Raw genomic sequence first — 60,948 nt, 5'->3', positions numbered from 1 at the left:
AGGTAAAAGGAAGAGAAAAAAAAATAGGGGAGAAGACGAAATTAAGTTCTACGCTTATCCTTTAGGACGAGAGATTGCATGTCAGGCGGAGGGCAGATTCAGTGAGCCGAGCACCTTGCATGTGATACTTCCTTAGCCATAAAATCTGCACACATGTTATGTTCCCTAAGTACATGCATCAATGTTGTATTTTCATTCCTATGTAAAGCATCTCTAATATGATGAGTGTGAGTCCAAACCAAGATTGAGATAGTAAGAAATGCATAGAAGAATCTAAAATTGTAGGTCTAATTAAAATATTTCAAAATTACGAAGTGTGAAACAACAAAATCAATCGAAATTAGAATCTCAAAATATTGAAGTTCACTATAATCATCATCTACTTCATGATTTGATCCATCTCAACTGTTACGAGTATTATTTTCATACGATACCAATTTTCTGTAAATTTAATTTAGAAATGTGTTGTTTTCAAAAAGATGTGGAGAAAAAAATGTACGCAGCTTTGAAAAACAATCTGGCACAACCACAATAGCCATTTTCACAATACAAGAAAACTAAAAACATTCAAAAAGAATATAGAAGCATGTTTTTATTATTACTTTTGGCATTAACCGTCCGGTTCCTAGGGGAAATTGGGGTCCTGGTGATCTAGAGTTCGGCCATGAGGTAAGGATAGTCTGGCCAAGAATTGTTCTACATAGGAATCGAACTCAGGTTCTCCCAAACGATTCGTCCTCGGTGAAGCTCATTAACCACTTGAACTCAATTGCTTGGTTAAAATAGAAGCAGAGTAAAAGCTAAGACAAATATAAAGAGTTTTACAGGCATACGAAACATAAGAGTTGATGCAGTCATAAATAACTCGAGAAATCCACTCTAGTTTTTGGTCTTGCATTATTTTCTTGTTGTATTGGGTAAGACACATAATGGTGAAAGTGAACTATTGTTCTTTACCCTTCTTGTTTGCCCCATCTTTAAGAAACCGCGAAAACCAATATGCAGAAGACTTTGGGTGCCTGGTGAGTCCATTTTTGTAATCTACATAGACCAATCCGAAACGTTTGGTATAACCTTGAGCCCATTCGAAGTTATCCAGTAATGACCATGCAAAGTGTCCTCTCACATCAGCTCCATCCCTGTGCATTCAAATGATATACAAAACTTTAGGCGTGTTTGATTAAGATTCTTATTTTGTTTCGAAGTTTAAACGATTTTACTAGATCCAATTGTTATGTTATGCTGGTGAAAACTGTATTTGGTAACGATGTGAAAATTTTATATTTCCTGTTCGCTTAATTTTGTTATCCTCTTTTCAAAATTATTATATGATTTTCAATGGACAAAGACCAAGTGCCTGACACTGTTCAAAACTTTCAATGTTTTTAAGAAAATAGGTCAATCATCATTTATTTTAAAGTTTATAACTATTCATCGGGGGAAAACAGTTTCAAGTTCTCAAAGTTGTATTGTTATAAACTTGTTTAGTGACGGACATGTGCAGAATAAGGTTCAAAGAAAACATTAAACCATGCAATAAACAAGGAATGCAGAAAATCAATATTTAGTTAAGTGAGGATTACTTGCGCAGCAAGTAATCATTAGACAGTAAGAAAATTTGTTAGAGAATGATTACTTGTGCAACAAGTAATCATTATATAGTTAAGACTTAGTGATATTGTGTTTGTTACACATGGTAAGCTAACATAGAGACACTCTTGTGTATATATACAACTTGTTCAAGCTTAATTCATTAATGAGAAATCTATTTTTATTCAATTATCTCTATTCATATTACTTGTTAATTTCAAAAATAAATAGGTTTAACTCATAGATGAGGTGTGTGTGTGAGAAGAAATTGAAAATCTTACTTTATAGCCTGCGCAACTGATGCAAGGTATCCCTTATAATAGCGAACTCGCATTTTGTCATCTAGCATCTCATTTAGTGACAAGCTATCATTGTCTTCATCATCCATACCTGTTAAATGGAAAGACAGCCTCAGAAATACGAGAACCATTCTATAAAGTTCTGGTCCAGTCATATCATATATTTATCATCTATTAAATCTGAGCCGCAGATCCTATAGTTGACACATCTTCAACCTTATGACATCTAATCAGGATTATGCCATGCCAATTATATTCCTAGGCGGCCTCTCAAAATACACATTGCATCCACTCTTCTTTGTTCAGCCAGACTTCTAACATAACTCACACTCGACCATTTATACATGTTTCCATTCTTCTTTATAGTTCACGATTATTTCAGACTTAATAACGTAAATACTTTCAATATCCATTCATTTGAGAGACAAGTTAGAAACAATACATGGTGTATATTAATACACAATAGAAGGGGGAAAAAGGTAAGAAAAGTGATACATTTTGGTTCTACATAAATGGATTGGAATCAAAGAGAATAGAACAGAACATGTAGGAAAAAAGTGATACATTTTGGCTTTACATAAAAGACTGGCACCAAAGAGAACAAACATAACAGGCGGTTCTGTTTCATTATACGTACGCGCCAAACACTACAGAAGATTCAACTGAGATATATAGACACACACATGATTTCTCCCTCAATTTTCTATCAAGTGGTTCATTCCCTATTTGTTTTCTTTAAGTAGATAAGAAGGAAAATAAAACTCACGTACCGTTCTCTGTGACATATATTGGAGTAGCATATTTTTGCGATATGTAATTAATAATCTTCCGAAGACCCCAAGGAACAGCATATAGCCACTCTGATGCTGCCTGTGATAGGGACATAGAATATAAACTTGCATGTTTGGTCTTGTATATATATATTACAATACACCGACAGAGACAGATAGACGGTATATACCTTCTCACCAATGAGGTCCCCACCTTCCCACTCAACTGTGAAAAACAGCTCAATCATCAAGGAAGATACATTTTGGATATATAGTTCAGAAAATGTTACGACAATCAAATTGTTTACCAATTCTGTCCAGCTGTTGTGCCTTGTCGTAATGGCATTCTTCGGTGCTTTCTGTCACATGTGAAATTAACCTTGTTGTATAGTGATTTAGACCAATAAAGTCCAAAGAGTTCAAAAGAAATTTTTTATCCTCCTCTGAGAATTTCGGAAGCTGATCTCCAAGTCGTTCACGCATAACTTCAGGATAGTCTCCATAATATAGTGGATGCAAGAACCTGGTTAAGAATATATTCTATCATAAGCATAAATCTTACACCAAGGTTAAATATCTTCAACCTTCAATTTCTAGTGTTCACGAGCATCGACGAAAAACTCAGATCTCTTGCTGTTTTGAGTTTAATATTTAGCGAATAGAAGAAACTAGAAGAGCATTTCCAACGTTAAACGCAAAAATGTATGTATGCCTTTGTAAGTTTGTGTGTCCACACATCTTCATACATTTATATAAAGTGAAAAATCTCTGAAACTCTTACGAAAACTAATAATATAGAACAAATGTATAGGAATCTACCAGCCAAGATGAAAATCTAGATGTCTTGCAGCAGCAGATTTATCTTCAATCTTATCAGAGTTAGGCTCTGCCCATTCACTGTCTACCACCAACCCCACTTGTCCCCCTTGCTTATCCTGGAACATTGAGAAAGCATCTTAAATAGAATTACGTATAACCCTAGAAAATAATCTTAGATTAGAAACTGATTCTAGGAGATAAACAAAGATACTCTAACATTAAATCAAAGTATTCTAAAAAAAGTAACATTTTAGAATTTGCATTTAGTTTGACTGTTTTCTTCTACGTTTTTTTCGAATGATAAAATAGTGCTACAAAGTTATGCTATTAATGAGAGTAGTTGCTATATAGGAGGATTTAAAGCATTTTTTTCGGAGCAGGAGACAAGCATAAAAATATAACAGACGAAACAAAATAAATGTCATCGAGCAAGTAGAAAAAAGTGTAGTCTTTGACCTTGTACTTGCTTCGGTAAATGGAAACAGCTGCTGCATGGGCTAAGATTTGATGATGTGCTGCCAAGTATGGTTCTACTGATCTATTTTCACATCTTCCAGGAGCATTAACTCCAGCATCATACCCACCAACTGCGGTTTGAAGGGGCTCGTTAATAGTAATCCAGTTTTTCACTCTATCGCCAAAACTTGCAAAGCAAGTATCTGCATAGACTGCAAAATATTCTCTGCAACATGCCACAAATAAACATACTTAGTAGAAAATTTCGAGAGTAGATCCAATAACAACTTTAATAGATAGTCAAAATGGTGGGCTCAGGCTGAGAATAATCAAACTTGGTATCGGATACTTCCTAAGGAAGTTGCTAACCATACTCAGTTAGATGACCTACATGATTTTTTTGTTCAACCAACCTCCCATTGACTCTTCAAGATGCAGTGGAAGATCCCAATGGTACAAAGTTACAAAAGGTTGAATACCTGTGGGAAATGAATTAATATATATGGTTGATAGAAGAGACAAAAATATTAAGGCAAAGTAGGTTTTTGTAGACAATACCTTTTTCAAGAAGAGCATTGATAATGTTGTTGTAAAATGTTATCCCTTCATCATTGACATTGGTTCCTAAGCCATCTACACCGATAAACCATTTCAATACAATAAAAGAAAATTAAATCCAAACATTCTCTGATTATCAATAGCACTACAAAACAAAACAAATAAATTAATGTAAGTAAGAACTGTTGTGTTATTAGCCTCAAAACCAAGGCTAAGTAAAAGTGGTATAAATTAACAAGAAATTAAAAAGAAACTATGACATAAACTGGCTAATAATCTCATGGCCATGTTCATAGAGCGTGTGACAGCATGGTTAGTAAATCCCGATTGAAATCCTAAAATCCAGGATTTTGTGATATTATTCACCTTCAACGACTCAAATCCATAGCAGAATCTCAAAATAGGCAAAATCCTAGTAAAATCGCACAAAATCTTAAAATCCATACAAAATCACAAGATTTTAAAAGGTTTTGAAGGATTTTGTCCATTTTTTTTAGTCATTTATGTTTAAGTATTTTGTGGACTTTAAACTATGTCATTTATGACAAAATACAATTTATAACATATACACCCTCCGGTCACTATTATAAGCAAAAATTTATATTTTAGATTCATTCAATTAATGATGTATATGGTCTTTATTATAAATCACATACATCATTTAATGAATGAATTTAAAATATTGATTTTTGCTTATAATAGTGACTGGAGGGTGTATTTAACATTATTTTTGTTTTGGTAAAATCCATCAATTTTTATTCTGATTTTACGATTTCTTATATCGATTCTTCAAAAGTAGTTTAGTAAAATCCTTCAATTTTGATTGCGATTTTATGATTTTTGATTTTTCTCTTCCCTTTTGACCTGAAGTAAAATCCTGATTTTGACAACCTTTTGTGAGAGTCTTGGGTAAAATTCGTAACAAACTAGCCATGTGGCAGGTTAGTTAGGATGGGAATATATGTGAATGATGTATGTAGAGGGAAGGGAGGAAGTTTATTGGGTAAATGTTTTGAGCCATTTGGCTAGGGAGGTTGCAGACTGTTTGAGTTCCTAGGTTCCTCTTCTATATTTTGTTGTAGTTTCTAAGCTTCACTTAATAGTTGAAGGAATTCTATTCCATATTTCTTGTGAAGAGATTATGGTACCTATCACGCGTTCTCAACAATTATAGCACCACCTCCTATATTAGCCAGCAACTTGTTTAAGGAGTTATCATTTCATACCTATAGTCGTGTCACATTCTTTTATCAGATTCAAAATGAAGCACAAAAAATGAGAGTGAAGTATGTGCATTCATTGCTTCTTTTTTATTTTGCTATACATAACGCTTTCTTCTTTGAGAAATCAGCACATTACATAGTCCTCCTGTTTATATCGAAAAATTGCACTCTCCTATCCGGTAAGACGAAAAAATGTTACATTTTAAAATATGAAAGACCTTTTCTTTTTTCTTTAAAGTTTCACCCAAACTCTTCATTTCAACTTCTTAAGTCCTAAATTAGCAGTACGGTTTCATAATTAGTTGCAAGTGATACTAATAGTGGTAGAGACAGAAAAACTATCCCTGGAAAACTCATTCAAAGTAAAATGCACTAAAATGTAAAAGCTTTACACATCAAGTCGTAGATAACAAAAATATAAAACAGCAATTAAAATGTCGGCACTCAGTATCCAAAAATTATCTTTTTCTTATTTTACCATCTTATCTGTCGGGCCAAGGTCATTCCTTCCCAGAAAATACTTGATTTACACCTTTAATCAACTGTTGTAAACATGTCTTTACGAGCCAAAAATATTAACTATTGAGCAAGTATTGATGACGGAGGAGTTGATAAACTTCTAGGCTGAAGGCTCTCATGGACTTGGAAATAATTTAATTAACACTGAACCATATAAAGATATGTATTTAGTATTCATCACTAATAAAACATACCTGGGAAAATACGAGACCAAGAAATTGAAAATCTGTAAGCGCTGAAACCCAACTTGGCTATAAGATCAATATCTTCCTGTTCACATAGTTACATTAAGAAAGTTAAAATCTGAAATTTACGTGCACGACATGATCTTGACAGTTACAGACATAATAGTAAGATTAAAATCTGAAATTTACGTGCACGGCATGATCTTGACAGTTACAGACATAATAGTACGATACAAAAAAGTACTAAAATTGAATATCACTTTCACGCATTTGTGCTCAAAAATAGACTCAATATGGGGACAAAATTAACCAGTCTCCTGTAAAGCAACATTTAAATGCAAGTATTAATTTCTAAACCAAAATCAAATCTCAAAAGACAATATGTACAGCTGCAAAAATCTTTTTTCACTTGGTTGAGTCAGCTAAACATAGATTAAACGACATCATATACAATGATAATATCTAAGCAAAAGACTAATGCTAGACAATTGACATACACAATATTTAGGAAAAAGAAAGATATCACTGACCTTGTAACGATGATAATGATCAACTGCTACATCGCCATTGCTTTTGTCGAGTATTTTTCCTACCAAAACAACACGCAAATAGTAAGTAATGAAGCATCAAGGAGCACAATTTGAGCAAATTGAGGAAATCATTCACATACCTTCAGTATAAGCATAGGCATCCCATATACTAGGACCTCTACCACCCTCCTTGCTAGCACCTTCTATCTAGAAACAAGCAAAAAGTTATAGTTTCAGAAAAAACTAAATTAACTTGGATCTATCTATCCACATACCAATACCATTACTCATTAGACCACCGGTTAAAAACAAAGATTAGTTTTGCCTACAAAAAAGGCCTAGCAGCGCAGCTTGCTGCTCGGTTGCCTTCCACTCATGTGTATTTTTTTTGTATGTAATGATTTATTTCAAAAATGAAGTCATTTATAAGTCTAGAATTTGTAATTAACTTTTACAAAATTATAGGATCAACAACAGAATAATTTAACATAGAAAACCATGGATATGTTAGAATAACATAGAAGTGACCGTCTAAGTCATGTGATATCAATGTATCGTTGATGCAAGTTAAAAACAGACCAAAAACAACTATAACAAAAAGAAAGCAAAAACAATGAAATCAAAGCAAGCTCAAATCTGCATTCTTTTCACAACAAAGCAATAAATAATCAACGGTAAATTTTCAATTTCAAGATCAAGATAAATGATCTCTAGCTTCATGCACTCCAAGCATTAGTGACCAATGCATCAATACCCGACAGTTCAAATTTCAAGCTTGCTGTTTTGGAATTATAGAGGGGTAACCTTGGCGCAACTGGTAAAGTTGTTGTCATGTGACTGAAAGGTCACGGGTTCAAGTCCTGGAAACAGCCTCTTGTGTAAAAACAGGGTAAGGCTGCGTAAAATTGCATAGATATTTTTACTTACTATTTTTTCAATTTATGTCCCATTTTAACGATGGCAAAGATGACTAACTTAATAGATTGTTATTTAGTTTTTATAGTATAGACACCAAATAGCATTTCAAACACCAAATTATTAAAAAGACACTGATAGTTTAGGTACTAAGGAACCTGATAAGCAGAAGTGAAGACTCCGAAGAAGAAGTTAGAGATTAAATCTAAAGTTTAGCTATTAATGAATGTAAGAAAGTTCGCTGCAACAAAGAGAGTAGAAAAACAAGAAGATCGAGACAGTGAATCTGCATTGATGACGTACCTGATAAGCAGAAGTGGCGACTCCGAAGACGAAATCAGAAGGGAAGTCACTGCGTGAGACTTCTTCTAGTCCTTCTTTCTCAAAACCGTTTTCTCTCAGAAATTCTTCTTTCTTTACCATTGTGAAACTCCTTCAATGATCACAGCTACTCTACTTTGCTTCTCTTGTTTGAATATGAATCATCAACACAAATGTGAGAGGATCCATCACGTGTATAATAGTATGGAGAAAATTAATAATTTAAAATTTTTGTTTGACCTTTTTCTCCAATACATTGCTCACACATATTATTATATGATAACATTGTTAAGTGAACTGCCTGCCTTGCACGCAAACAAAGATGGTGAGAGAAGAATATTAAAAAACCAGAAAATGTATTTGGACTGTACTCTCATTTCTCATCCTCCAAAACGTAATTTATTAGATAATAATTATCTTTTCTTTTTTTCATTTTTTCTGTTTCAAAATAAATATTATTTTAATATATGATTGTAACATATGTTTCTATTACATTTCATATTGATAAAAGAATTTTAATAATGGAAACTAATTTTAGTATTTAAATCAATAAAATTAATACTTGTCTTAAGAACCGCGCAAAATTCAAATGTGGCAATTAATTTAAGGCAGAGGGAGTATTCTACTGCAGTTGTGTTAGTTTTTGTGCTTGAAACAAAAACATTCATTGTTATGAAAAATAGAGAGGGGTCTCCGGTAAGGGGATCCTCTGTCCCCTTTTATGTTCCATCTGGCAGCTGAGGGACTGAATATTTTGATGAAAGCAATGGTAGACAATCACTTGTTTACAGGGTATTCGGTTGCGACAGGTAATCCGGTGGAAGTCTCTCATTTACAATATGCTGATGATACTCTGTTGTTAGGTAAGAAAAGCTGGGCAAATGTTCGGGCTCTCCGTGTGACTCTTGTCATTTTTGAGTCCATGTCGGGGTTGAAGGTGAATTTTAATAAAAGCTTGTTGGTGGGTGTTAATATTTCTGAGTCGTGGTTGGCTGAGGCGGCATCAGTGTTAAGTTGTAAAGTGGGCAAGATTCCATTCATGTAACTTGGTTTATCTATAGAGGGTAATCCGCGCCGTCTTTCATTTTGGGACTCTGTTGTGAATAGAATTAAATCTAGAATGTCGGGTTGGAATAGCCGGTTTCTCTCGTTTGGTGGTCGCTTGGTCCTTATGAAAGCAGTTCTGACATCTTTGCCTGTATATGCTCTTTCCTTCTTTAAAGCTCTATCAGGTATAATCTCTTCCATTGAATCCTTGTTGAATTATTTTATTTTATTTTATTTTATTTTATTTATTTATTTTATTTTTTTTGGGGGGGGGGTTGTGAGGACCGTCGGAAAATTACTTGGATAGGTTGGAATACTTGGAGTTCTTCAAAGGAGTCTGGAGGGTTAGGGGTAAGGAGATTGAGGGAGTTTAATTTTGCTTTGTTAGGTAAATGGTGTTGGAGGATGTTGGTAGATAGAGTAGGTTTCTGATATAGTGTTCTAGTCGCTCGTTATGGCAAGGTAGGTGGGTGATGGGACTGATACGTTGTTTTGGTATCACTGGTGGTGTGAAGGGGAGCCCCTTAGAGAGCAGTTTTCGAGGTTGTTTGATTTAGTTGTAAACAAATATATTACTGTGGCTAACATGTTGTCCGTGAGATTGTCGCGGGGTGGGGAGGGGTGGAGTTGGAGGCGGAGGTTGTGGGTGTGGGAGGAGAATGTCTTAGAGGAGTGTAGGGTTTTACTGCTTAATGTTTCTGGCTTTACTGCTTAATGTTTCTCTGTTTCCTAATATTACAGATTCTTGGATTTGGCTTCCTAACCCTATAGGAGGTTACTCAGTTCGAGGTGCTTATGAGATACTAACAGCGACTGTCAACTCCAACTTGGATAGTGCTTTGGATTTGGTTTGGCATCATCAGGTTCCTTTGAAGGTGACGATCTTTGCTTGGCGTCTCATCAGGGATCGGTTACCGACGAGAGCAAATTTGACAGCAAGAGGCATCTTACAGTTAAACAATGCTCTTTGTGTGACAAGGTGTGGTATGATTGAAACAGCAGATCATTTATTTCTTTCATGTCCGTTTTTTGCTATTCTATGGGAGCAAGTGCGGCTCTGGTCAGGTTGTGTGGGGGTCGACTCCAACATTATTTCTAATCACTTTGAGCAGTTCACTTGCATGTCAGGTTTTGGCAAAGCTAGGTGGTCATTTCATCAGTTAATCTGGATTTTGACTTCTTGGGTGGTTTGGAATGAGCGTAACAACCGTTTGCTTAAAAATGTTGTAATTGAGGCTCCTAGATTGCTTGATAAAATTAAGTTGTTATCGTTAGCGTGGCTGAAAGCTAAAAATACCACTTTTGTTTTTGGAACTCAGATGTGGTGGTCAAGTCTCATGGCTTGTCTGGGCATTGGCTAATCACTGGAGGTTTGTTTCCTCTTGACATTGTTACTTTGTATATTGGTAGTAGTCTTTTAGGCACACCTTGTGCTGAGAGATTGCTATTGTTTTGGTAATATAATTTCATTTTGGCTTGTTCAAAAAAAAAAAGTTCACATGACTTCTATAACTTAGGAAATTCTAAGATATGAAATTGTTAAGAATTTTACTAAGTGTTTCTATGCTTTTTAATTTGACAGAGTTCTGGCACAAGTTAAATATATGAAGTCACTCATATCTTCAAAAAACTCAAATCCTTAAATAGGAGAGATTTGAAAGAGTCGTTGATTTGAGAAGCTACTTAGAGCATCTACAATGCTAGAACAATATTTATGTTCTTGAAGCATTTTGGTGGGGTCTAAAGATGTCACATATGTATTAAGAACATTCTTTCATTTTTACTTCAATGCAAAGAACAATATTTGTGTTCTTAACTTACATTATAGGGTCCTACAATTGACCCCACATATTTTTATTTTATTTTGATATTTTTCAAAATGAAATGCTTATTTATATATAATTTTTTTCTAAAAATATCAAATAATGGAAAAATACATATAATTATCTAATTATGCAACAGTAACATTGATTTTTACTCATTTTGACTCATTATTTAGTCAAACAATAGCCCCTATCTACCTTTTCTTTTCTTAACAACTACCATCTCCACGCGAAGTAGAGAAAAGAAAGAAATAATGAGAGCATCTCTGGTTTTTTTTTATATATATAATTCTCTCATATTTTTTCTTTAAACAATTCTCAAATTTGAATAGAGAAAACTCACATAGAAGGTAAAAAAAAGCTCAAAACTCAGATTGAGAGGGGAATCTCAGTTCTCATATTTAAAGGGAAATTGATTTTCTGATTTGAAAATTTGTAATTGATTTTCAGATTTGGAATTTTAAGTGTTTGATTTGGATTCTTAAATTTAGATTTGGAATGATTGTAATTGTGAAAATTACTAGTTGTGTATTTTGGATTTGGAATTTTTGAGTTGTGAAGTTTTTACTGGTTGTGTATTTTCTCTCTCTTTCTCTCCCTTTTTTCATATGCTTTTTCTGACAGTTTTATTGCTGGAACGTGTTCTCCACAGAAAACAGTTCTCCAACCTCGATTCCACATCATCCATCTGCAATGGTAAAGAAAACAAGAATTTGTTTTTGAGTATCAAGAACACTCTCTAGAACTAGCATTGGAGTTGCTCTTAGAATTTGAAAGTTTTGCCTCATTTGGATAATGGTGTTGCATAGTCAAAGAGGAGGCCCTTTGCTTCTTAAGGAATGATATGTTGTTCTCTTTTGTCTTTGAAGTTTTTTTGTTTGATCACAAGAAGACGAATTGTGTTTAGAATTTGATAGTGACAGGTGATCCAAAGAAGACAAAATAAATAGAATCTCTTTAAAGGTTGACTTTAGAACTTGTCATGCGCCTAGGACTGGAAATGAGTCGAGTCGCGTTGAACTCATTTGAGCCCGACTTAATAAAAATTGATTCAACTCGAAACTCAGGTCGAGTTTGACACAAACTCTTTTTTTTTTTTTTCCAGTTCGAGTTCAGCCCGTTTAAAGTTCACGAACATCTCGGTTTGACTTGATATGTTTAGTTCGTTTGTTCAAATGACATAACTCTAGATTATTATCAAACCAAACCGCAATGCGAACATCTCTACCTTAACCAGACCTAAAAGGTTTCTAGCTATCTTCTTCATCTGAGTCGGCTATACGATGACCCAACCTCTCCATAACTAAGATAAAAAGGTAAGGAGAGATTAGATCGTCCTTGTGAAGGCCTCTCGTGGAATGGAAAGATAGGGTATGACTACTGTTCCAATTAGTATATTCAATCAAAGTCATGAAGGAAACATTGTGATTTATAAGATTTGGCTGTGACAGCTACATCAATTCATTCTATTATATAGTGCATGTGTTTGCATGTTGATGGATTAACATAAAAATAAGATCAAGTCTGATAGCATCTCTTCAAAATCGTATTGTTTCCAAAAAGATGTGGATGAAAAAATGTATCCAGCTTTGAAAAAGACAAATTGGCACAACCACAATGGCAATTTTCACAGTACAAGGAAGCTACTACCATTCAAAAAGAAAGATGGAAGCAGATTAGAAGCTAAGACAAATGTAAATAATATAGGTTAAGGCATAAGATTTGATGCAGTGGTAAATAACTCGAGAAGTCCACTATAGTTTTCACAAAACATCCAAACAATGACAGAAGTTCTTGTCCTGGTATTATTTTCTTCCTTGTAAGACACAATGATGAAAGTGAACTACTCTTCTTTACCCTTCTTGTTTGTCCCATCTTTCAGAAACCGTGAAAACCAATATGCAGAAGACTTTGGGTGCCTAGTGAGTCCATTTTTGTAATCTACATAGACCAATCCGAAGCGTTTGGTATAACCTTGAGCCCATTCGAAGTTGTCCAGTAATGACCATGCAAAGTATCCTCTCACATCTGCTCCATCCCTGTGCATTCAAACGATATACAATACTTTAGACATATTTGATTAAGATTCTTATTCTGTTTTCAAGTGCAAATACTTTTAATCCATAGCTGTTGTGGTGAAAACATTATTTGGTAATGATGTTAAATTCGTGTTGTGTCCCTTGATTTTTTTAGTCTCTTTTGAAAATCCTGTATGGAGAAAGACATTGTTATTATTTTTAAAGGTCATCATGTCCAGTTAGTACACAAATACTTGAGGTACCCCATCAAACAAGTTTCTAAACTTTCAATGTCATTTATTTCAGAATTTAATAACTGTTTATCGAAAAATTTGATTCTAAGTTATCAAAGTTATATTTTTATCATGACGGCTTAATTGCACTTTTGGACCCCTATCTTTCCAAAAGTTGCAGTTATGAACCCCTAACTAATTTAAATACAAAACAACCCCCTATGTTTTGATTCTTTGGCAGTTTTGGACCCCAAGGCAAAAAAAAAATTAAAAAAAAAATTGACATGTGGCACCTCACTTAGGGTGCCACGTCAGCGTTGACCGAGTCAACAATGGACTGGGGGTCCAAAACTGCCAAAGAATCAAAACATAGAGGGCTGTTTTGTATTTAAATTAGTTAGGGGTCCATAACCGCAACTTTTGGAAAGATAGGGGTCCAAAAGTGCAATTAAGCCTATCATGACAGACATATACATAACAAACAAGGATCAAAGAAAGCATTTCACCATGCAAGAAAAGAGGCATTCAAAACCCATATTGAATAAAGTGAGATCATTAGGTATAACCATAGTATATTTAAAAAGGAAGGATGCATCTAACTACCAAATTAATCATTAGTTGATGATATAAACATGATTAACTCAGGTGGTTCGTGTGTGAAGAAAGTCAGAGGGGAAATCTTACTTCATAGCCTGCGCAACTGATGATACGTATCCCTTGAAATATTGAACCCTCAGTTTGTCATCTAGCATCTCATGTAATGACAAGCTATCATTTTCTTCATCATCCATACCTGTCAAATGGAAAGACAACCCCAGAGAGATGAGAACAACTTTATAAAGTTTCGGTCCAGTCATTTAAAAGTTATAAATCTTCCTTCATCTACTTAATTATTTATTTGTTTTAGTTAATAAAATTATCCACGCTTCCATCAAATTCTTATAATTCAATATGTATGTGGCATTGTTTCACTCTATCGTTCACTTAGTTGAATTCCTTGCTCGTCCTGAGATTTTTCAGGTTTCTCCGTATTTGAATTCCCTACCCAAGCTTTAAAAGCGCTACTAAGGCCATATCTATAGGCAACATGGGACTATATCCATCCCTCATATGATGGTGTTTGAGCCTGCAATGAAGGTTTTGATATCAATTGGTATTTTAATCTTCCATGATCGGTCAGTACCAATAAAATGGCGAAGATAGCAACACAAACATTGCAGGGTTTCCTTGAGAGTAGTTAAGGGACTAGTTCACAGCCAACCAAACTGGATGCCAAGTATGGAGTCACCTAGACGATGTCTTTCATTGGTATTGCTTGTATACATAGTAAATAATTACATTTAATGAGAACAAATCAATTTATGATTTGTGTCCTTATTTCTAAGAACAAACTAATAAATATAAAAAAGAGAGCAAATCAACTTCTTATTCACAAGGATCCCATTACAATACAAGGCATAACACTTGAGCCCCATGTTAGATGTATAGGATTTTGATGCAGGGCTCAAGATTCGTTACTTTAGTAATCCATAATCTTGATCATATATTCCTCTTGGAGCCACTTTTTTGGTTTGACTAATTATTGACTTGTGTGTCAAACAATTCTTAGGTGCTATTTACACAATCAAAGGTAACATTTGAGAGATATATGAGAACAAGACATATATTGGTTCTTTTCCATGTTTGGAACATATAATACACAATAGAAGGGGTCAACAGGTAAGAAAGGTGATAGATATTGGTTCTACATAAATGGGTGGAACCAAAGAGACTAGAATAGAACAGAATATGTAGGAAAAAAAGTTTTACATTTTGGCTTTACATAAAAGACTGCAACCAAACAGAAAATGCAGTACTGTTCCATTCTATTTGCATGCCACACACTACAGAAGTTTCAATAAAGATATATGCTGGTTCAATTTCTATTTGTTTTCTCTAAGGAAAAGCAAACTCACATACCGTTCTCTGTGACGTAAATAGGGGCAGGATATTTTTGTGATACATAATTAATAACCTTCCGAAGACCCCAAGGAACAACATATAGCCACTCTGATGCTGCCTGTATGCACACGTAACATAAAACTTGCATGTTACGCCTTGTATATATATATCAAGAACACTGGGAGGGGGGTGGGGGGTGGGGTGGGGTATACCTTCTCACCAATGAGCTGACCATCTTCCCATTCAACTGTGGAAAAATAGCTTAATCAACACGGAAAGTTCACTTTGGATATATAGCTTCAAAAATGCTTCAATATTCAAATTTTTACCAATTCTCTCCATCGCCTGTGCGTTGTAGTAATAACTTTCTCCAGATTCTGTCACATGTGAAATTAACCTTGTTGTATAGTGATTTAGACCAATAAAGTCTAAAGAATTCAAAAGAAGTTTTTTATCCTCCTCTGAGAATTTGGGAAGCTGGTCTCCAAGTCGTTCACGCATAGTTTCAGGATACTCTCCATGATACAGTGGATGCAAGAACCTGGGTTAAAAATATATTTTTGCATAAGCATGCATCTTACACCAAGGTTAGATATCACCTCAATCTGTAACTTTCTAGTGTTCATGAGCATTAAAAAAAACTAGTTCAGTTTGTCTGCATTATTTTGTGGCGTTAAATAACAAAAAAAAAAAAGGATAGTATCCAAACCCATATGCATTTTGCTGATTTGAGTGCAATAGTATGACGAAGACATCATACAGATTTCTCATGATGGTGCTCCATCAAAACAAGATTTTCATAAAATGATTGCTATTTACTATTTTGAGAATATATGAGCCAAAGTGGTCTGTATACATTGTAAGTTTGTGTGTCCCCACATGTTGATTCATTTATATAAAGCAAAACATCTATGAAACTAATATCTAAAACAAATGTATAGGAAAGTACCAGCCAATCTGAAAATCTAAGCGTCTAGCAGCAGCGGATTTATCTTCAATCTTATCAGAGTTAGGCTCTGACCATTCACAGTCTACAACCAGCCCCACTTGTCCTCCTTGCTTATCCTGGACAATTGAGACAACATCTTAAAGAGAATAAAATCTTACTTCACGTATTGTGCAGGCCTTATAAGGACCAGGGATGTGGGATAAACACCATTCTCATGCCTAGGATTGAATGTTTCATGCATGGATAAATATGGGTGGCCCAATAACAAATCTATGATAGGTTTTAATAGCGTTGAAGTTATGAGTTTTAGATAAAAAGAAGAATAAAATGAAATATATATACGGTGTAATATGGTAGAATAAACTTGATAGTAAACTGATACTACAGACAAAACACTAACCCCCTATTTATAGGGATACACGTTTTCTAATCCTAAACAAATAGAGAAATCAAGAAACAATTCACAATAATAATCAAGTAACATGAAAACTAACACTAGAAGATAATCTAAACAAAATAAATGTAATCTAACAAGTATAGTGTTTGACCTTGTACTTGCTTCGGTAAATGGAAACAGCTGCTGCATGAGCTAAGATTTGATGATGTGCTGCTAAGTATGGCTCTACTGATCTATTTTCACATCTTCCAGGAGCAAAAATTCCAAGATCATACCCATTAACTGCGGTTTGAAGGGGCTCATTGATAGTAATCCAGTTCTTCACTCTATCACCAAAACTTGCAAAGCAAGTTTCTGAATAGACTGCAAAGTATTCTCTACCACATGCAACAAATGAACACACCACTCAGTAATACAATATTGGAAATCAATTTTCATCATGATTTTAAACATTTTAATCAATTAAAATACTCAGCAAAATATTTAGAAGTGAAGTCTTATAACAAATTAAATAGATAAACAAAATGGTGGGCTTAGTATGAGCATAGTCAACTTGGCATCAGATGCTTCCTAAGGAAGCTCTATGACACTATACTGCAAGGCCATTCGAGTGAGTATACACAACTGTCGGACTTAAAAGAAGCGTATACTTTGGAAACCATCACGACTCATGAAATTTCACTACCTAAGAAATAAAAAGTATGAAGAGTATGCAAGTTTAACTTTTCCATTGGGAGTATAATTTTTTCAATGAAGTACATGGCCACAAATATTTTATAGCTAAGATTAAATTAGAGAGAAATGGAGAGATATAAAAAGAAAAACTGTGCTCTGCAGGTTTTGAATTAGTCCTTTTTCCTAATTCTGAAACAATATTGTTAATAAAGTCAAGTAAGTCCACAATATGAAGTGACAACACATCACAAATACAGAACTAAATGGCAATGAATCTGTTAGGAACAATGTTATTCAAAAATTGGGAAAGTATATAAAGAATCTCTCCTCCAAGGGTTTCCCTTTCTACAACAGAGTCACTACTCTATTCACAAACTTTACAATGTTCAAAAGATGTTCTCTTATTTATATACATACTCTCTATAACAAACTCAACCACTTTCATTTCCCGAACACGTTTTCATACTCATCATACACATCCACTTTCATTTTCATACAACTGAATTAGTAAAAAAAACAGATATGATCACCCATTTTAGCTCAACATAAATAAACCAGTACACCATAACCTTTAATACTTTCAAGCACATCATACAAATCAATTTTTTCATTATCTGGAAAGAAATATATTGTAAAATAAAAAAAATAATAAATAATAGTTAATTAGAAGATACCTACATTATTTTTTTATTCAACCATCCTCCCATTGACTCGTCAAGATGAAGTGGAAGATCCCAATGGTACAAAGTTACATAAGGTTGAATACCTGCTGGAAAGGAGTAACTTAATATATACGGTTGATAGAAGAGATAAAAAATTAAGGTAAAGTAGTTTTATACAGACAATACCTCTTTCTAGAAGAGCATTAATAACGTTGTTGTAAAATGCTATCCCTTCATCATTGACTTTGGTTCCTAAGCCATCTACACCCATAAACCATTACAAAACAAAACATACAAATTACTGTAAGTACAACATCTTCAATTTTAATAATTTCAATAGTAACTATAATGTTTTGGGGACAAGGGAAACTATGTTGCTAGCCTCAACATCATAGCTCAGAAAGGATGGTATGGCATAAAATTGGTAAAAATAACACTAAAAGTAAACTCCGGAACATAAACTGGCTAAAAGTCGTATTGCCATGTTCGCAACAGTTCCAATGCCATCTCCTATACTAGTCAACTGCTTGTTTAAGGTGTCACCATTTCCGTCTGCCAGTGTGTGTCACATTTCTCATTGAATTCCAAATGAAGCACAATAAATGACGGTAAAGTCTGTGAATATGCTGCTCCTTAACTTTGGTATACTGAACACTTTTCTTCTTAACAACACATTTAAGAAGATCTCGACAGCCTATTATCGGTTTAACAGCTTAAGAAGATGAAATAAAATATGAAACACCTTTGTTTTTGGCTTTAAAGTTTCACCCATACCCTTCATTTCATCTTAAGATTAATAGTAGGGGTTCATATCTAATTTGACAATGATACTAATAGTGGTAGAGAAAAAAGAAAACTATTGATTTTTAAAAAACTCAAATGTAGTTTGACAAACAAAAATTAACTTCAGAATTCTTTCTAGAATGCACTTAACTATTGACTAATTTACGAGCCAACAGAGGCAAATATTAACTATTGACCAATTAATGACGAGACAGAAATTGATAAAGCTTCATGATCTCGTGGACACGGAAATAACTAATTAACAATGAACCATATGGAGAGCATATGTATTTAAAATTCACCACTAATAATAACATACCATGGAAAATACGAGACCAAGAAATTGAAAATCTGTAAGCACTAAAACCCAACTTGGCTATAAGATCAATATCTTCCTGTTAACATAGTTACATAAAAAAGTTAAAATATGAAATTTACGTGCTCGGTATGATCTTGACAGTAAACAGAAATAATATAAAACAACAAAATTGACTCAATATGACATTCTCTATGAAGTATTTGGCTTGAAAGAGGGAACTTGAGAAAAGGTATTAAATTGAAGAGAAAAGAAACTCGGACACTTTATAATGAAAGAAAACCAGTCTCTTGAAAAGAATCATTGTGCAATGTATTAATTTCTAACCCAAAATCAATCCAGAAAGACAATATAACTACAAAAATCTTTCCTCACTTGGTAGAATCAGCTACTTAGATTAAACTGAATCATATACGAAGATAATAGTTAAGCAAAAGAAAGATGGACATTAAAAACATTAAAAAAACTGAAAGATATTACTGACCAAATACCGATGATAGTGATCAACTGCTACATCACCATTGCTTTTGTCAAGTATTTTTCCTACAAAAAAAAAAAATAGCACAGTAAGGAACGACGCATCATTGCATCGAGTAGCACTATTTGAGCAAATGATAGTGAAGGGTCTGACAATTTATTTTTGAAGAGACAGTTCTCATACCTTCAGTGTGTGTAAAGGCATCCCATATACAAGGACCTCTGCCACCCTCATTGCTAGCACCTTCTATCTAGAAATAAGCAACAATCAGTTAAATATATGATTGAACAAGTTTTCCATCTGTTATAAATACGGGTTTCTCAATATTTATCTGATTAAATTTCAGTCTACGAACAATTTATCAAAAGGCGATCTAAGCTATGCATGCCAATCATAGAATATCATAAAATGGAATATTATTTCTAAATGAACACCCTATCAACTCAAGAATTCCTAACTACCCTGCTTCCATGTTGATTACAATTTATAGCTATTATGATATTCAATCAATCAAATCCAGATGCAAGAGATAGACTGAAGAGTAGGAGAAAAATGGAGAACTGCAAAGTTTAGAGAGGCCCAACATGTTCAAAATTTTGAAAGGAAAACAACTCAGACGACAAGAATAGTTAGCTGAGGTTATGTGAAAGTAAGCGACTTAGCAGCATATCATAGATCAATAATGTAATTCTTTTTCCAATGGCTTCAAAATTGAACTCTGATAATTCTGACTACGACCTAAACATTCAAGTATGCTCTACCAAAAGTTGTATCCAAGTAAAAACTTTAGAACTACTTACACAAAACATAAAAATAAAAATTTAAGTAACAACAACATCTTGCACTATCATGCACCAAAGTCGATCCAGGGAAAGTTCTCTTTGGATTAATATTATAAAAGAAGGTTAAATCACAATATCAGGCGTGCAAAATCTTGAAAATAAATCAACATAATTCCTTGTAAGAGCACCTGTTAAAAGTTTTAGAAACCAAATGAACTCATTATAAATTTAAAACTTAATTTTTTACTCATTCTAACAAAAGTATAGGCAACATAGCAAACTGTGGATATGTTTGAATAACACAGAAGAGATCGTCTAAGTTCTGTTATCTGTATCTTTGATGCAAGTTAAAACAAGAACAAAATGCAGTATCATTTTGTTCCACTACAGCTGCCATAACAAAAAAGAGAGCAAAAAGCAAAGAAATCAAGGCCAGCTCGAATCTGCATTCAACAAAGTAATAAATAATCAACGGTAAACCTTCGATTTCTCGGGTGTAACCAAAAAACTTCAATCTCGGGATCAGGATTCCCAAATCCAGATCCTTCAATTCATGCACTCAACATAGTAGTGAATGTTGAATCAAAATCGGTTGGTTCAGATTTTAAGTTCACTATTTTGGAATTATTAATATATTATTAAAACTTTCATATGATGTGGGTCTGATCGAATATGAATATAATGGTCACCAATACACTGACTGCGCAAATGTAGGAATATATCTCAAACACAGGGAATCCATTTTCTCAATTTCGTCCCAAAACTAACACCATCATTCACCTATTTGGTCGCAAAATATAGAAATATAATAAATAATGAGTAAACCAACAAATTATGTTAGCGGCCAATACTTGGTGGGATTTAGTCCCACATCGGATGGATAGGATTCTTGAAAAGAGTTTATAAAGAGGAGGCACTCCTTACTATACAAGCCGGTTTTGTAAGGATGAGTTAGGCCTCGATATTCGTGACATGGTATCAAAGCCTATCGGGTCTATCGTTGGGCCTCCTGCATCATCCACACCTGTACAAGCCGGTTTTATAGGCCAAATGCATCCTGAGGTCTTTAAGTTTAAGGTCTGTACTAATTAATCCTTTTCTTTTTGTTTTTATTTTAAATTGGTCTTTTGTGTCAGTAAAAGTAAACAAGTTAGTCCTTTAATTTTATATTGAATCAAATGGATCCCTTTTTTCATCCAACTTCGTTAAAAAACGACCATTTAACATTGAGTGGAAGGTCCAAAAACTATTTATGACCCCAAACATGAATACTTACACACATTTTCTTCTTATTATTTCTCAATTCAATTGTAATCTAACAAAAAAAAATCAACTAACATTATAAAACAAGTAATCAATCGATTTTTTTTATCAAGTAACCTAGCAGCTATAAATGGAAGTTTTTTAAAGTGAATAAGCGGGGTGAATTTGGACTTACGAACTTAGAAATAAATGTCCACATAAGCACTTTTTACCTGAGATTAATGGTTCACACTTTTGTTGACATAAAAGACCAATTTAAAACTAAAAAAACTAAAATATTACAAAGGTTAAACTTAAAGGACTCCGGAAATATTAAAAGTGTTTTACAAAGTCAAGGACTAATTTAGTGATCATGTACACTATTCTTGAAAAAAAAAAAAACAAGATCGAGACAGTGTGAATCTGCATTGGTGACGTACCTGATAAGCAGAGGTGGCGACTCCGAAGACGAAGTCGGAAGGGAAGTCACTGCGTGAGACTTTTTGTTCTTTCTCAAAACCGTTTTCTCTTAGAAACTCTTCTTTCTTTACCATTCTAGAAAACCGAAATGGATCACTCAGATACTTTACGGCTTCTCACAGTGATTCTACTTTTATTTGCTTCACTATTTTTGTTATGAATGATGTGAGAGAGGATCTATATTCTCTCTCTATCATATGGAATGGGGAAAAATTATTAAGTTTAAATTATTTTTTGACTGACATTGTTCTCCAATAGTATTTTTTAATTAAAGTGGGTTATGAGTTATGACTCATTATTAGTTTTAAAAGATTTTCCAAGTATTAAGAGTTTTTTTTTTATTCTGTCAAAAAAAAAGAGTTTTTTTTTTTTACTTTCGCATCGATTTTCAACCCAACAAAGATGGCGACTAATTCGGTTCGTGCGTAGAGGCATGCGTACTGGCCAAGCGTTGTTCCCCCTGGAAATCAAACCCGGTATTTCCCAAGTACATCCTTGGAAGGAGCTCCTTGCCACTGGAGCCCAAACAACTTGGTTAAAAGAGACTTTTTTTGTTGACAATAAGTTATAAGAAATTTTGATGACGAAATAATTTGATTCATGTGTTAATGAGTTTAACCGAGGACTAACTGTGTTCGAATTTGAATTGGATGGATAATTTTTTGTTTGATGTTATTTATACTCCCTTCGTCCCTGATTATCTTAGTCATTTGATCATTTCACACGTATTAAGATAAATGTATAAATGAAGGAGAGAGAAAAATAGTTTTAAGTGTTTTTATTATGTATTGGTGCATTATCCACTCTCATAAATGCAAAGTGGAATATATTGAATTGAAAGTGATGAAAGTATAATAAATTAAAGTTTGGTGAATGTTAATCATTGCCCTTGGGGCATTGGATAAGGGGATGGATAAAAGTAGAAATATAGCATTGGAAAATGGTGAAAACTAATAAATTTAACTTTTTAAAAGTTAAAATGTTGTTGAAACCAATGCAAACATGCTACTTTTGGCTTCCTTAATCATTGTCACGAGGGCAATGGTTAGCAAGACCCTTAAAGTTATAAAGAGAAAAAAATAATTAATATTGTATCGAAAAATAAAATAGCTCAGATATTTTGGGACATTTTTTTTTTTGTAAAAGACTCAGTTATTATGGGACGGAACGAGTATTAAACTTTGGATTTATTAGAGGTATTTTCCTCTTGAAAACCGAATGATTAACACCAAAAGAATTCTCCTCAAAAAAACACCAAAAGAATTAGACATTTAGATCATTTTACCCAAATAAAAAAATATAATTAATATTGTATGGATAAGATAAATGAATTATTTTAAAAAATTATCATTCATTAATGATACATGAAAAATAAATTAAAAAATTGAAAGAAAAGTGAATAATAAATAGTTAGTGGTATCCAATCATATTTCTAAAAACGACTATAATTTAGGATGGAGGGAGTATTCAATTTTGAGAATTATTTTTCAAATAATAAAACGTACTCTTAAGACATCCCGTTAATGTATTAAAAAAAATTGTATTAAAAATTGCGCATTTTATTCTTTTAACAAAATTAAAATAATACATTTTATTTTTTAAAATATTTTTTTTTAAAGAAAAAAAAATTGTTATTTATGGATTCTTTAACATGTGTACATATAAGTGTTTTCACAGTTATTTGTGGACTAGAACTTTTACCCGCCACCGCTAAGGTCATAAACAATAGAGAACCTTTAGTGGGTGTTTGGTTACCCGATGAAAAGGTGCAAAAGCACGTTCATTTTCTCAAAAGCAATTTTATAATGTTTGGTTATCTTTCACCCTTATGTTGTTGTCGTGCTTTTGAGCAAAAAGCACCCTGAAGTTATTTTATAATGTTTTGAACCGATGGACTCACGTTTGCAAGCCTTCACCTTGATTCTAGCATTTTGCATTATGTTTGGTTGCCTTTTCTAAAAGCAATTCTGCCATTTAAGTGATTCTCGGGGAAGCTCAAATTTAGAGCTTCTGCGGCAATTGTAATCAATTTTGTTTTGTATAGCTCTGACACAAATATAACTTTTATCTATTTACCACAACTGCCCTCATGAACTCCTTATATTATTCCCCGAAATATGTTGCTCTCTAATTTTTGATAAGGTACAATTGAAAAATTTGTTTAGCGAATACTGTACTTCCATTATATTGTAAATTAGTATAGTGTGTGTTTTTTTACGGTGGATGATATAATCGTTTGATTTTGAATTTTTTACACCCTTTGAAAATCTTATATTATATTAAAAATAACTCAATTGATAAAAAAAATATTAAAAAAACTCATACATTAATATTATTTTAAAATGATTTGATGAACCAATAAATATTCATTTATTAGATAGGTTGAAATAATTATCTAAAATGAGGATGAGATGTTTAATTTTATATACAATTGATTGAAAGGATAATTTGGTCAATACACATTCAAAATCAATTTTGATTCAAACTATCCAAACAACATCAACTCATAAGAATCACTTTTAAGTGAGTATATCCAAACATAAATCAATTTATATTAAACTCACTTTTAACCAAAATCAATTCTCTCAAACTCAATTCTATCAAAATCAATTCTCACCACCGCTATACCAAACACACACCTAGAAAGCTTCTAGGAATCGATTTTCAATTCTAATGTTTGCTTTTTTTTTTTTTTTTCCAATTTCTCGCTTTTACCCTTATTATGAACTATATCTTCCCCATCATTAGTATTGTAGTAATGTTATAAATTTGTATTGAACTTTATATTATATTTTCTATTTGTAATTTTAATTGAGCACTTCATGGTTAATATTTATTCCCAACATGTATTTTTATTTTATTATTGTGTGATTAACAATTATATAAATCTAGTAATTTTATTGTCAATTAAATCAAAAATAAATGAAGAATGAAAAAACTAAATAAATGTAAAATTTGATTTATACACACATACACTCACACTCACATGTTAAAACCTATTTTGGTCTTTTACACATTTAAAAGCAATTCTGACTCAAAACATCCAAATAACATTTTTCATATAAATCACTTTTGTTTTGGAGGTAGCCAAACATAAATCACTTTACATTCAACTCACTTTTAACCAAAATCAATTATACCAAAATCAATTTTTTCCACCGCACAACCAAACACATGCTTAGTAGTATTTGTTTTTTATTCTTAGTAAATCCTTCTTGCTAAAAAAGTCATTTTTAAACTCACCACATATCCACCATCATAGTCTTCAGAAGTCAACATTTTTTACATAAGAATTCTTAAAATTAACGTGATCATGGACAAAAGAGGATGGCAAGACATCAAAGTTATGGAAAGAAACAACTTGTTTCTCAAGCTGAAAAATCATTGGTGGGGTAAACCTAGGAGTTGATATCTTCCTTTGAAACCTATCCTTCATATGGATAACAAACATGCCCATACCAACAAGCACCATAGTCACCGAGGATCCGAGACAAACACCGTAGAAGTCTTTTAGGACATGTCAACCCTTAGTCAAGTAAATGTTGTCATTGTTCCTCTCAACCAACACCTCAAACTCATTGTAGTTAGAATCCACTGTTGGAACAAAATGTGTTTGACAATACCACTTTTAGTTTTGATGATAACAAGGTATTAAAAATGCCAATTGGATATGCTAATATTTGTTCAAGTGTGCAGGACCATAAACAAAAATTTAAGTGTCCTTAAATCAAGCATAGGTTCTGAAAGAACAAATGAGAGCAATTGAATCTACAAAAAGAAAGCTTGTGTTGCAAGAAAACATCTGAAGAGAAGAGGTTCTGAAGATCATCAGAAGCTGTCTACCAGAAGTTGACATCATCAGAAGCTGAAGATTGGAAGTTGAAGTTAGTTAAATGTTGTCATTTTGATTGCACATCATTGCAGAAGGAATAAAAGCTTGGAGTAACGGCTATTTCAAAGGAGTTAGAAAGCATTGGATGCTTATTCACTGAAGAGCACAAGAAAAGGACATAGTACAATTGTACAACCACCATCTCCACTACTCTGTTTTTTGTGTCTGCAATAGTACAAGACAACAGCTGTAACTACGCTGGTAATTCTCTATGCAAGGAATGGATTTGAATTTGTTCCCTCCTAGGACAATAACCAAATACATCAACAAATCATTTGTGATTATCAAGCTTCAACAACGACTCTTTTGATGTGCTGGCAATCAACAACATCTCTTTCACACCTCAATATAAAGGAGTGAAGACTTGAAGATTTCCAAGAAACTCAAAACAATTTTACAAGAGCCAAACCTCTGCTGAAATTTTTTCACATCAAAGTTCACTTATAATTTCTTAAAAACTTTCATATCTTAGAAATTCTAGAGTCTTAAAAGTCTTATCTGATTTGTATTTGTGAACACCGCTGATTGTATATCAAGTGTTCAACCTGAAACATTTTCTTTGTAATTCTGTTTGAATAGAAGTCTCTTGCAGTTGTGCTTGAGGATAGGAAGTCTCTTGCAGTTGTGCTTGAGCATAGGAAACCTCTTGCAGTTGTGCTTGAGTATTTTGAAGTCTATTTCTATTGAGCTTGAGCATTTGTAATCAGATATTGATTTTAGTAAACTCTCCTTGGAAGTGCTGATGAGTCAATAATTAGTAGTTTTAATATAATATTTAAGTCCTTTTTAAATTTTAATATTATTTCCTTTTAGCGCTATTTTACTTCAGTTGCATATTATTATATTTCAGGAATGAATATTTGATGGATTGAGTCTTGGAGCAAAAGAAAGGGGTTTGGAGCTAATTCGGAACAAAAATACGAAGATTTGGAGACAAAAATATGTCTCCCCCAAGTCAGAAGCTTGGCACGGCCTGTGATCCCACTGGCACAGCCGTGTCACCTCCCAGAACTTCCTTTTGCTGCTTTTGCTTAGATTTTAAGCTACTCTATTTAGTTTTGACCGAAATGCCCGCAGTTTCTTGTGGAACATTATAGTGATGTATTGCTTAGGTTTTAAGTCGAATGTAAACTATAAATAGCGTAGCTAGCCATCACAACAAATCATCTTTTGTTCTTGAAATTCAATAAGAGAAAATTGTCTTTCTTAATAAAAGTTTTTTTCTTTTCCTTTACTTTCTTGTTATTTACTTTTACACTTTTCTTATTCTTCTCCATGTATACGATGAACATGAGTGAGTAGACTCTTCTTGTCTTGGGATTGTTGGATAATTCTAATGACATAATCCTAATCAAACCAAACCATAAACCCTAGTTTTATATAAATCTACTTTCTAATTTAATTTCACCGTTTTTATAATGAATTAGCAATTACTAATCTAAGAAGCGAACGTGGAGGGTTTAGTAATTTTTAATTCATCATCACAAATATTAAGCGAAGGATCGAAAGATGAAGTTTTAATATTGGAACAAGTGAAATTAGACAAGGGCTGCGAAACATGAGAATAGTCTAGCAAACTTTGAGACATATAAAGTTTCGTTCTTCAAGGATTCTAATAGCAATCAACCATGAGAATAGGCGTGGTTGCTAGAGGGAACACACTTACTGAGGCCGAAAGGAGATGTGATAGGCTAAAGAGAAACTTGTCTTTAGAAAGTAGGTCAAATATAAAGTTAGAGGTTTAGGGTTTGTTTGTGAAGGATTCGTTGTTCTGATGAACCAATAAATCCCGAGGCTCTTTTTATTATTATTTTCTTCCGTTAAAAATCAAACATTTTTCAACTGAACATTCTTCTAATCATTCTCTAAAAGTTAGTTAAATTGAATAACTCCCTGTTGAAACGATACTCTTTTATTACTACACCGATAGAACCGTGCACTTGCGGTTTTATCCCATCAAGTGCAAGGAGGAGTGGACTACTTCCGGATTGTGGAAGGAACCACTATAATTGCTTTGTGTCTTTCTTCTCTCTCTCTCTCTCTCTCTCTCTCTCTCTCTCTCTCCCTCCCTCTCTCTCTACTTAACCGCTGCAATTAGACTCTAAACATTGCATCAAAACCTGAACTCTATCAGCTTATGATCAGTGAACTCAGTTTTAGGAGAAGAAAAAGAAAAACACAATTCAACTCCCCTTCTTGTGTTTTTCCCACCTTCAGTTGGTATCTGCAATCGTCGGTCGTGATTTTTGTGGAACTGACAATATTTTGTTTTGTCGACTCCCTTCTTTTCCTATGAAGGAGCCTCTGGGGGCTTGACCCCATTGTCCTTCAACTCCGCAACGCAGATTTCACCAAGAATTTTCTCTCTGGACATCGACAAGGGAGTGTATTATGTGAAGCGACCGCCTGGCCCTTTGCCTTCAAGGGGAGCTTTGCCTCCCTTCTTTTTCTCATGGAAGGGCTTTCTAGAGGATTCAGAAGCAAGTTCCTCCTTCTTGGCCTTGTTGGAGCTATCAGCATAAACCTCTTCCTCGTAGAGAATGTAGGTCTTTACATTCGTGAGGAGTTGATTGTAGGTCTCGGGGCGGTCGGGGCGAAGGGCCTTCTTAAATTATGTGCCTTCGCGCAGACCTCTAGTGATGACGTACTGTTTCATGTTTTCATCAGCACCTCGTACATGAACCGCTTCCTTGTTGAACCTCTCGATGGAGTCTCGAAGAGGTTCACTTCTTCCTTGGATAATGGCATCAAGGGATGCCACAATTTTGGGTTGGGTTGGGTCCTTGAGGCCGTGAAGTGAGTGGTAAACTCGTGGCAGAGGTCATGCCATGTGTCTATGGAGTTTCTCCTTAAGTTTTTGAACCACGTCATGGCTCTTTGTCTCAATGTAGTGAGGAAGAGCTTGCATTTGGCTGCTCCTCGCACCGACCGGTACGTGAGGACAACCTCAATGTTCTCAATGTGCTCGTCGGGGTCTGACGTCCCGTCATATGAGTCCATATGGGGTGGCTTTTCTAACCCGCGAGGGATTGGAGTTTCTCGGATGCGCCGGGTGAAGGGACCGTATGTATAACGACCCCCCTCATGCGTTGTGTTCGTCGTATGAGCTGGAGGAGGAGGTCGACCAAGAACGTCTGTTTTGCCTTGGTGGGGATCTTCTCAGAGGAGACCGCCTAGGTGGAGAGTGTCTTGGTGACCTTCTCCTCAGTGACCGTCGTCCATGGCTAGCAGATCTCACGCTAATGAAGCGTCTGGCAGACCTAGATCTGGAACGGTGGGGGCTCCTTCCCCTTCTGTTACGGGGTGGGGAAGTAGTTCGTCCGTTCTGGTTTGGACTTTGAATGATGCTTTGGATACGTGGTGCAACACTGTTGACAACCATGGTTTATATGTGAAAGCTTTGGTTTTTTGTATGTAAAAAACGGGGAGAGCTTGTATTTCCCACAGACGGTGCCGCTGATCGTACCTGAACAAAAGGTGGTTGTCGGTGCTGGATTGAATGTGGTGGTTCACGGTGGTTGTTTATACCTTCGGTGAGCGTTGGACCGAATATGGGGTGTACCTGCATACACTCTGACGCTTAAGTCAGTAGAATTCAGAATGGGGGTTTGAGAGTGTGAGAGATTCTACCCTTGAGGCTGCGATAAGCCTCCTATTTATAAAGGTGGGTGAATGCAGAGCCGTTGTAAGGCACACGTGTGAATGGCGGTTACGAACTCAGCAAAAGTGTAACTGCCAGTGAGATATTTGTGGGAACGTGGGTAAAGAGACTGTTCGTTTGAACATGTCTCAATTGCTCCGAGCACCGCCCTCGCGGGGAAGGGGTGTGTCGCGAGTAATTTGCCAAATGTAACATTTGGGCTTGATTTGTTATTGGGCCTAAGAGATTAAGCCCATGTCTTTGACCGGTCAATAACAGTATACTTCATTGATTCGTGGTAAGGGATACTTAAAATAAATTGTTATAGAGTTTTGTTTACAATATATATATATATATATATATATATAATCAAGATCCGTTAACACCAGGTGTCAACAGATTCATTGACACCAAATCCTAGCCATTTATTTCTTTTAATCTAATGGTCCAAATTAATTTACTAAATACACCACATGAGTTTGATCACACCATCACTGCATTTTTCGCAATCTATGGTTCTCGCTCTCTTCTGTACGGTTTCGGCACTTTTGATGCACCTTTAATCTATAACGATAAGAAGGTTTTGCATTTTTTATAATCAATTATGATGACGATGATCATCATTCAAAATCAGGGCATTGCATTTTTTCTGCTTATAAAATTATTATTGAAGATGTGTGAATATTCAATTTAACATTCAATATGCGGCAACTATTTTCTTTCCATCTTGCAGTAATTGAAAAATATCCATGTTAAAAAGCATTATCAAAATGGGTAATGGAGAAATAGAAAGAAGAAGAAAAAAAATCAAGAATTATCCCCAGATTTGTGTAATGGAGATCGTAAATTGATGTATAAAAGATGGAAAAAAGGGGGCAGACACAGGAAGGAGATAGAAAACTATGGAATAAAAGATCATGTAGGTGATGGTTCACATGCATTGTTAAGTGAATTAACAAGAGCCATTTGATTAAATTAAATCAACGGATGTGATTTAGTGTTAACGAATTCGTTGACACCAGGTGTCAACGGATCCTGACTCATAAATATATATAGTTAATAATTAGAAATATATCACATAACTACACAATAAGAAGATCATTAACTGTAACACCCCGTTTTCCCAATATCAAAATTTCTTTAAAAACATAACATTTATCAGAGTAAACACCAAACAACGGGATATCACATATAACGTAATTCCAACAGTTAAATAATAATTTAACCAATATCTTAAACATTGCAGCGGAAAGTCATAAACATAATTCATGAAACGTTTTGGCACGCAGGCCCAACAAGTATCTCAAAAGAGTTTATCAAAACAGAAATTATCATAGCAGTTCACGTAAAAGAATGAAGCATGTTATAGCATTAACCCCATCCCGTTACGTATCAGAGCGACCTAGAAGACACAGTGAAGGCAAGGCCACTCACGACGGCAACTGCACACTAAGCACGATCACCTGCAAGTTACCCATACGAAGGGCAACATTTTCAAGCAGAAGGGGTGAGATTTCATAATAAAATAACATTAATCAGTGTAATCGTGAATCATAAATTAACATCATAATCATTCCATTATTAACTTTGCATAAATGCTAAACAGTTATCACATAATCATACATCCAATTATTATCAACGACATAACATAATCAATAAACACTTATCACTTAATCACGTATTCATTCATTATCAACAAGGCATCTTAATCATGACAATGTGACAATGCTCTTAGACTCCTTATATGCATGTGGTACCAATCGTCATCATAAGTATTAATATACTTTAATTGTGCGGAGGACAAAGCTCCTATAAAACGTGCGGAGGACAAAGCTCCTAATATTCGTGGTGAGGACTAAGCTCAATGAGATGCTATGCATGGACACATATGAACAAAACATTGTAATAAACTTATCAATATGCATCCAATAATTTGGAGCTAAACTTCATCATATACTTATGCACTTAGTTAAATAACGAAAGCAGCATAAACAGGTCACATAACAAGATGATATCATTATATCAATAGCACATAAATTGTATCATTATCAATTCTTCATATCTTGCATAAATGTATATTACATTAGCTCATGTTCAATTAATATTATCATGACTTAAACAACTCTACAGACTGCATTTAACGACATCACTAGGTCTCATTACTAGTTAGGGGTTCACTCTTGATCAACAAGTGCGACACAGATCGCACAACACACAAACAAGTTCATTCTGGTTGTACTCGCGAGGCGAGAGTACTTACTCGCCATGGCGAGTACCACTCAACTCCCAAATTAAGGTTGTTCTGGGTTCCCTCTGATCCTACATTCATTCCTAATCAATACTAGGTATGTTCAGGCACTCAAAGGTACTCAAGGTCCAACTAAAAAGGTCGAAACACGAAATCTAACATACACTCTGCCTTAGCTCGTTATGGCGAGCTGCATCACACAACTCGCGAGGCGAAGGGGATTGCTCGCCATGGCGAGTTGAACCAAACAACTCGCGAGGCGAAGGGAAGGGCTCGCGTGGCGAGCGATGAAGTTCATCACTCGCGAGGCGGGGATCATCCCTCGCCAAGGCGAGCGATGAACAGAAGCTCGGGCAGACTAGGGTTTTTCTCAAAAATCCATCATTCAACATGTTTCAAAGCTTGGTTTTGATTCCAGAATTCATCCTAAACATATTCTAAGGTTAAAGGACGGTTCTTTCATCAATCTAAACAAGTTTTACCGTTTGATCATCAATTTTTAGGGTTTTGACCTAATTCCAAAACTTTTCTAAATCAATCCTAACTTTGTCAATTAATCATCAGAATTACAGCAATCAACGTTATTGAATTATTAGTCTCACCTTTACCTTGTTTGAAGAAAATCGCAGCACTCTTCCTTGGTTTCTCTAGACTTGGCTTTTCTCCCTTTTTCTCCAAAACAGTCGTACGTACAATGTTTTTCTAAAACTAGGTCTAACCTTTATATACCTCTTCTTAATTACTTATCTTATCTCACTTTCTCCCCCAAAACTATCTAAAATATCAAAACAGCCCTCAACTAAATATTTTATATTATTTTCAAATCTTTATTTTATTTAACAATAAAATAATTCTCATATCCTTATCAAATCTTCCAAAACTCATAACTTATCACGTCATCGATCAAATCATCAAAACATACCAAAATCATGCATATATTATATAATTATAATATAATCACCTAAACTCGATTAAATAAACGATTAAACGAAAGTGGGCGTTACATCAACCATTTATTTTGGAGGTTAACAATATTTTTCTATTCAAAATGAAGAGTAAATTGATTGTTGTAAATATATTGTTTCTTCAAATTAATATCATTGCTTCTATTTTTATAATTTTAGACTTGTATGGATGTATTCGTTAGCAATTGTTGTAAGTCGCCATATTTATTTTGCTCAATCATTTCTAAGGTTTAACCACACCCGAGACCCGTGTGGATGCACGAGTTTGTATAGTATATTAAAATTTGTTAAAAGCCTGACTCGCATAAAAAACGATTGGAGCAACCCTAACATATATCATTAAAAAAGTCCTCATATCTTAAAATTTGTTTTATGCCTCACTTACTGTTAAAAATTATAGGATTGACCCTAACATGTCGCACCATAAAAGATGCACTTTAAAGAGCAGAATACAAATATTCAAGTATTCTCTATTCACTGTTTCTCCTCTATATCTATTTTTCTAATATTATCTTCTAGTTTTGGTTAATTTATGACATAGGTAATTTACAAGTTAGTTATGATTAGTTAAATATTGCTTACTTTAGCTAGCTCTGGATCACTATACAAAGTTAATCTTATACACATCGTATCAACTTCTTCATATATACTTCTAAGGTATTGCAATGTGTTGGCAATCTAATATATATTCGTATCAACTCATCAACTGCATCAAATTAAAATGGTAAATTCATAAACATATTCCCAACTATACAAGGTGGATCATGTAAAAACTTGAAGTAACATTTTATACATTCGGTTTGGCAATCTATATCTACAAAAAATTGTAAAAATATTGAAGTAAGTCTTTTACATGAATTGGTCCATTTATATGTGTAAGAAAAAATCTGAAAACTTTGAAATAGGCATTCAACATATAGGATGTGTGAAAAATCTTGCAAAATTTCAAATTAACTTTTTACACATCTGAATTGGACAATTAGAACAAATCTTCTCTGGACCGTTAATCCAAAAAGGGTGAAAATTGAAAAGTAAAAATAATTAAGGTCCTTTAATATTGTAGGGTAGTGGTAGGGTATGGCGAAGTAACTTTCTCAAAAGTAACGTAAGATAAGTAGGCCTTCAGTGGTTGAATTAGTTGGTAAAGGCCCGTATTATGGGTGTGTTAAAACAGTTAAAGTAACAAATTTTTATTAAAAAACAACAACTATTTTTAACTTTTTTATCGGTGCAAATTTGTAAATGAGATAAAAAAAAAACTCGATATTTGTTCTCGTGAGCTTAACTCAGTTGGTATGAATAATACATAATATATGCAAGGTCCGAGATACAAGGTCTGGTATTCAAACCCGAACCACCCAAAAAAAAAACAACTCGATATTTATTATAAATGTTGAAGTTCCATATATACTCAACCCACGTGCATGGCATGGAAGTATATTTTATTGGTATTAAAGAGAAACATTCTTATTTTTTACAAACTTGAGAAGTAACAAACAAAAAAACAATCTCTGTCTCATTTCTTCCTTGAAAATATCAATGGAAGGAGAAGGTGATAAGTGGCAGAGGTGTGATGAAGATATCTCTCTGAATGTTCCTCTTTTAACAGAACATGAAGGAAACCAAATTTCTGGTAGCGGTCCCAACGACAATATTCTTACCACTTCTTTCCTTAAAACTTGTTTCAATGGTCTCAATGCTTTAACAGGTAACCTTATTAACCCTAGTTGTTTTGTTTTGTAAAATGCAAGCTGTTTTTGGAAATTAGAATTTTTGTTGTTGATTTTGTTGGAATTAATTGACAGTTAATGGATTAGATTAGCCTAAAACCAGAGATTTGTGATGATAATTATGTTGGTCCACAAATTAATAAAAGATATATAATGTTGTTCTCTGAGATTTCATGTCCACATAGATGTTGAAGAACTTGTTTTTATTGTTTTGGATTCTTTCCTTCGACGAAATCGTTTTCGTTTGAGGATTTTAATTATGAATTATTATGTGGATGTATATTGAAGGTGAAGTATACTTATCACTGTCAATGCCTCTTTCTTGTGTATGAAAAAGATTGCAGACCATAAAGTTTTTTGGTTAGTGAAGATGAGTGCTTGAAGATGAGTTTTATCTAATCTAATAGTCACTAAATAAAATATAAAATATACACCACTAAATTTTTCTTTGGTTCAAGCATTTTCAGTTTCATCTCGTGGCTCTTCTTTGTTTGGATTGGAATTAAGGTTGTTAACTCTAGTTTTAGACCTCACATTTTCTGTATTCATTTGAAAATTTTAAAAACAAAAAGTATAATTGCATGGAAAGAAATGAATAGGTTAACCAACTAGAGCGGCGGATCAAGAATTATTATTTGTGAGGGTAAAAAAATAGTCTATAAAAATTATTTTATAGTTTTACAAACAAAACTCCTTCAAAATAGTCTATAATGTGTATGATATGTTTCCTTTTCAAAATAGGGTTAATTGTTCAAATTGAACATGTAATATACACATAGTCTGAAAAATGACCTTGTAAAAATAAAAAATAAAAACACATATTCTAACCATGTAATTTGATATTCTTCCTATTTATGACCCTTTAATATATGTGATGTCCAGAAAGGCGATCTAGATGTTGAATTCCTATTTATGACCCTCTAATATATGTGATGTCCATAAAGACGATTTAGAGGTTGAATTTTTTCATGACTTTTTGCACACATGTTTAGAACTTTAAAATACGGTTTTCTACAAAAAAAATATAGAATTTTTCCACAAAAGAATGATTAATTATGAATTTTCATTCCTCTTAATTATATTAATAATTTATCAAACAATTTATAATTAATTAATTCCTCGTTTAAAAATTCTAAACTTTCATGGTGAAGATTCTTGTCATGTTATAACAATGCCTAAATAGTTACGGAACAAAATTTGACACGTGACTATATGTTTACTTGGAACAAAATTGTAATTTTGTATGTTTTAGTTAAAAAATCAAAATAAATTTAGGCTTATTCGAAATGCTATAAAATTTTGCGGATTCTTTCAATGTATTTTTATAGATGTCTCTAAGATCAATTAGCTTAAACTTTGATTTTTAGGTCTAGATTTTCATTGTTTTCTTTTTTGAATTTGTGGAGCTTTAAAAATTCATAATTAATCGGTCTCTCATCGGAAAATTATATTTTTTTCTTCTGAAAAGTCGTATTTTAACATTGTAAAGTCGTATTTTCCTATTTTTAGACTATGTGTATGTCTTCGAAACCTCTTCATTTGTATTGTACACCTTCGTCATTATTATAAGCAAAAATCTACATTTTTGATTTATTTAATAAATGATGTATGTAGTCTAATATATAGACCACATACAACATTTATTGAATGAATCTAATACGTAAATTTTTGCTTATAATAGTGACAAAACATATATAGATTTTCATATACTTCCTCTGTCTCAAATTTATTTGTTTTAAATTATATGTCATTTTGCAATTCCAAAATGGGCCAATCTTTTTCTCCTCACCAGTCATTCTCAAACGTACAAAGTACATACCAATGTTTGTTTCCTATTTGCTTATAAGGTTTTTTTTTTGAGTTTTTCTACTTGCACCCTAGTTAATCATGGTTGCACCCCAAAATGACAAGATTACCCTTTCATAAAATTTGATTTTCAAAAAGCCTATTCCTTCTTTTTTGGTTACACCCCAAAACCCTTCTTCCAAAACCATAATTCTCCAATCGATCGATTGTGTTTTGCGAAGATTTTCAAAACCATACTTTCTCACGTCCATTCATGATTTCAAAGAAAATTCGAAGCAAATCAGGTTAGCAAGTGTTGTTCTTCAATCGATTGTGTTCTCTTGTTATGGGTTCTCAGTTCTAATTTTGTGTTTTCCTTGTTCTGCGATTCACAGTTCTGCGATTTTGTAAAATCAGTTTAAGTAGGTTCATGTAAACTCAGTTTAAGTAGGTTCATGTAAACTCAATTTAAGTAGGTTCATGTAAACTCAGTTTAAGTAGGTTCATGTTAACTCAATTTAAGTAGGTTCATGTAAACTCAGTTTAAGTAGGTTCATGTAAACTAAGTTTACATGAACCTACTTAAACTGAATTTAAGTTAACCTTGCCAATGTAAATTAAAACCGTAATCGTACAGTGCATCATTGCAGTTGAAGGAAAAAATTGAAACTAGCAAATAGAAGAAGAAATTCACTTACTTATATCCAATTGAGTATGGATGAAAAATATTTTGATTCACTCTTTAATTTTCATGGAGATTGATATTGAACACCAAATTGTTTGATCGATCGCTTTGTGGGGTGAAAGAGGGTGAAATTCACTGACAATGAATAAAATTAGGGTTTTAAGAAAATTTATATAAAAGGGCAATTTTGGTATTATAAAAAAAATTTAAGAAAATTTGGGTGTAACCAAAAAAACATGGGGTGTAAATAGAAAAACTCTTTTTTTTTTTTCATGATGTTATTGGTACGAGATTTCACATTAATTGTTTAACAGTGCGTGATCTTTATCGAGCAACCTATATAGAATACATAATGTAGATTCGGACTCTTCCAATCGATTGATTGAACTCTTGATAATATTTTACAATGTATTATTGGTTTTTTTTTTTATGGTGGTCGAAGTTTGAACTCCAAACCTTCATATATTATGCATTGTTCATACCAACTGAGCTAAGATCATGACAAAAATGTATTATTAGTTTTGTAAAATAAGTTCATTGCTTCCTTATAGTGTGTCTCTCCATATGTATATGGTACAATAACAATAGTCAGTAAAAAATATAAGTATATATTTTTATACCTCTTGACATAATAGTAAATATATTTTTGAGGTTTAATAGTATATATTTTATCTTCCTAAACACATAATTTTACATTGATAGATATATAAGGTGGTTTTTTTTTGTGGTTGACAATTGAGAAATTAATTGCTGAATTTGGCAATACCTTAAACATCTATAAGGAAGCACACGTAACTATATATATCAAACCTTTGAGATTTTGAATCTTCAATTTATATTTGAGAATTACCAAGTTTTTTCCATCAACAATTCTGTTTTTGTTTCTGTTCCAATATGTCTGAAAAGCTTCTCAAAAACTCAACCTTAAATGTGCCTTTACTATCTGAGTGGAATTTAAAACATTCCATAGATGATGAGGAGAAAGTCATTGCCTCTCATTCTCCAAACAAAAGTACTGTATCTTTCTTTCGCACATGTGTTAAAGGAGCCAATGCAATTTCAGGTTTTACTCCATAACATATACCCCTAAAGTAACATATATTTATAATTTATATATACCAGTCGAAATATATTATTGTCTGTTTTTCAATGACATTTTTTTTTTCTATACGTGAATTTTTTTTTCCTTTTAAAAAGAGTAGAAGCAAAATTCATACATACTAAAAGTTGAGAAGTCTTTTAAAAAAAAATGTTGAGAAGTAGTAAATAGTGGATTTTGACCAAAAAAAAGAATAAATAGTGGATTCAAATCCGCGCTGCAACATCTCAAATATTACTGCGACCTTTAACCATTTGAACCAGTGGCGGAGCCGGGATTGTTACAAAGTCTTGGCAAAAAAAAATTTGCAACACATGTATAGGTGTTTACATAAGAAATTGCAAGCAAATAATCAAAAAATCTAAAGAAATTGCCCAATTTATAGAGGTTTATATAAGAAATTCAGAGAAATTTACATAAGAAATTGCAAAAAATTTGGGTCGGAGCCCGGGGTCGTCGGGCGGTGAAACCGCCACTGATTTGAACTATAGTTACATGATTTTTATATATGTGTTTTATCGTAATAATGTTGAATTTTAATTTCGGTTATATCGAGTCTCTTTCTAAGATTTTGGTGATCGGCAAACCTACGGTTTGAACTCTAATTAATAAGTAGTATAAAAAATTTGAATTCTCAAAGTATGAAAGTTTGCTTGATTATGAAACTTTTTACTGCCTTAAGGAATAATAAAAACATCAAACTTCATACAGTGAACATTGAGTTTTTTTATTTAATATTCAAATCTTCATACAAAATAAGTCCTACTAGTATTTATAGATGTAAAATCACTAATAATTGTGTTAACATATGTTATATCTTTTTTTTTTTTCAATAAATAAAATGCCTAGACCCTTCAACATTTTTTTTTGTTTTTTGAGGCTCAAATTTTGGAATAATTTTTTTGGTACTCTGGACGGTCGGTTGCCCTCTTCGCCCTAAATTGTAGTTAATTTCTCTTGATTTTAGACCTTTGACATTTAGTATAGGAGTATATTTCTCTTGAAATATCAACCTTATATTTTAATTTTTTCAAAACATTTCCTCATAGGAAAATGAATTGACAACAGAACTTAAAAATAAAACTAGAATTTATCTTCAATTTTTACGTTTCTAACAACTAAAAAAAAAATGCTAATGATGTTTCATATGAATTTGATTTTCACAGGTGTTGGAATTCTATCAGTTCCATATGCATTAGCCTCAGGAGGATGGTTAAGTCTATTACTTTTATTTTCTATTGCAGCAGGAGCATTTTATTCAGGCATATTAATGAAAAGATGCATGGAAAAAAATTCCAACATAAAAACCTATCCTGAAATAGGTGAACTTGCATTTGGAAAAATAGGAAGATTAATAGTATCAATATCAATGTACACAGAACTCTATTTAGTTTCAACTGGGTTCTTGATTCTTGAAGGAGACAATTTGAGTAACTTATTCCCAATTGAAGAGTTTCAAGTCTTTGGTTTATCAATTAGGGCAAAGCAATTTTTTGTGATATTGGTAGCTCTTAGTATTTTGCCAACAGTTTGGTTAGATGATTTGAGTTTGCTTTCTTATGTATCTGCAAGTGGTGTGTTTGCTTCTGCTATTATTATTTTGTCAATATCATGGACTGCTGCATTTGATGGAGTTGGTGTTCATCAAAAGGGTGATATTGTGAAGTGGAATGGGATACCTACTGCTGTTAGCTTGTATGCTTTTTGTTATTGTGCTCATCCAGTTTTCCCTACTCTTTACACCTCCATGAAGAACAAACATCAATTCTCTAATGTAAGTGTGCTTTTGATTTTTGCTTTTTGGGTGTATTTTGATTTGTGATCTTTATAAATTATTACTTGTGTTCAAAACATGAGTATTTATAATCAAAAGCTTTAGATGATTTATCATAAAAAGGTCGGGTTCAAACTTTTTATAAAAAGCCTATTTACTTAAATATCTCATGCTAAGGTTTACAAAAATGCCTATTAAACATGTCAGGCCGACCTATTAAATTTTGTATATATAATATTTCTTCAATTATTGATATTGTTGAAGTTTTTTCATAAACTCAACCCTTCATATGATTTGGTTATTTAGTAGCAGATATATTGGTGTAATCAGACCTTCGTACGATTTTGTTATCTAATAGCAAACTTATTCGTGTGATTTAGGTCATCATAAGTTTTGGCCGATTTTGACGTAGAAGGCCGACTGCGTCATATTTAGTAGTAGGTTTATATGTGTTACTAGGCCTTAGTGTAAAATAGGTTTTCAGACATCATCAAGCCTTTAAAGAAGTCAGGCCAAACGTTGAAAATGAGCCTATGACAGGTAATAGGTCAGACTCAAGCCTATAATTTGAACCAGTAGGTCAGGTTTATGCCTTACAAAGCCTGGTCCAACCTAGCCCATTTTCGTCCCTAATTCCAATAGATTGAAAAGTATTTATAAATAATTCACTTTTTAATTTGTAATATGATAACTTTAAATTAGTTGGTTTATCTTTTTATAAATATTATTTTAATGTATTAATGTGTTTCCTTGTTACATTGCAGGTCTTAATTGTATGCTTTATATTAACCACAGTAATGTATGCATCAATGGCTATAATTGGTTACTTAATGTTTGGTTCAAAAGTTGAATCACAAGTAACATTAAACTTACCACTAAACAAAATAAGTTCAAGAATAGCAATATACACAACCTTGGTGAATCCAATCTCAAAATTTGCTTTGATGGCAACACCAATTACAAATGCTTTGAAAGATTTTCTTCCAAGGACATACAAGAATAATAGAGTGACCAATATCGTTGTGAGTACTGTTCTTGTAATTAGCAATGTTATTGTTGCATTGAGTGTTCCATTTTTTGGGTCTCTCATGGCACTTGTTGGAGCATTTCTAAGTGTCACTGCTTCTATTTTGCTTCCATGTTTTTGTTACTTGAAGATTTCTGGAAGTTATAGGACATTTGGGTTTGAGACAGTGGCAATAGTGGTAATAATATTAATAGGTATAGTAATGGGAATATATGGGACATATACTTCAGTTGTTGAAATATTACAAAATTTGTAATAGGTACTAATGTATTATGTAGAGTTCCATTCTCATGAATAACTCTCTAGTGAAATCTCGACCTTCGAATATAGAGGGGGCCTGATCTCATGGTGTATCAAATATACTTGATTCTGCCAATTTTGATTTTGGCTGAAAAATTATATTTATTCATATTTAGGATCAATGTTGGATTTTTTTTATCTTATGAGAATGATGTTGGGTGTTTTAAAAATTATATTCATTCATATTTGGGTTTAATGTTGGATTTTTTATCTTGTGAGAATGGTGAAGAGTTACTTCAGAAATGCATATGTCTGCCAAAGAATAAAATAAAGTCTTAGGGTACATAAGCCAATATTTGTATTAGATTTACGTTTTAGGGTATTCATTAACAACATATAGCTTAGGACAAATACCTCAGTATTTTAAGTTTTTACGTTTGTATCGGGTTAACAACATGTAGCTTAGGACAAATACCTCATAGAGTATTTTAAGTTTTATATTCGTTTTTAAGTCTTACAAGGTTGACATTGTTGCCCTTTTTCATCCAACTTTGTTAAAGGAGGCTGATGTGTTCGTTAAATACGAACGTGGCATGCCCAACTCGAAAAAATTATTTTTGGTCCTTATAAATATTCAAAATTTTATTTTTAGTTTTTTTTTTTTTTTTTTTAAATCAAGTAATATTGACGTAAATTTTACATAGACTAAAAATGGAGATGCAAAATTTGACAAGAATTAAAAATACAAATGAAAATTTTCAAAGAGGTAGGGAAATATCAATCCGAAAACTCTTTAGCTGATCCCAAGACTCGATCGTATCATTAGCGATAAATTACGCTAATGATACAATATAAAGAATTTAGATGTTACCTCTTCAATAATTCACAAAAGCATGCATAAATAATTTTCTCAACATTGCAGCGGAATAATAACATCATTATATTGACATCTAAATAAGACATCTCAACTGTAACACCCCGTTTTCCCAACATAAAAATTTCTTAAATTGATCAGAGTAAAACACCTTACACGGAATGTTACACGTCTTTTCTTAAAAATCATAAATGGAATTATTAAATAATTATCCTTCAAATTTCAACAACGTAATAATTAAAATTTTGCAACGGAATTAATTCAACGACAATAAAAGCTTCAACAACATGTTCCAAAATTGATACATAAAGGAATGATAAACTTAGCAACAATTTCCCATCCCGTTACGTATCAGAGCCCTAAGACACTTGAGCCACCACTCCTGCTAATCTTTATTACCTGCAAGTTACTCATACGAAGGGCAACATTTTCAAGCAGAAGGGGTGAGATTTCACAAACAATAATAATAAGCATATAATTCATCAAATGCATCTAACAACTTAAACTTCATCAATTAGTAATAATAATTCTTTTAACGACTCCTAAACCATATCATGTACTCATCATATCAACAGTCATAACTTGATATCATAAACAACATCATAACAACATCATTTAACATCATAATCAACATCTTAATCATAATCATATAACATCATACTCATAGTTCGTATACAACATAACAACTTCATAATCAATGACATAAACAACGTAACAACATCATATTCATAGTTCATATACAACATAACAACATCATTAATTCGTATTAACATTATCCACCAAGCATCTCATTAACAACTCATAAATAGAAGACAACTTAGCAACTATACGTAACATCATCATTTCATAATAATAATTATTCATCAAACATTTCATTAGAAATTCATGAATAAAAGACAACTTATCAACTTAACATAACCATCATCAAGTACATTTAACAACTCATAGATAACATCATGTAATCATCATAACAACCTCATATTCAACACCATAAACAGTCATCATAACATCATAATCAATATCATAATCAACATCATAACAACATAATTCATCATATCATAAACATCTTCTCATAATAATATAAACGACACAACATAATCATCACATCATAATAATATAAACATCAACATATATTCAACAATAATGTTCTTACTTCTTTAACTTTAGTAACACTTACTAATTCAACCAACAACAACGGCAACAACAAGATTCAACAACAACGACAACAACTCACTCAACAACGACGACAACAACTTAATCAACAACAACAACAACTCTCTCAAGAACAACGACAACTACAATATGCACGTGGCACCATTTTCAACATGTTGAATGACTAAGCATTATGGGGCATAAGCCCCCAACAATTTGAATGATAAACATTCTAGGGCATAAGCCCTCAACAATTGAATGACAAAACACTCCAGGGCATGAGCCCTTCCGGATTTGAATGGTTAAAGCATTCACAGGGCATAAGCCCTCACCAATTGAACGACAAGGCGTTCCAGGGCATGAGCCCTCAATAATTTATGAGTATGCAATGGACTTAAACTGTGTATATCTACATACAACTCAACAACGGCAACATCAACGACAACGTAGACAACGACAACTGTGCATAAATAATTATGACTTACTCCACAACTTGGTCGACATCAACAACTTAAGACTCCAATACTTTGGAACGACATCTTACATCTTAGACCGACACATGCAGCTTAATCAATTTACAACAGCAATATTGGCAGCAAATAAACATCTCAAGATATAACAATATCAAATGATAATCAACATCAACTTAAACATCTTATATAATCCACATAATGCATATACAATATATCTCATTACTAACAACATCAAATCATATTATATCTGACTCACTCAACATCAACAGTACTATAATAAACCTCCATTCCTACCCCAAGGGTCAACTCACAACATGGGTTAAATACTCTTAAACACCTTAATTGAACTCATATTACTTCTAGTTTTGAGCCTTGGAATTATCCCATAAGTTTTGGATTAACTTAGAAATGGTTATGCTGAATTTTCATAAGATTTCACTAAGACCTCCTTGGAGTATTTTCATCATATCTCAAAAACTAAAATTCATTTTCAAGTCAAACCAAAGTCATTGGAAAGCTAACAAAATTTTCTAAAACTTTCATGTTTACACCAAAGGCCAATTCAAAACAGAAACGTGTGAAAAAGACGCAAGAACGCGAAACAGGGTATGCTGTCACTGGACAGTATTTGCTGATAGCGAAAAGTGAGCTAATAGCGAAATAGTTACAGGGAGTTTCGCTAATAGCGAAATCCTAGCGAGTTTTTCCATTGCTGTTACGATTTCTGCACATTTTTCACCCAAAAAAACCAAATTTCATCTACCCAAATTTGATAGGAAACTTAACCTATGATTATTCTGCAATCTGGACATCAATTCTTAACACAATTTCGATGGTTTCTACACTTTTCAATTCAAAAATCAATAATGAAAACCTAATCCCAATTATCCAACCTAAGAACAACATGTTAAATCACAAATTCAGAATTTATACACTATGATTACTGAATGTTAGTCTCACCCTTACCTTAGTTTTGATGAACAAACTCTTACACAATCAGATTCTCCCCCTTTGGCTCTTCTCCTAGCTTTCTCTTGTTTTCTCCCAAAACCTCTCTGTTTGTACGTGAAACTGGTTCTGACTCTCAGTTTCTATTTTTCCAACCTATTGTAACCTCCAAAATAATTCTATTTCTCCACTTATTCTATTAAATAATGAAAATAGCCATTTAATAAAATACACCACACCACAAAATCAACATAAATCATTTTAAAATCATATGAAAGACTTTAAATCAACTAAAAATAATTAAATAACAATTAGGGTGTTACATCAACAATCATCCATAATAAATTAAGTCACAAAGTAGCCATGTTATCATACTACACATAACATCATCAATACATAGTCTCAAAAATCTTCAACAGTCATGATATAGGTAGACAACAAAGACCGACCCCCTAATCAGAGCCCTAAGTCTAAGACATCGAAATGCAGTAAATGAGGAAGCTCCAAGCTATCCTCAAGAAACTCACCGAAGCAAAGCAAAACTATTCATGCACGCCTGTTAGCCTATATTTTCGACAGGCTACAATAAATACAGTTAATCAAGTTCGACTCAAGTTTTGGAGAAGTCTGATCGAGTTTGACACAGAAGCTGAGCCAAGTTCGAGAACTTAAAGAGACTTTGCCGTTCGAGGAAGAAGCTTCGACAAGCAAGCAGAACAATCGAAGAGAAGTTGCTTCCAGATATACGAGCCAAAAGCAGTTACTGTTGAAGAGATACTATTTGAAATTCAAATAATGTCTAGGGTAGTTTCTAGCAGTAATGTCCGACGGTTTCTGTATAGGCAGTTACTTAGTATAAATAAGAGTTTTCCATAGGGAAAATGGGTCACAATTTGCATACACACAAGACTTACACGCTCAAACTATCCGCACTATAGGAGAAACGAGTATACAAGTCGCAAATGTATGAATTTGTGTACCACCTTTAATTCATTTATGCAATTTTACCTTTTCCTTTAAATTCCTTGCAATTTATCCCCTTTTCTCAACAATCTACTCAACGATCCGACGCATGTTCGATCCCGATTCTTACACTTTTTTGGTTCACGTCAAGAACGATCACGATTTCTGTTAAACATTAACACAACATGCCCCGAGATCTTCTGGTTGATCTCTCAAGGTAACCGTTCTCGGAAACCAGCATTTGTTTACTAAGAACCAGGGTAAACAATTGGCACGCCCAGTGGGAATGTTTGTGTTATTTGTTTCAGAAATATTCAGAAAAAGCGTTTTTTTCGGGTAATTTGTTTGTTATCTTTCTTTAAATCTTGTGATTTTTGTTGTGCATGTTCTTAAGGAGGAAAAAGAAACTCACAGAAATGGTACGTAATACATGCAACAACGATTCGCAATGTAGACCATCACATCCATTGATGGCAGATGCAACATTGGAAGTTACTACACAACCACAAAATTCACAAGTTACGCCAACCGTTAGCGTAAGTCATATAGAAACGCTGGGGGCAACGATGCCCACTCACATTTCTTCGATGATACCTGCGGCGACATCAACCGTTGCTGCAACCGCACAATCACAAGTTTGTTTTGGAAGTCAACCGTATCCAAATACATGGTTCTTTGATAGAAACCAACCGTGTTGTATGCCATCATCTTTTATGGCAGGCCTCCATACTAATCCATCATATTTCTTAGAGAGTTTGAACGCGATGCATTCTCCATTATTTCATCCTGGAGTAGGCTTTCCCAATTCAAACCCTCAACAATCATTGACCAATGCCTCCTCAATGGCATTAAGGCAACAAATGGAAGATACTAACCATGAAATGGTCAATATGTTACCCAACAAATAGGGACGGTGTTTATTCCCCTAATTCAATAAACCCATAACAGTTACCAAACGTTAACTGACCAAATGGGAAGGATTGTCGATTTCTTTGGTGCACCGCTTGTACAAAACAGGTCAATGCCTCAAAATCTAAATCCAAGGCCCGACCAAATACCTGTCGAAAGACTGAACAGTGGAGCCCCCGTGGCCCAAGTACAACAACCAATTGTTAAACCACAACCACGAGAGGAGCATTAAAGGGTCCCAATCTTGATTCAATGGAACCAAGATGCTGATCAAGTAGTTCGACAAGTTCAACAAAACAATTTCGATGGAAGAAATAATATAGCCAACATAGTTGAAACCTTGTTAGTTCAAAACGGTTTCAATATGGGCTTACATAAGCCTAACTTTGTGTCTGCTTTGTCAGATTATGTCTTAGCAGAAGAGTTGCCTAAGGGATGGAAAATCCCTAAATTCACCAAGTTTGGTGGAGAGACTAATGAGTCTACATTTGAACATATTGCCCGTTATCTAACCGAGGATGGCGATATTGTAAACAATGTGAATTTGAGATTGAAATATTTTTCAAGTTCTCTAACCAAAAACCCCCACACTCTATATTCACATGGAGTCAAAAAAACTTTATAATTTATACTAAACTTATTTTAAATTTATACTATTGTATATGTCAAATAACTTAAATATTCTCTAACTTTGTTTAAATTAATTTTCAATTCAATTGAAAATGATTTTTTTATTAAACTTTAATAAGCACTTTAACTCTCCGTGCTTAGCACAGGCATCATACTAGTTATAAGAATAAGGAAGGAAAAAATAAACAAGAAAGAAAGTTGAAGAGAATGAAGAAACAAATAATGCGAGAGTTCTAAATAAAGTGAATCGATTAAATGAGCAAAAATAAACTATTTCATAAATAACCATTGAAACAACCGATTATCATGAATTTTTTTTTTAGAATTGATATTGATGGGAACCTTGCTATATGGTACGAGAGCTTGTGCACACGAATTGCACGATATGTGAAATTCTCTCTTAATTGTGCTAGCTTACATTTTTTTTTTTTTAAATAAAAGACAAACTAAGATAAAAACAAACATTTAAAGAAATGAAAACACCTTTGACTTATGTGCCCCAAGTATACATACACTCACCGTTTGACACACCAATGGAGATGCACCATGCAGGCCAAAGTGATTTGAAAAATTACCCCTACAAGATAAAGGTGTTTGTGATTTCTCAAATTCTCATAAACAATCATATAGGGGATATTATACTGGTTATTTAGGTTAAGAAAAAAAATTCAAAAACTTAATTAAAAAAAAAAAAAAAAAACATTCGTGCATTACCCACAAATTTTGTTCTCGTGCACATTAGCTTTTTCCTATTGATGGATACGAAAAGAGCTATGATATATGGCACGACACATTTGTCGCACCATATGCACGAAACATTACACTCGTTGTTACTTCATTATTACCTTGTGCTTCTCTTCAATGCATCTGTTAAGTCTCACGTCATGCATGTTATATTCTCACTCTCAGTCTCGACTTTGTGGTTGGATTTTCCATGGTTGCTAGAATATTCAAGTAAAAGTAATAATTTCTAGTATTTTGTTGTAACCAAAAATGGAAAGAAAAAACATAGCAACTGAATTCAAGTGCTTAATGAACTTCACCAAATATCGAATTGTTTAGGAGAATCTGATTCTTAGATGAAATAATCATTGACTTTTACTCGCTTTCCGCCCAAACTCCAGATTATCAAAACTAATTTTTCAGAAACAAGAAGGTTATCACACAAAAAAAATTGTACTATTTTATTGGTTTTTATGGATGAGGCACTAATGATCGGTATTGAAATTCAAATCAATTCAAATTAAAACTACAAATCGATAAAAATAAAGTAGAAACTGTAAAAATAAAATAAAAAATATTACTTGATCTTTTTAGTTGTACTTTTGTGACAATCGTTCAAATCAAATAAAAATTTTCATTAATTTTTCAATTCCGAATCGAATCTAGTACATATTTTTGAGAGGGATGTCCAATATGGACTTTGTCCAACGGTAGCACTAGCCCCTCTTATTTTTGACAAGTTTTATAAATAATTTTTTTAAAGTAATAAAATAATATTTTTGTTCTCGACATTTTATTATAATAATTTTTTTTTACACATTATAATTTTTTTTTTAAGAAACTAAAATGAAATATATTAACAACACAATGTGACTTTCCTAGTACAAGGCGTACTAAGAAAGACACTCCAAGATCCGAACAATATTTACAAGGAAACTATATAGAAATATAAAACTAGAACAAAAATAACTATTAGCCTATGCTCAGGTTTACTTTAAGTCTTTTTTTAGAGATTAATATTAGATACGCTCATATTTTAATTTTTAATCAATTTATTTTCTTAAGGATATTCAATTTTTATTAGTTTGTATCATTCTGTCGAAAAAAACTAGTAATAATATATCAAATTAATATATTATTATATATGAGAAGGGATTCATTGACTCCAAGAATAACTCAAAAGAGTTGCTCCAAATTACGACCATTAATTTTTATAATAATAATTAATGGTTGTGATTAATTACTGATTAATGGTTGACCATTAAACTAACGTTTCCTCAAGTTGAAACCTAATAGAACCCACTTGGGCTGACCTAGTGATATTGTCTTAGGACCTGGGAGTATGCTCCTACTTAAGGTCTCAGGTTCGATTATCTATGATGCCAATTTGAGGGGGTTAGGTTAGTTTCTTTAAAAAAAATAAAAATTGAAACCTAACCGGGCCTAGAAGGTATTAATTTAAAAAACTGTGTTTTAAGCATGACGATTGGAGATTTTTGTTTTTTTTTTTAAATCAGGTAATCTAATGGCTGGAACTCACACATTTTTAATGTGGAGAAGTGGGGTGTCTGGGGTTCGAACTCCGGTCTCTGCATATAATATGCATTTGTCCCTACCAACTGAGCTAAGCTCATATGGGCAAGGAGGTTTTTGTTTTTTTAAACGATTGAGAATGGTGAATTTTAAATTACATGTATTTATCAAACGATTACCACTGTAATTATCCTAATTCTTCGATGTTATGGGTTTTTTTTTTGGTATTTAAAAATACATGTGCCAAATTATCCCAATTCATTGATGTTGAAGGCATAAAGAGGCTCATGTGTGTAATTGATGTTTCATTGAGATCCAGGATTCAAGCAAGCTGTTACCCACACATTCGTATCACCTTGCAATGTCACGAATTGTCTAGAGAGAAGTAGAAACATCTTATCCTAGGAATTATTTCTAATTAATCACAATCATTAACTATTATAAGAAATAATGGTTAAGATTTAGAGTAACTCTTTTGAGTTATTTTTGGAGTCAATGGATCTCTTCTCTTAATATATATGCTTTGATTTTTTTTTTTTTTAAGAAATTCGTTTCATTAAAAAATTAAAAGCAACATTACAACAATAGCATTAAAAAGAGATAACTCAAAATAGTCAATCGTGCATCACGAAAATTTTGTCACACACTTTAGCAATTTTCATAAGAAAGACAAAAAATTAAAGAATGTCAAATTGTAAGAAAGAACATCAAAATATGCAGGTGAGGTTTACATTACCCTCTCTTATTTAAGGGGTAATTACTCTCTCATGATATCAACCAATTAAAATGTAATATATGTAGACAACATTAAATGTCGAATAAATAAATCAATTTTTTCTAAAAATAGAAGAGTTAATCATAATCATAATAACTTTTAATAATTTTAATTTTTAAACTTAATTAATTTACACTACAAGACTTATAATAAATAAAATTTTACATCAAATTTCTTTCATCTAGATGTCCTTAAATTCATGACATACATTCATAAAATTTCTTCTATTCCAGAACCCCGAACGTGAGAAAAAAAATATCTCCTTCATTCAAATTTCTTCTTCTTTATTCTTCCTTATTGATCAATTCTTGTTTCTTTTTAATTCTTCTTCCCATTTTGATTGTTCAATTTTGTCGTTCTAAACTGCTGCAGTTTCCAATTATAGCGAGAATTTGCGTTGTTTCTAGAACCGCGTCAGGTATCGTGACATATTTTTTTTTATTTAACAAGCCAACCTAATAAAATTTGCTAACACGCATAGACCTGCCTCACTATCAGCCAAAGCCTTTAAGTCCAAACAAAAGAACAAAAGCCTCATGACATAACCATTTCAGCAGCAACCGAAAAAAATACTAGCAAACTCTCACAACATCACAGCGGCAACACCTGCTAGCAGTCCTCAAAGTACAACGGATGACTTACTCAATTGTTATAATTAACTACCTCACAACCAAGAAAAATCAAGTCACCATACTTGACGTGGTTATGGAAATAACGACAATTCTCACGATATTTGGAATCAAACGAACGACGACGATTCTCACGAAAATTAAAAAATGTGGCAGTTTGGAACGACAAAATTGAACAATCAAAATGGGAAGAAGAAATTTTATGAATGTAACTGATAAATTTAAGGATATTCAGATAAAAGAAATTTGATGCGAAATTATAATTGTTCTAAGTCAGTCCTGTAGTGTAAATTAATTAAAATTTAACACCTAAATATAATTAAGGCCAGATTACATTATGGGTCTTTTATCTTATTTATTTGAAACACTTTGGTCATTTATCTTTATTTTTTTCCGTTTATGTCCTTTTTCTCTCTTAAAAGCACATATACATCTTTTTTCTCATTTTTAATAATTTTATTTTTAAAATATATTTTAATTAAAATGAAAAAAATCTAGAAATATGATGAAGATGTTCATCATCTTCATCTTCTTCCTTTGAATCTTCGTCATCTTCTTTAAAAAAAAAAATTCTACTAAAATATATCTCCAAATATCATGAAGTAATTTTATATTCACCTCAAATCTTCTTTTAAACACAAAAATCAAAACCTTAATTTCACAAATGTTGCAAGGCGGATGGTGGAGGCTTAGTCACTGTCGGAAGGGTTAGACTTTACGAAAGTTAAGATTGTTCTGGAAACAACAAAATTGATGTGCAAAATTGCTCTCGATTTTGAGGTTATTTTTATGTTAGGTTTGAATATTGAGTTAGAAAATAATAATAATAACATAAGGTGAGACAATAACTTTTTTTTTTTTTTTTTTGATGAAACTAAATCTCTTTCTCTATAAGGTTTTGATTTTTGTGTTTAAAAGAAGATTTGATGTGAACATAACATTAATTCATGATATTTGAAGATATTTTTGTGTAGAAACTTTTTTTATTCAATAAAGATGATGAAGATTCAAAGGAAGAAGATGAAGATGATGAACATCTTCTTCAAATTTCTGGATTTTTTTCATTTTTAATATAAATATATTTTAAAAAATAAAATTATGTATTTTTTTTTAATAAACAAATGAGAAAAAGGATGTATATGTGCTTTTGTGAGAGATAAAAGACATGGAAAAAAATAAAGATAAATGACCAAAGTGTTACAAATAAATAAAATAAAGGATCTCTATCTAATGTAATCTTATCTATAATTAAATAAAAATTAAAAGTATTAAAAGTTACCTTAGGTAAATTCATTTTTTTTTAGAAAAAATTGACTCATTTATTTGATATTTAATGTTGTCAATGTATATTACATTTTCATTGGTTAATATCATGAGAGGGCAAATACCCCCTAAACAAGAGAGGGTAATCTAAAAAAAATCAAATATGCATGATTATTAGGTTTGATTTTTTTCTCATTATAAAGATATGCTTATTTCAGTCAATGTATTAAAGTAATTTCTTTATTAAATAAAGTAAACGTATCTTTTTTAATTTATTATGTTAATAGAAAACAATTAAGACGGTCAAGGTGAAGTCTCACCATATGCATATATAAATACCAGACATGTATAACTTATAATATGTTATATTTATAAGATGGGTACTGCAAGTACAAAGATTAGTGCTCTTGTAATCGTATATTTATTGGCTTTCCTCATCTTTGCATCAGGTTTGAAATGAATGAGCTACTTGAGAAAATTATCTATGATTTATTTTAATGATTAACTTTAAACAAGTTTACTCTTACTAAAATTTCAGTTTTTACATATCAAACTAATACTATGTTTGCATGTATCGTTTATTTATGTAGATATGTTCATGAAATCAGAAGGAAAAGAAATTGATGCAGAATGTGATATTACGTCAGATTGTCATGATTGTGCTAAGGGATTCCATAAGTTATGTAGCTTTGGACATTGTTATTGTATAACTGGACCACCTGCGAAACCAGAACAAAACATACTTGATGTAAAAGATGGTGGCATTTAGGATGCACAAAATATTAAATTTGTGCACCATGCGGTGCACAAGTTGTGATATGAAGCGCAGTTGTGGGTTGCTCACCTGCCGTAATAAAATCAATAAAAAATTGAAACATAATTTAATCTGATTGTTTGTTTTTGTTAATTGACCTCCCTTAGTTATTACACCCCCAGTTTTGTTTTTTTGATTTAATACGTCCCTTGCCTCCATCCTTTTTTTGTATTTCCGAATTCTGATGGCTCTGCCGCCGCCGTTTCGCCGCACCGCCGCCGTCCAATATGTCTCCACCGTCCAACATGTTTTCACCATTCCGAAAACCATCATATGCTCGATCTCATATAATTCTTCTTTCAATTCTTATGTCATAGTCATCAATTCATATAAATGAATTGATAGCTTGGACCATCATTAAACTAAAAATGGATTCAGTTTTGCCCATAACCTATTTTTTGTTTTGCAATTTGAGATTTCTTTGTGTGAATAATTAATTATTATAAATAAACCAGTAAAAATTAAAGCCAAAACAACATGCGCGTGTAGCTCTCAAAATTCCAAAAAAATAATAAAAAATCATGCCCAATAAATATCAAATAATATTCAGATTTGGAATTATTGACACGTGAAGATATTTATATAGTATCATGCTTTCTTTTTGGGTGATTTTATATGTTATTATTATTTTTACTAGCGAAAAGAAGCACACTCACGTGCCCGTTTCTCGGTCATTTTATTACGCCAAGGTTTGAAAATTATGAACGGTATTTTTTTTATAAAATTTTAATTTTGATTAAACCTAAAAATATAAATGTTTCTTTCTTTCAAGTTATAAAAAACCAGACTACCTTTCAATGGCACCAATATAACAAAAAAATAAAAAATAATCTAGAATCATTTTTGAATGACACATATAACAATTTTTGTTATATAAAAAGTTGTTTCATGATATAATTCGGATAATGAAAAAATAAGTATAAATATATTCATCTATTTGTTTAATGTTATATATCGTATTTGTTACATTTTTTAATATTTAAATTTATTTTTATCTATTTGTTACATGTGTTATTTGTATTGAAAATTGATGGCATTTTTGAAAAGAGAAAAAGTAAATCCAAAATAGCTGAAAGAGGTTGTTATCTTTATATATAGTATATAACTAGCATGGACACCCGTGTCAAACATGGGCTAGAATTCTGTGGCAACGTTGTAATACATTATCCAACAATAAGTTCACTTTCACATTTGTTAGACAAAATGATTTAGTTGATCCTTTAAATATCAATGGTAGTTTTTATTAACATGACAATTATCAAACAAAATAACATAACATATCAACATAAAGTAATTTTTTACATTTGGGAGAGGTTTGGGTATGGGTTCGGGGGTACTTATATACCCGTTATCAATCTCATACCCGTGTTTTGAGATCGGAGAAAACCCATACCCAAACCTAGTCAAAATGGAAAAAACTCGTCAAATTGAATTTGGTTTGGGCGGGTAACGACGGGTATGAGTTTTGTTGCCATGCCTAAATATATGGGCTAACAATACAAATGAAAGCCCAATATTTCTCTTTTTTTTGACAAGGCCCAATATTTCTCTTAAAATCAGAAAAATTAAACATTGTTATATATTCAAATGGCAGGGTCACATTTATTGGAGATAGAGCCAAAACAGAAACTCACATGCAGGTAGCAGGTCAACGGATCTGAACCATCCATGTATAATAATAATAATATATTGACGGTGCACATGCGTTTTCAGCACCAATTTAGCCTACTTATGTATCATGCACAAGTTTTACCCTTGTGCATTGCAAACGCCAACGTAAAAGATGATACGAAGTGTAAAGATGATACGAGTTGTCCTCAATGTAAGGCTGGAAAACGTAGGAAATGTCAAATGATATTATTCCTAGTATAAATATCCCAAATTGCAAACTAAGAAAACAAATATTTTGATGCAATCATAGTGTATGAATAAAATAATATGTAACGGTCAAAATTTTAATAAGGAAGGACAATATCTTCTTTTATTTTAAAATGTTATTTTCTATTAGTGAGATAAACTTTTATAAGGGTGTGTTTGTTTCAAGTTTAGCAAATTTATTTCTAGGAATAACATTCCTTACAATATAAAGATGAGAATTTTATTCCAAGGTATTTAGGAAAAATATGTTTGGTTAACTTTATAATATTCTTAGGAACCATACAAATAGGGATTATTATAGATAACTATTTATGATTTTATTCCCATCTCCATGAAAACTTTATTCCCACCCTTTTCCTAGGGAAATTTTTTCTATTCCCAGGAACATTTTATACCCGGGAATTTTTTTTAGTAAACTTGTAACAAACATAGACATATACACTTCTATCATTTTATTCCCGGAAATCAACAAATATAACTTTATTCCCACCCTTTGTTTTTCTTTTTTTGTTGGTCAAGATTCAAATCCCCTACCAATTGAGTTAAGCTCACGAGTATAATCTTATATTTGTTAGTGATATTTATATCGCTACTAAGTTTTTTAGTTACAATTTATTCTCTAATTATGACACTTAATAATTACCCAAAATACAATTTTATCTCTTTTTAATTTTTTGACACGTCATCAAAATTATCCCATTTTATAGGTTTTGTTTCAATCTCCCCTTATTTTTTCTCTCCTTAAAACAAACTAGTGTTTGTACCCGTGTGACGCATGTAAATAACTTTGGTATTTAAAATTGATAAAAAAAAAACATTACAATGAATATTATAAAGATAGAATCAGAAAAATAATAGGAAAACTTAAGAGAGATAGAGAAGGAGAAAACAACGAATAAAAGAGGAACGCAACATTTCATGTAGATTGAACAGAGTGAATGATAGAATATATTACAGAAATGATCAAATTTAAATTTGATAATATTCTACGACTCGGAGATGGTGTAAATCCGAAACAAAGCTAAAAAGATCCTCTTTCATATCCCCCTCCCGAAGTCCTTGATGAACCCAAAGTTGACACCATCCGGTCCCGGACACTTGTAATTATCACAATTCCATCCCGCCGCTGTCACTTCTTCCAAGCTAAACAACCTGATAAGGGCCGTCCCCTTCCTATAAGATAAATTGCGAAAGTTAGGCTTTTAATCCCTCTAAAATTTTTCATATATGAAATTAGTCTCTACTGTAGTGTAATATCCAATGTAGGGAAGCGACTAATTTCATAGATGAAATTTTTTAGAGGGACCAAAAGCCTAAAAAATATTTTACGGTGACTAAAATAAAATGTTGATCCTCAAACTTGTTTCCAAACCTTCAAAAACATGCACGAGTCTCGCGCATGGACATATGCGCCTCGCAGATGATGGTCATTAATGCGTTAGCAACTCATCCTTGGTTTGCTATGCACCTCATGTGTTTCCTTCTGCGCCTAGCGCGTGCTGATGAGATATCAAGGAGATGAGCAACTGTCACGCGCGACGCATGGCCTCATGCGCCTCGCGCATAGGACTTTTCTATTTTTTTTTTAAAATTACAAGATTCTTATTTGTTACATAGTTTATGATATATTGACTTTTTAAACATATATCAGTTGAATCATCAAAGGTGAACTTGTAAAGTTGTACAAAGGAATATGAATAATAATATCTCTCTCAATATACAAATTAAAGAATATTGACTCATGTTCTTACAAAAATTACAATGAATTTAATTACAATACAAATGATCAAAGACCAGATGTAAATGGCACAGTAGTTTTAGCCAACCATGTTGGACCAGCAAGGAGTCCAGCAACCGTAAACTTTGATGCTTCCTTTGGGTTTGTTATCACATGATAACCAGGCCAATTTACCCTGTTTGTTGTTGATGAACCAGGTCCATAATTCTCATACTCTCCATAATACAATGTGTCTTGAGCAAAATCAGTGTCACCCCATGGAGACCAACCTAGGGGGCTGACTAAAGTGTCCATAAAAGTTTTCATCACCATAACTCTTGAATATTGTTGCCAAGGTCTTCCTAAGAAGGTTTTGTACTTGTCAACAACAGGCTTTAGATCTGATGCAGCCCTAATTTGACAATTGTGGAATGAAATTCCAGTGTTTTGGAATGGATCACCTCGACCTTGGGCAGTGATCATGTTAGCTTGGCCATCTAAAGGTTTTCTTGCGAAAATGTTGCAATTTTGGAATACCACTGCAGCGTTGCCAAAGATGAAGTCTACGGTGCCATAGATGAAGCATTGTCTGTAAAATTGACGTTGTGCATGAGCCATGAGGGTGTCTTGGTAACCCGATATTGTACACCGGTAGAAGACGGAGAGATCAGAGGCTGATCGGAGCGCCACTGCTTGACCCTTGTGTGGACCGGCGGTATTTTGGAAGGTTATGTCACGTGCAATGAAGTGAAGTCCATCAATACCTAAATTTAAATGATCCAAGAGTAATTATTTAAAAATATGAAAGTAATTGTAGGTAAGAAAGCCACAATTATAATTTAAATATTATAAACCTATCTTAGTATAAAATTTTAGAACTTCAAAATATAAAATAAAAATTCACCAAAGAAATTATTTTATAGGCCAAATACCTTCTCGGATCCTTTAAGTTTCATGTTTGTTTCAGATAGGTCCTTTAAGTTTGAAGTTTGTTTTGGATAGGTCCTTTAAGTTTCTAAGGTTTCAGATAAGTCCTTTAAGTTTCAAGTTTGTTTCAGATAGGTCCTTTCTATCAACCTCCGTTAAGCCAAAGTTGATTTGATAGAAATGACCTATCTGAAACAAACTCGAAACTTAAAGAACCTATCTGAAACCTTAGAAACTTAAAAGACCTATCCGAAACAAACTCGAAACTTAAAGAACATATCTGAAACCTTAGAAACTTAAAGGATCTATCTGAAACAAACGTGAAACTTAAAGGATCCAAGGAGGTATTTGGTCGATTTTATATCTTCTATTTTCAAAAGTTTGCACTACAAGAAAATAAAAGAGAATAGAGATGGAATATAACTCACCGGCTGTTGCAGAGCTATAAGTGGTAAAACCACCTTGAACACTTCTAGAACTTGTTATGATGGTATTTTGCATTCCATCACCGACCAACATAATGTTATCATTATGAACAGCAACCTCAATGTTCTCTTTATAAACACCTTTCTTCACATGTATCACATACCTTGTCTTGTATTTTCTCTTAGCAGCAGCATTTAAAGCAGCTTGCACAGTCTTGTACTGTCCAGAACCATCTTTTGCCACCACAAGATTGAACTTCATTGGAGACTTAGACTGCAAAAGCTTCCTTTCATGCACAGAAAACCAATTTGGAAGTGACCCTTCTTCTATTTCTGTTTCTGCAATGACGGATCCAGAAATTTAGATTAGTATGACTATATATATTTATATAAAAAGTACATAAGCGATAGTGTTATGACATCAATATTATCATTAACTGTAAATTTAGAGATTAAAAAATTATAAAATTTTGAATCCCACTCAAAAAAAATTATAACATTTTTTCAAAGAAAAAATTAAAACTTTATATACCTAAAAAATTGAAGAAACTTCATCATCTACAAATTATAATTGTTCTTTGTGTCTTCATATTTTAAAATTCTTTTTTAGCTTCCCGTTTTCAATTTCAACCCTATCAAATACACTCCTCCCGTCCTACAAGAGATGACCTATTTGAAAATATGCACTATTTACCTAACATACTTTGGCAGTATTTTTCTACTAATATACACAGATAAATAATATCATATAAGATGTCGTCGGATTCGTCTCGATGAATATTTCCAAAATATCAAATTTTCATATTTTTTTTCTAATATATTACTAAAAATATTTAATTTCAAAATTGTGCATTGGTATACTAAACAGAGTCAATTGTGTCATTTGAAATGAGACGGAGGAAGTATATATTTATATAGAATAATTTTTTAGCACTACAATACTTACTTTTAAATAGAAAAAAATAAAATCATTGTTAGTACCTGTTTTATGATTCAGGAAATGCATATTGATGGCTAAGATGTTCCTTATCATCTCAGTGACATTGGCTTGCATAATGAAATTGAAATCTTGAGCATTGAGTTCTAAAGCTCCACTTTTACATGTTTCAATATTTGTGAGAGAAGTTGTGAGCCATGTTTGTGCATCATTTGGTGAACAATTTTTACTTGCATTGTTTAAGCCTTCAAGTGTGCGGTTGAGATGAAAAATTGTATTTTCATATAGCTTCAAACAATCACCATGAACCGTTTTATGCACCGATGAGTTTTGTTGTTGAGAATTTTCATGTGCTTCTTTTTGCATGGTAAGAGCTTGGTTTAAGGCTAATTGAACAAGCATTTCCCTGAATTCAATTCTATGTTTGATTTTGAAATGATTGTTCATTTGTGTTGTGTAGTGTTTGCATGGCTTAGGATGTGGTGTTAAATTGCACCACCAATCTATGTTGCTTGAGGAAGGTCCTTTTCTTGATGAGACTATTGAGAAAATGGAAGATAAGAAAAAGAGCACGAACCATGTTTTTCCAATGATTGCCATAATTCAATTGTAGAATAATTGAAGAGTTTAAAAATGAAATAAGAGTTTGTGTTGCATATACAAATGTGAGTATAGACTATAGATTATGTTTTTGTTCACTTGTTTTTGGTTTTGACTTATGAGAATTAAGCTATATGTGCATATATACTTAAATTTTTGTAGGTGGAGTGTGAAGTGTGAAAACGTGTGGAATGAATTGCAAGTACAAGAAAGGGTTAATTGAATATAGAAATAAAATCTATTAGAAAAAATGGTATTACTTAATAATTCAGAAAGTTGAAGCCTAATTACTTGTTATTGCAAGAAAAACAAGTGTCCTAATGTGATTCACATAGCAACATTCATAAGCTTACTTATAAATGCACTAATTTGGAATTTGCGGCTGTGACTATATATATAATTAAATTAATATGTTGATGAGAATGTTGAGTTGGCTTAAGTTGTGTGTTTGTTTCATATGCATGCATAATATTGTTAAAGAAAATTGAATATATTATCCTTTTTATTAAGAAGACTTATTTTAGGGTGGGATGAATTATAGTTTCTTTGAACATAGTAACCAAATTCACCTGGTAGGGTTTTGTGAGCATTTTGTTCAAGCATATAGAAAAAAAATTCATTAACTCCATGTGCTTTTAGTTGCAAATTAAGCAAGAGAAGGAAATATGTAGGCGATTTTGACAAATATTGTGTGAACATACGTTCATTTTTTTAAGGTGTTAACACTCGTTCATGTATTTAAATTAAGGCTTAATTCCTCATTTGGTCCCTTAACTTATTTTTTGGTTTCATTTTGGTCTCTTAATTATTAAAAGTTTCGTTTCGGTCCCTTAACTTATTTTTGGGTTTCATTTTGGTCCCTTAACTTATTTTTTGGTTTCGTTTTGGTCCCTTACCTCTAATACATTCATCCTAGCATAAAGGACCAAAGTGGTTGACGGAGGAAGAGTTAAGGGACCAAAACGAAACCAAAAAATAAGTTAAGGAACCAAAACGAAACTTTTAATAGTTAAGGGACCAAAACGAAATTTTTAATAGTTAAGGGACCAAAACGAAACTAAAAAATAAGTTAACAGACCAAATGAGTAATTAAGCCTTAAATTAATGAGGAATGTTAATCACACACTCTTTTCAACACCCGCTTCAACATTCATTCTCTTATCAGATAAAATTAATCTATGACCTATCACTTTAAGTGGAACCTATTTTTCAAAGTGTCAGATCCACCCTGATTTAAGCGAATAAGAAAGTGAGTGTGTTGAAAAAAAAAAATGTTGCTAGCACCACTCTTAAATTATACATTTCTCTCCGTAAAAACTCCATTTTGTACAAAATCCTTAGAACCTTTGATCATGGACGGAACTTCTACATCTTCTCAGGCTGCTATGTCTATGCAATCTGAAGCAACGTTATTCATCAAACCAAAATGATGAACACTCATAGAGAAGATTTGAGTCTAATTATCCAGAGTGCAGTGGACTACGAATCACTTAAAAGGAATGGTTGCGACATCAACACTATATTGACCATCAGGAATAAATGCCTTACTTTGAAATGCTTACACTGAACTAGTGAAAACCTTTAGAACTGGAATTTAACAATCTTCCTCACCTTGTTTTCCCCGACCATTACTCTCAGGGGAGCGATTGCCCATGGCCAAGAGGTGCACCCGTTGAACCAAA

The 60,948-nt window shown here is 32.8% G+C and overlaps 4 protein-coding genes across 4 annotated transcripts; 1 reads left to right on the top strand and 3 right to left on the bottom strand.

The window, feature by feature from the left end:
* Positions 1–566: 566 nt before the first annotated feature.
* Positions 567–8,449, bottom strand: LOC11415428 (beta-glucosidase 42). Its single transcript, XM_003599420.4, has 13 exons — positions 8,168–8,449; positions 7,090–7,156; positions 6,950–7,008; positions 6,429–6,504; positions 4,493–4,567; positions 4,326–4,413; positions 3,935–4,160; positions 3,479–3,594; positions 2,968–3,182; positions 2,851–2,885; positions 2,660–2,759; positions 1,872–1,980; positions 567–1,139 (listed from the first exon to the last, which is right to left on the bottom strand). The coding sequence occupies exons 1-13, from the start codon at positions 8,285–8,287 to the stop codon at positions 944–946; spliced, it is 1,482 nt and encodes a 493-aa protein (XP_003599468.1). The 5' UTR covers positions 8,288–8,449; the 3' UTR covers positions 567–943.
* Positions 8,450–12,562: 4,113 nt separating this feature from the next.
* LOC11416444 (beta-glucosidase 42) lies at positions 12,563–22,209 on the bottom strand. Its single transcript, XM_003599419.4, has 13 exons — positions 21,972–22,209; positions 19,691–19,757; positions 19,514–19,572; positions 19,033–19,108; positions 18,117–18,191; positions 17,947–18,034; positions 16,745–16,970; positions 16,197–16,312; positions 15,577–15,788; positions 15,460–15,494; positions 15,266–15,365; positions 13,991–14,099; positions 12,563–13,094 (listed from the first exon to the last, which is right to left on the bottom strand). Exons 1-13 carry the CDS (start codon positions 22,083–22,085, stop codon positions 12,899–12,901), a joined length of 1,473 nt encoding a protein of 490 aa, XP_003599467.1. The 5' UTR covers positions 22,086–22,209; the 3' UTR covers positions 12,563–12,898.
* Positions 22,210–34,210: 12,001 nt separating this feature from the next.
* Positions 34,211–41,256, top strand: LOC11406841 (amino acid transporter AVT1I). The gene is made up of 3 exons (XM_003599416.4): positions 34,211–34,464; positions 39,222–39,829; positions 40,594–41,256. Exons 1-3 carry the CDS (start codon positions 34,296–34,298, stop codon positions 41,110–41,112), a joined length of 1,296 nt encoding a protein of 431 aa, XP_003599464.2. The 5' UTR covers positions 34,211–34,295; the 3' UTR covers positions 41,113–41,256.
* A 15,098-nt stretch (positions 41,257–56,354) lies between these two features.
* Positions 56,355–59,374, bottom strand: LOC11407251 (pectinesterase). The gene is made up of 3 exons (XM_024778698.2): positions 58,711–59,374; positions 57,733–58,068; positions 56,355–57,141 (listed from the first exon to the last, which is right to left on the bottom strand). The coding sequence occupies exons 1-3, from the start codon at positions 59,264–59,266 to the stop codon at positions 56,447–56,449; spliced, it is 1,587 nt and encodes a 528-aa protein (XP_024634466.1). The 5' UTR covers positions 59,267–59,374; the 3' UTR covers positions 56,355–56,446.
* Positions 59,375–60,948: the final 1,574 nt, after the last annotated feature.

This window comes from Medicago truncatula, chromosome 3 (assembly GCF_003473485.1).
Source record: "Medicago truncatula cultivar Jemalong A17 chromosome 3, MtrunA17r5.0-ANR, whole genome shotgun sequence".
Lineage (NCBI taxonomy): Eukaryota > Viridiplantae > Streptophyta > Magnoliopsida > Fabales > Fabaceae > Medicago > Medicago truncatula.
This window is presented reverse-complemented; position numbering and strand designations above follow the sequence as displayed.

Coding starts and splice junctions, on each gene's coding strand:
- LOC11416444 (XM_003599419.4), bottom strand. CDS start 22,085: ATGGTAAAGAAAGAAGAGTTTCTAAGAGAAAACGGTTTTGAGAAAGAA. Junction 18,192..19,032: donor TTGGTCTCGTATTTTCCATG/GTATGTTATTAT, acceptor TTATGGGTGTAG/ATGGCTTAGGAACCAAAGTC. Junction 15,366..15,459: donor GTCAGCTCATTGGTGAGAAG/GTATACCCCACC, acceptor GTGTGCATACAG/GCAGCATCAGAGTGGCTATA.
- LOC11406841 (XM_003599416.4), top strand. CDS start 34,296: ATGGAAGGAGAAGGTGATAAGTGGCAGAGGTGTGATGAAGATATCTCT. Junction 34,465..39,221: donor TGGTCTCAATGCTTTAACAG/GTAACCTTATTA, acceptor TGATTTTCACAG/GTGTTGGAATTCTATCAGTT. Junction 39,830..40,593: donor ACAAACATCAATTCTCTAAT/GTAAGTGTGCTT, acceptor GTTACATTGCAG/GTCTTAATTGTATGCTTTAT.
- LOC11415428 (XM_003599420.4), bottom strand. CDS start 8,287: ATGGTAAAGAAAGAAGAATTTCTGAGAGAAAACGGTTTTGAGAAAGAA. Junction 2,886..2,967: donor ACAACAGCTGGACAGAATTG/GTAAACAATTTG, acceptor TGTTTTTCACAG/TTGAGTGGGAAGGTGGGGAC. Junction 2,760..2,850: donor GGGACCTCATTGGTGAGAAG/GTATATACCGTC, acceptor TCCCTATCACAG/GCAGCATCAGAGTGGCTATA.
- LOC11407251 (XM_024778698.2), bottom strand. CDS start 59,266: ATGGCAATCATTGGAAAAACATGGTTCGTGCTCTTTTTCTTATCTTCC. Junction 58,069..58,710: donor TTTCCTGAATCATAAAACAG/GTACTAACAATG, acceptor CCGTCATTGCAG/AAACAGAAATAGAAGAAGGG. Junction 57,142..57,732: donor TTATAGCTCTGCAACAGCCG/GTGAGTTATATT, acceptor ATTTAAATTTAG/GTATTGATGGACTTCACTTC.